The sequence below is a fragment of the Brassica napus genome, chromosome C6 (assembly GCF_020379485.1).
Source record: "Brassica napus cultivar Da-Ae chromosome C6, Da-Ae, whole genome shotgun sequence".
Classification (NCBI taxonomy): domain Eukaryota; kingdom Viridiplantae; phylum Streptophyta; class Magnoliopsida; order Brassicales; family Brassicaceae; genus Brassica; species Brassica napus.
The window spans coordinates 24,940,536-25,012,143 of NC_063449.1; the positions used below are offsets into that span (position 1 = coordinate 24,940,536).

Genomic DNA, 71,608 nt, shown 5'->3' on the forward strand with positions numbered 1-71,608 from the left:
GCACACCTCACCATCTTCTTATATAGAGACTTGATTCCTAAACTCATTAGGAAACATTATTACTCTAAACATAATATAATTAGGATAAGGATGACTTGGATCCTAAGCTATCTTCAAGTTTATCTCCAACATATTCCACCTTGATTTAAAAACCAGACAAGAAGAATGATCTAGAAAGTCGTCTTGGAAACGTTTCAGAGACTTTACACAATAGGTGTCCCTGTGCTTTATAGTGCGTCACAACTGTCAGTCAAGAATGACCGGACTTCAACTCATAAAGTAAGAGCTGGGAATTGGCCATTACCATAGCTTGTGTTTGAAACGTAAAGAAAGGAAAGGAAAGGGAGTGGAGCAAGCGATGAAATTCATAATAATCTGCATCCATCCATATATAGGTTCAGTAAATCGGAATAACAGAAGAGGTGAGAGGAGGAGAATCAATAATCATCAAATCATGGAGTGGGTGGCATGAATGAATGACATAATTGAAAGAGTTATTATTTTGGTGTTAAAGCTGAGAGGGAGCGTTTGAGAAATCATCTGTATTGCCCCTCGATCTATTTTTTAAAGCTAGGATCTCCTCTTTCGAGTGGGCGAGGAGAGCCAGAGAAGGCGTGTCGAAAGCTCACGTCGTCGGGTTCCAAACGCAAACTGAAAGAGATTCAACCTCAACCTACACACACAATACTTTTATTTTTTTTTAAATTTATTTTCTTTTACATGAGGCTAATTTTGTAATTGTAAGTGTTTTAATGAATAAAAAAGATATGAAGATTTGTGAAGGATATAAGTGATTCATTTTTTTTTGTATAAGGGCAATAGAAATGATGTCTCGGAGCGTTTCCTTGGAGGTTTAGCAAATCAATAAGTTTATGGTAGATGATACGACAACACAATCTAAAAGTAAAAGTAAAAGTTGTTAGGCCTAGAAATTAAGGGTTCAGTATTATTTAAATTAAGAATCCTATGTGTATTTGAAAAGCCCATACGATGCACACATGTAAAATTCAATAGCTTAGCATAAGAAAAAAGAAATAGTTGATGGAAAGAATGCCGCATGTCAAGTTTTGGAGTAGCCTTAGTTGAGATGGCATAAAAAAAAGTGACAAAATGCAATTTTATTATAATAGATAGATAATCTTTTAGGCTTCCGGTCCAAAATATTTCAAGGCCGGGCCTATTACCAAATCACTCGTAAAGGAATTGAAAATGTTACAAAATAACATACGGAATGGAAGAGAAGCTGAAGCTTAGCATACTAACAATATATTCATTTTTATTTTCGTCTTTTATTTGGTTTTTAATCATTATTTCCCTTACATGTTTCCAACTATTTCTAGATATTTAGTTTTATTTATTTATTTCTATGAAAATTTGGATATTTTCATTACTCAGTTATTCATATATCTGTTTGTTTTACTTTGGTAAAATGATTATTTTCTTTATATATATATATATATATATATATATATATATATATATATATATATATTATCATATGAGTTTCTTTTCTTTCGGAATCAACATAAAAGATATTTAAGAACAATTTTTTCACTTGTGTTCTTCATGGATCATTTAAAGGTTACACTTGCATGGTTATAAATATAAAATTACATAATCAATTATGGAATCAAAAATAAAAGTAAATTATGGAATCAACACTGTTACTAAATTTGTTCAGATAAAATTTCATTTACTAATACACCTCCGTTCTATAAAGATATAAATTTTGAGCTTTTCACATATTTTAATAACAAACTAGATGATAACCCGCGCGCATGCGCGGAGTTAATTTTTTATATTAATGTTTGTTTATTAAATGGTTTTAACATTTTGCAATACTACAATCTTTATAGATTGTAAAATGACGAATACAAATGTTAGTTTCTTAAATGTATCATCGTTGTTGAAGAATTAACATATTACAGCTCATTTTAATTATTGTTAAGACTTCATATGCACAAAAAAAAATTAAGTTTTGCGGATGACACAAATCACCAAAACCAGATAGGCAACATCAATTGTAAAATGATGAAAGGGGATTAGGTTTTCTGCTCTCGATTTTTTTACTATTAACTCTCCATAAGTAATTTTATTTTCTACATCTATACAATTGTGCTTCCGTTCTCGTTTTTGCTTCACTGATATGAGTTTTTTTAACTTCTTATGTGAATTCGGTGAATTACATAAGTGTCAATTTAAAAAGATGGACTTCTGTAAAAATTAGTTTCACTCCAGATACATATTTAAGAATCAAAATTTTGAAGAAAATCACTGGAAAACTCTATTCACAGGTTAGTGTTCAAATCTAATAAATCAAGTTGTTATAGAATATAAGTGCAGACTCGAAATATAAATGCATGTCTAGTATATATTCACTATTTCTTTCTAAAAATCGTATAATTCTAGAACAACAAAACAAATTACTTAATTTATTAATCTACGCTTTTGAGGTTTAATTACTTAAGAGTATACCGATAAAACATATATTTAAAACATATAATATATGTAAACTATGTATAAACTATGAACTGTTTGATTTATTAAATGATAAACCAGAAAAAATATAATAAATAGTTCAAATATCTGATTCTTACAAATAATAGCTAGATAGGGTATTAGGGAGAAACAAATATTAGACGAATGTTCACATTTCTCATTCTTTGAACAAACTCAAAAGAAGGTGACTGAATCTTGTCATGATATTTCATTAAAAGCTTTTTAGAAATAAAAATGAAGACTAAAATATTTATTCTGAATGAAATAATATATATATATATAGTGCTTCCATTATTAAAAATCACTTCGATTTGAATTAGTGTATTTCTGGGATGGTCATGATCAAATAACATATTAGAAACCATCTATTTAATAAATAATAATTTGTATATATAAAAGTATATACATTAGAGTAAACACATAAATAAAAACCAATACCTTTTTGTTTATTCACAATCATGTTTTTGGTAAATAAATCAAAATAATCATTTTATTTACTTAATATGGTATATAATTAAACTTTAGTGATATTAACACACATATATATATATATAGTGTATTTTAATATAAATAGTTATTATTGACACTTCCTATTTATATGATTTTATTAACATTTGTATATTTGTTGTAACAAAAATTTAAACTTTTAATCACAAAACTTTTAAAGTAAGATTTATAAATACAGATTTCAAAATTAATATATTAAGATCTCAATATTTTTCCAATGCAAATTTTGAAATTACCATATTTTTATATTTTTATATAGTATATAATTTAATTTAAGTGTTATTAATATATATATATATATATATATATATGAATATCTATTAATGTAACTTCATATTCACACGATTTATGATCATTTGTATCTTGCTTGAAAAAAAAAGGTAAACCATTGATCACAAAATTTTCAATGTGGGACTTTTACTATTTTAAGTAATTTGTAGTCATTTTAAATAATTCAAAATATAAAATATAATAAAAATCTAATTTTTTTTATTATGTGCTTAATGTGCTTGTTTAATTTATTTTAATAATATAAAATTAAAAAAAAAAGAGGATACAAAAATTGTTATCAAATATTTATTATTCATAATCATTAACTGTTATATATATGTTAATCATATTAGGTAATTTCGTAAATTTTTTAAGGAAATAATTGAAATATTCTTTTGTACAATACTAATCAATTTGATAGTTAGTTTAATAAAAAATATAATATATATTTATATGGACCAACTTATTTTTCCAAGGATTCTAAGAATCATCCTAGTAATGACACACATATTTAATAATATAAAATTAAAAAAAAGATACAAAAATTGTTATCAAATATGTATTGTTCATAATCATTAACTGTCATATATATGTTAATCATATTAGGTAATTATGTAGCTTTTATTTAAGAAAACAATTGAGAATATTCTTCTGTACACTACTAATCAATTTGATAGTTAGTTTAATAAAAAATATAATATATATTTATATGAACCAAATTATTTTTCAAAGGATTCTAAAAATCATCATCGTGATGACACGTGGCTACGAAAACATGTTGTAATGCTCCATGATTAATTTATGGGGGATTTGCATTGTCAAGAATAACTTTCATTACAATAATGACACAAAGTTCAATCATTTTTTTAATAATTATCTTGATTAATATAGATAAAGTTAGTAAATAAGCTTAAAATTGTATTGAAAACACAAAACTTCAATATATGTAAAATGAATAATTTTTGTGGAAGGGATGGAGTAGAGCAACATTATTGCAAACTTCTTAAATTTAGGTTCTTAGCATATTTTATTAATATTGAGGATTAAGAGACAAAGTTAAGAGACATGTGTAAATGTGTAGATTATTGGTAGAAATTTTTCTTGTCTCTTAGGAATTTTTTTTTTTAAAAATAAGTAATAACATATAAAGATGTATTTCAAATAAAACATATAACATTTTAATAGAAACATTATTTATTAGACAAAGTTGAAAAGAAAATTACAATTAAAACATAAAAAAAAAACATAAAACATAAAACATAGAACATTATAAATAAAAGCAAACTTCAATTTATAGAAACTTAAACATTATATGTTAATTTTGATTCCCAAATTTATCCCAATTTTTTTTTTTTTTTGGCATTCAACAGAAACAACAACACTTGTTATACAAACAACTACATATTACTCAATTAAGCATAAAAGAACTGTCCAATTCAAGTATCACAACCACAAGAGTCAGATTGAAGTAATTATGATTCTCAATTTTTTTTTGGGCATTCAACAGAAACAGCAACACTTGTTATACAAACAACTACATATTACTCAATTAAGCATAAAAGAACAGTTGAATTCAAGAATCACAACCACAAGAGTCAGATTGAAGTAATTATGATTGGCAAAAAATTTTTTTGGGCATTCAACTAAAACCGCAACACTTGTTATACAAACCAACTATATATTACTCAATCACGCATAAACTTATTAAGAATCAATTTTTTTTGGGCATTCACAATCGGCAATCTAAATCTCGTTTTATTTACTCTAACCAAGCATGCAATCACAATCGCCAATCATTTCATCACAAAAAATAGCAACCAAACCCAGATATGTTCGAGATAGATCGACAATGACGATTTACTCTTAACGGAGGAAAGAGGAAGAACACATACCTGGTTTGGTAATGAATCGGCGGAGAAGCTTGGATGACAGGAAAGAACGGTGTGGAGTGAGCGAGAACAGATCGGTATGCTGTCTTGGTTCAAATCACCGAGAGATCGCCGTGAAGAGAGAATAGGGAAACGATGAATTTTTTTTTCGAGACCGACGCGTGAGTTACCCGACTCCTTCCCTCTTTCTATTGCTGATGACACGTGCCCTTAAGGATGCGGTATGAAAACTTCTTAATTAACAAACTTCATCCGCGTTTTTAAGCTATTTAGTTTTAAGTTTTTGTTTCCCCTAGGCTTACTAAGTTAAAAAACAATATTTTGTAGACAAATAATGAGAGCCTTTAAAAGTTTGCTAAGAGATGGAGGGTAAAATGGCAAAATGTGGAAAACTTTCTAAAAAGCCCCAAGCAAAAATTTGTAACCGCCAAGTTCTAATAAGGTTCCCCCCCCCCCCCAAGATTTTTAAAAATATTTAAAAAAGCCCACCAAACTTTTAATTTTAAAACGCACATTCAATTCAACTCATCTAGGTTTCATTTCATCGCCTTTCTCGTCGTCGTCTTCTCAGGTATTTCTCTCTTCCCTCTAATCCACCAAACCCTTCAGATCTTGTCTTGTTTGTTGTAGTATTCTCTTAGATTCTCCGATTCTTCATCAGTTTTTTCAGCAGATCTTGTTTTGTCTCTTGTTTTTGGTTGGATCCGGAAGTGAGCGAACATGGCAGGCAAGGGAGGTAAAGGACTCGTAGCTGCAAAGACGATGGCTGCTAACAAGGACAAAGACAAAGACAAGGACAAGAAGAAACCCATGTCTCGCTCTGCTCGTGCCGGTATTCAGGTGATCACCTTCAAACTCTAGCTTCTTGGGCTCGTTGAAAGTTGACTTCTTTGACTCTTATTCTTGTCCAAAAGTAGTTTGGAGTCGAGAAGAGTTATGTTATGCAGTTGCAGGATTTTATAGTCTTTTCTCTTGTGGTTGGAGAGTAAAAATGTTTTGCTTTACCATGCCTTGTGTAGATGTGTTCCTGATGTTTTGTCATACGTCATATGTTAGGAGCCCCCCAAGTTGTCTAGCTAGTTGTGTCTTTAAAGGCCCATTGCTCTGAAGTTTGCTTTGTGTTCTCGTGAGGTCGGTTTTGTAAGTTTCGTTTGGGAAGTGCCCTTTTGATGATAATGGCACATAAGGCTGTGATTAGTCTATAGAACAAGTAGGCAGGTGAAGCTCTTTAGCAAGATAAAGGATGTGCTTGACTTTGTTTAATTTTACTTTGTCTGTATATAAATCAGTGTGTAGACCTTTTTATTTATTTATCATGTATGTTCTGCTTTCCTTGTCACTTATTCCTGCTCTGTTTTGATATCTAATGTAGAAAGATCAGTCGTATGATGGGGGAGGCTCACTTTGCATTGTATTTGCATGAAATCTCACTTGGATGCTGTTTCTCTTTCTTTGATTATTTCAGTTTCCAGTGGGTCGTATTCATAGGCAACTCAAGACCAGGGTTTCAGCACATGGGAGAGTTGGTGCCACTGCTGCTGTTTACACGGCTTCAATTCTGGAGTATTTGACTGCAGAAGTTCTTGAGTTAGCTGGGAACGCAAGCAAAGATCTGAAAGTGAAGAGGATAACTCCAAGGCATCTGCAGTTGGCAATCAGAGGTGATGAGGAGCTTGACACGCTCATCAAAGGAACCATTGCTGGAGGAGGTGTGATCCCTCACATCCACAAGTCTCTTATCAACAAAACCACTAACGAGTGATTTTGTTTCTTAAGCGCTGAGGTTATAGGATCTACTAATTAGTAGCTTATGGTGTTTGTGTTGGACTGCTTTTCTTTCCTTAGTTCTCTGACTAGTGTGTTGCTCTTTTCTGGACATCATCATGTGTACGTTTAATTTTAACTCTTAGGCTTCTTGTTTAGCGTATGCGATCCATATACAAAAAAAACTCAAGTTAAAAGGATTACGTGGTTATCCAAAGCTGCCTAGTCAAGAATAGGCAATACATAATCATTGGCTCATTGCAAAGAATGACAAACAGACCGCAAGAAATCTTTGTAGTAATTAAATAAAAGAGAACATATGAAACCATATAAAGGTATTGTAGCCATGTTATTAGTCCACACTCTCAAGAAAATTGAAATTGATTGCACACATGTAACAAGAAGAAAATATTTGAAATCAAATAATGCTGGAAAGCTTAGTTAAGACCCGCATTTACTGGTTTTCAGTAATGCGAAGCTGGTGGTGGAGATTTGTATTCAACTTTTGGAGAAGGTGAGACGTATGGTGGTGGTGGAGAACTGTAGACGTATGGTGGTGGAGGGGATTTGTAGTCTACTTTAGGAGATGGTGAATAGTATGGTGGTGGTGGTGGAGAGCTGTAGACATATGGGGGTGGTGGAGATTTGTACTCAACTTTTGGGGAAGGTGAGTAGTATGGTGGTGGTGGAGAACTGTAGACGTATGGAGGTGGAGGAGACTTGTACTCTACTTTAGGAGATGGTGAGTAGTATGGTGGTGGTGGTGGTGAGCTGTAGACATATGGTGGTGGTGGAGAACTGTAAACGTATGGTGGTGGAGGAGACTTGTAGTACACTTTAGGGGAAGGTGAGTAATATGGTGGTGGAGGAGAGCTGTAAACGTACGGTGGTGGAGGAGACTTGTAGTAAGCCTTAGGGGAAGGTGAGTAGTACGGTGGTGGTGGAGAGCTGTAGACGTAAGGTGGTGGAGGAGATTTGTAGTCTACCTTAGGCGATGGTGAGTAGTATGGTGGTGGTGGAGAACTGTAGACATATGGTGGTGGAGGAGACTTATAATCAACCTTTGGAGAAGGTGAGTAGTATGGTGGTGGTGGTGGAGAACTGTAGACATATGGTGGTGGAGGAGATTTGTAGTTTACTTTAGGAGATGGTGAGTAGTATGGTGGTGGTGGTGAGCTGTAAACATACGGTGGTGGAGGGGACTTGTACTCTACCTTAGGAGATGGTGAGTAGTATGGTGGTGGTGGTGGAGACTTGTAGTACACTTTAGGGGAAGGTGAGTAATACGGTGGTGGTGGAGAACTGTAGACATACGGTGGTGGAGGAGATTTGTAGTATACTTTAGGGGATGGAGAATAGTATGGTGGTGGTGGAGAACTGTAGACATATGGTGGTGGTGGAGATTTGTATACTGTCTTTGGTGATGGACTATAACATGGAGGAGGTGGTGGACAAACACATACATGAGGGTGTTTTGGCGCTTTGTATGGTACTTTAGGGGATGGTGAATAATATGGTGGTGGTGGAGAGCTGTAGACATATGGTGGTGGTGGAGACTTGTAGTGAACCTTAGGGGAAGGTGAGTAGTACGGTGGTGGTGGGGAACTGTAAACATAAGGTGGTGGAGGAGATTTGTAGTGTACCTTCGGAGAAGGTGAATAGTATGGTGGTGGAGGAGAACTATAGACATATGGAGGTGGAGGAGATTTGTATACAACCTTTGGAGATGGTGAGTAATATGGTGGTGGTGGGGAACTGTAAACATATGGTGGTGGAGGAGACTTGTAGTATACTTTTGGAGATGGAGCGTAGTATGGTGGTGGTGGAGAGCTGTAGACATATGGTGGTGGTGGAGACTTGTAGTGTACCTTAGGGGAAGGTGAGTAGTATGGTGGTGGTGGGGAACTGTAAACATAAGGTGGTGGTGGAGATTTATAGTGAACCTTTGGAGAAGGTGAATAGTATGGTGGTGGAGGCGAACTATAGACATATGGGGGTGGAGGAGATTTGTATACAACCTTAGGCGATGGTGAGTAATATGGTGGTGGTGGGGAACTGTAAACATATGGTGGTGGAGGAGACTTGTAGTATACTTTTGGAGATGGAGCATAGTATGGTGGTGGTGGAGAACTGTAGACATATGGTGGAGGAGGAGATTTATAGTCAACCTTCGGTGATGGGGAGTAGTATGGAGGTGGTGGTGGGGAACTGTAGACATATGGTGGTGGTGGAGAACTGTAAACATATGGTGGTGGTGGAGACTTGTAGTCTACTTTGGGAGATGGAGAATAATATGGTGGTGGTGGTGGAGAACTGTAAACATATGGTGGTGGTGGAGACTTGTAGTCTACTTTAGGTGATGGAGAGTAATAAGGTGGTGGAGGGGAGTTGTAGACATATGGTGGTGGAGGAGACTTATAGTCTACCTTAGGAGATGGAGAATAGTATGGTGGTGGTGGAGAACTGTAGACATATGGTGGAGGAGGAGATTTGTAATCTACCTTCGGTGATGGAGAATAATACGGAGGTGGTGGTGGAGAACTATAGACATATGGTGGTGGAGGAGACTTGTACTCAACCTTGGGAGATGGTGAGTAATATGGTGGTGGTGGTGGAGAACTGTAGACATATGGTGGTGGAGGAGACTTGTAATCTACTTTTGGTGATGGAGAGTAGTAAGGAGGTGGTGGAGGAGAACTATAAACATATGGTGGTGGTGGAGACTTGTACTCAACCTTGGGAGATGGTGAGTAATATGGTGGTGGTGGTGGAGAACTGTAGACATATGGTGGTGGAGGAGACTTGTAATCAACCTTTGGAGATGGTGAATAATATGGTGGTGGTGGCGGAGAACTGTAGACATATGGTGGTGGTGGAGATTTGTAATCAACCTTTGGTGATGGAGAATAGTATGTTGGTGGTGGTGGAGAATTGCTAATGTACGGTAGGGGAGGAGTGTTGTATTCTACCTTTGGAGATGGTGAATATGACGGGAGTGGTGGCAATGTCACTGGTTCATACGCAGCAACCATTGTTGCCATGATGATCACGCCTAGAGCGGAGATGAGATGGGTTGAAGACCCCATCCTTGAAGAAGATCTCATTGTGATTTGCCTTTTCTCTACCAACGCTTTTACGTTGGTTTATTTTTCTTGTTTTGGTTTGTGTTGTAAGAATTATGGTCATGGGTTTATATAGCAAAGCATTTCTCTACATCCAGCTATACAGTTTCTTATCCCTGTTTTGGACTCCTTCTAACTAATCGTGGAGGCATGTCTACGCGATGCTTGTATGAGACGTGCAGGAACGTTTAGAGAGAGTCAACGAGCCATTTTCCATTTTGTATGACAAGTTCAAGAAGAACTTCTTACATCATGGGCGCATAATTTGGTTCATTGAGCTAATTTGTTTATCTTTCTTTGATTATGATTATTAGATTAATTGCCCCTTTTTATTCAATTATCTGGTCATTTTTCTTTTGGGAGTCGGGACCATTATTCCTCTTTTTTTTTTGTCAACCCGTCTCATTATTCATTAACTACAATTACAAATTCATCACAAACCAATTGGAAACAAAGAATTATAAGTTTATTATATTTATTGATTTATCGAATATTAGATTATAAAATTTTAATGTTTTCATAAACTCTATACTTGGATCAGTGCACGTACATTTTTCTTAACTGACTATCATGTAAATGTTCATCTTCACATGCGTGCTCTCTTTTTACGTGAATATATATATACAATATATATTAGGGATATAGGTACGTTATAATGTATACCAAAAGGCTAAGTTATATTCAAAATGGATTAGTTAAACTACAATATGCTGAGATATTTCAGATTCACCGGTGAGGGGAAGGAAGACAATTTCCACCTAGATAGCGAACCCGGCTGTCAAATACAACACAAGTAGTTAAGCAAAGAAACAAAATATACAACAAATCCCTGTTGGAAAATGCGGCCAGCTCGGTTGATAAATCGCTGGAAAAACGTGGAACAGTTAGGAACCATGGCAAGTCGGAGTTACTCGGAGAATAAATCGGAAAACTGAAATAATTTGTAGCTTTTGTAAATTTTAAGCTTAGAATCACATGTATACCTTTTTAACACCAATTTTTATATGAGTTTAAAGGCCCAATGAGTTTAGAGGAATCCGACGGTAAGACAATAGCTGAAAAACACTACGATATATAACGAAAATTGGTAATCGCCAAGGAGAGAGAAGACCCTTAGAAAAGGTTCACTTGTGCCGGTGATCGGAAGAGCATATTGAAATGCCTAACTGGTGGGGTTTGAAAGAGATACGAGCCTCCAGAACCGTAGACAAAAGTGACGTAATAAGGCTTTTGCTGCCTGGATTGGAAATTAAATTTCTTGTTGAAAATAGTATTGGATATGGGTAAGAGACCCAAAAACAATATACCCGAATGAAGCTGAAAATAGGGTTAAAACCTATTTCTACAGCCTAACTTTCAGAAGCATGTTTACGTTTGACCTCTTTTTGTTTGGAGATGGCGCTTCTAGATTTGATGGCGGCGGATCCGGTTGGAGATGATACAGTGGTGCTAACCGGAGAAGGAGAGGGGCGTAGCGGAAGGGGCGGAGATGCAGCGGAGAAGTAGGGCCGAATGGGTCTTGAAGTCCTGATGTAATGGGGTTTGATGGTGAAGCGTAGAGGACGGATTATGCCGGCGGTGGAAGGTCTACGACTATGGCTTGACGCAACTGTGTAGAGGAGAGGCGATGGAAACACGAGGTGATTATTGAGAAGAAGAGCCAACTCATCCTCGGTAGCGCATCCACGGTGACCGTTGAGGAGCCAACCCGGCAATGCATCCACGGCACCATTTAGAAACTATTTGAATTAGAATTAAAAGAGCTGCTGAGGACTTGTCACGTCAGTCTTATTTGTTTATTTTATTTTTATGTGTAGTCCTCCGTATATATTCAGTTGTAGACTACAAAAAAAATAATTAAGGAAATTATTCTCTCATTCTCTCTCCACTACAAGAAATAAACCTCTAAGCCGACGACGAGAACCCTCGCAGAACCGTCGGAATCGATGATATCCGGTGATTTTCCGATAACGTGCAAATCGTCGGAGTTTGGTTCTCGCTAATTCGGATTTGTCGTTAAGTCATCGGAAAATTACTGACGAAACATATGATCGAAAGTTTCTCGGAAATATTCCTCGGGAACTTATCGGCTAACTCCGACGAGTTTCATTCCGGCAATCAGATTTGTTATAACGATGTCAGTAACTTCCGACAAATTTGGTGGTCGGTAACAGTTCTCGTCGAGAAACCATCGGACCATATCGATATGTTTCCGAGGAGTAATTACGTATAAAAGAATTTTGGAAAAATATCTTCATCAATAATTACCATATATATCGTTTTAAATTTTATTCTAAATTATACTACATATATTAAAGCGGCTATTTAGGTGATGATTGTTTCAATGGTTTTTGGATTTTAGTTTTTAGTTTTTGGATTTTGGTTTTTAGATTTTATAGATTTTGTTTTTAGTTTTTGGTTTTTGATTTTGTAGTAGCTTTTAGCTTTTTGAAAATCATGAATGGTTGCTTTAGATTTTGGTTTTTGGTTTTTTATTTAACATAAAAATATTATTAACACTTTACTCCAAAATAATAAAATATAAAATATTATCATCAAAATACACATAAACTTATTTAATAAAATTATTTCAAACAAAAACTATAAATACAAATAAAACTATCATAAATCTATATAAATGCAAAATTTTGATATCACAAACATCATTGTAGAATTTAGATTTATAAAACCCTAAATGGTAAAATTTTTTTTTTGAATTTAGTATATAATTATTATTATTAAAAATAATTGATTTTCTACATATTTTTTATTTATTTATATGTTTAATATAATTTTAACACATTTCATGTAATATATAGGGATAATTAGGAAAATCCTATATTAATAATTTTATGAAATTTAAATATTACAAAATAAATATTCAATAACTAGATTTTAAAGTACATTTAATTCTAGATAATTAATAATTATATTTTATAAATAAAAAAGTATATGTTTTTGAAAATGGTAAAATAAATAAATTTATGTAATTCAAATATTTTAATCGAAATAAAATATCATTTAATTAATAAAGTAGTCTTACTACATTAAAGATTTTTTTTATGATTAGAAAAAATGTACTATAAATTTTGGCAAATAATACCCATAGATTATTAAAAAACATGTAAACTTTACATAAAGTAAATTTCAATAATTAATTTTATTTTGTTGAAAAGTTTTAAGATGTTATTGATGTGTATTATATTAAACAAATGCTTTTTACTTAGGTGATGATTGTTTGGATGATTTTTATTTTGTAATTTTAGAATTTAAATTTAAATAATAGACAAAAATTTTTTGTTGATTCTTAGTAATTTGGAATAGTTACTATTTTTTTCTTAGTGATTCTTACTATTTTTTGGAATAGTTATCACTAATGTATTTTTGTTGTTTATACTATATTAATGCATAGATGTAGATATATTAATAATTCAGCAAAAAGAAAAAAAAAAAAGAAAACAAATCACGTACATTGCTCAAGGAATCCAAGAAAATGTAGTTTTTAGTTTTTGCTAAGAACCAGGTAGTTATTTCAAAATCTAGTTTTCCTAAATTTTATAAAATCTATTTTTCAAAAATCTTGATTGACAAAAAAGTAGTTTTTAGAAAATCAAAAACCAAAAACCATTTTAGAAACTACAAACAATCAGCCTCTTAGTTCCTAAAGTTGACAAAAAAAACTAATAAAAAGTAAAAACCATTTGTGCAGACAGATATTTAGCACAAACATTAAAAGGCTACTAATCATTCAACTAAACACGTCAAAATTTTGTTAAACATAAGCTTTGTCCACGGGTCGGCTTTGAATGAACCATCGTCCTTAACCTTGTGGACTCCACCGTGAACAATTTCCATCATCGGAGAGCAAACTTTCTCGGCCGGATCCATCATCGTCAACTCAGGTTCATGTCTCCATCACTTCCTCGATGCTTCAACTGAGTACCATAAATATACGCTTTCCTATTCTAATAATATTTGAGAGAAGTGACGAGATGAAAAAAATTGTGAAAAGAGTTAATGGAGATTCGAGTACGCTAAGAGTCATCAGACGTGTATATAGAAGATGGTTCCGACAGAACAGAGTACTCGGTTTTTACTCAGAAATCAAAGTACTGAATTTTAACCGGGAAAATCGATGAATTTCAATTTACAGGCGGGAAAGTGAATTAACGGATAAGAGAAATTTCCGACGAGCCATTCCTCGGAAACTTCCAACAGTTGTTTTCCTCTGTAACTTTCGATTAAACTCCGAGAACTCTCATCCGTCAGTGCAAACCGTGAAGCTTCCGACAACATTTTCGAGAAGTTTTCGAGGAAACCCATTTCTCGAAAAATATCGACATTATTTTCTGAGAAATTTACGAGGATATTCATTTGTCGGAAAATTCTGACATGCTTCCAACAAAACTATCTTGTTATCGTTATGGTCTCGTTCAATCGTTGGTAACTTTCCGAGAACTGTGATTGTCACAAAAATTAGTCGGAATTTATGATGTTTTCTTGTAGTGCTCTTGCACTTTGAAATCTCTATCTCTCTCATTTTCTCTCTCTCTTTCCTATTCTTCGTATTCTTCATTCTTCAGAAACTAAACTTCTACTACATCTCATATTCTTTCATGGTATCAGAGCCTTAAGCTTATGAACCTCACAAAAACTTCCGCAAATCTATTTTTTTCTCAGATTATCTTCAAAATATGTTGCATACATCTTTTTATCCACTGGTCCAAAGGTCTCCCGATAGAGAAGAACCTCACCAGCACTCAAGATAAAGGAGTATATCTTATTCTTTGGAACTCAAGAAAGCTTCATCCATATCCGGGAAAAGCTTCATCAAGTCCAGTCTATCTCAAAACAAGTAGGAACAGTTTATTATCCACTAGTCCAAACCCTCCATGAGGGAGAAATCGATCATGGTGTTAGTTCCAAAGTACAAGAAGGCTAAGGAACAACATAAGAAGCGTAATATGCGAAGAAGAAGTGATTTGAATCTTGCCAGGAGTGTAATCAAGGAGTTTGTCGCCCGATGTCTACCATACTCATATGTATGAAAAGTAAAACCTCGTGTGAAATACATCGGTGATGTGGTGACTATTGCAACTGGATCTTGAATTAATTCATAAAACCATGTGGGGTAATCTGAATCGTTATAATCAACCTGCAAAAATAAAGAGAACGTTAAAATTAATTAATCATAAATTTCGACGCGAAGTAGACGTAAAATATTTCGTCGTAAATTCCTCGTTATATTTACGTCTACTTTACGACAAAATTTTGTTTCCTCGTAAAAACCACGTCAAATTGCGTCGTTTTTTACGACGAAACTTTATTGTCGTTATTTTACGACGAAATTACGTTGATTTTTTTTTCCTCGTAAGGTTCTTGTAAATAAAACGTACATTTACGAGGACTTATATTCCTCGTTACATTTCATCGCTAATTTTGTGTTTTCTTGTAGTGGACGTACATAATGCGGTAAGTGTTGGAGGAGAGACGTCGTTAGAACTTGTGTAATCGTCACCGAAGGTATAGTCACATGAACTTGCAATATTGTAGCTTGAGCTTGTGATATCATCGCTAGAGCATCAAATGTCACCGTACCAGAATTTGAGAATCCAAATTTGAACTTTATTGAAAATTACTACCGTTCAAAGATAACTATTTATTCTATCATGTTTTTTGTTCTTTCGTTATCTTTTTCATCTAATGGATAAATGAAAAAGTTGATACATTTGATAACTTCTAATAAACTATGCTATAAAAATTGTTCTATCTATTCATATTATATAACTATGCACATATCAAAAATTAAACTATTCTATGATAAAATGTGTATATTTTATTGTGTCAAGTAATAAGTTACTATTAAATGTTATTATGTGAGGTAAAGGACATGAGAGATAAGGGTAAAAAAAGATAGCTTAGTTAACCAACCTGGAAGGTAAAAGAGTAACTTTGCAAGAGACAAAGTGTGTCACATGACTTGAGTGTATTTGGAAATAGGCCTGAGCACGGATCGGATATTCGGGGTTTTGAAGGTATTTGTGATTTGCTTCGTACGCTATGGATATCTAATTTTTTTATTTGCTTTGCTTCGAAAAAATACGGATATTCAGAAAAATGGATATCCGAAAAATAAATAGATATTTGCGGATATTTACGAATACTTACAGATATCTCATATGTTTTGATTAATGCAAATAATCTTAAAAATTTGATACAAATTTGTTTTGTAAAATATTTTTTTGCATGATATATAAGATAAAAATTAAAAGAAATAGCGAATCTACATATTTTATAAAAATTTTAAACTTAGTTAATAATTATAATAAGACAAAACTTAAGAAGAAAATTATAATTGTCATAAAGTTATTCATTTCCTTTTATGTAATATTTTTATATAAGTAATAATGTGAATAGAATTTGTCAAATCATATGTTAGAATAAAAATTATATAATTTTATACATTTAAAACTTTAAATATAATCAAGATATACATGTATTTATATATTACCGGATAGGATCGGATATCCGCTTCCCAAAATTTTAATATTTATGATTTGCTTCGATTTTAGTGGATATTGATTTTTAGTATTAATTTTGCTTCGAAGATTTACGGATATCCGGAATTTTCGAATCAAATCGAAATAAAAAACAAATCGAATCAAATTTAATGGATAAAATGTCCAGCTCTATTTGGAATTTAATTGAAGACTTAAAAAGTGTGCCTAGATGTAATAATCTCAAGAGGAAATGGACCGAAAATGATTTTTGACTTTTCAATGGTGACGTACATATTGATCAAACTAGTCAAAGACGAGATCTTTGAGTTCGAGTTAAAATTTACTCTACTTTTCTCTGGTAGTTTTTGGAACTCAAATTTTGTAATTTTGGGCTGTATAAAATTTTGGATTAATGTGAAGAGAAATGTGGGTCAAATCTTTTTTGGATTCTAAATGAAAAGTTTTTACTTAAATGAAATGGAAAAGTAAAAAATTCCACATTATTTACGTCAAGAGAAATCTTATAGTATAAATATGACACTCCCTTATCAAAGGTTCAATAATTTGTAAAAACACTATGGAAAAGGAGTGAGAGGGGCCATAATCAAACCACACGCGCGCCGCTGGGCCATGCTAAGGTCTCGGGTCTTGGTGAGTGTAAGATGTTTTTCATACCAAGTGTTTTGCATAATTTCCTAGATTGTGTCAAGATAAATCTAAACAGTTTAGATTGTGTCAACATCCAGATAATTATTAGAATATTTCTGATACTAATCTCGCATGATAAGCAAGAATATTTCCGGAATATTCTTTCTTTTATCGTTATCCCTAGCTTGACGATCATGTTTCCATCCCATATAAATAAGCGCTTACCCTCTTCATTATTTCTCACGCTTAAACGCAATTAGAAACTAGTTCCAACAAAACCTTAGCCGTCTCCTTAAGCAAGTCTCGAGAGTATTCATAGTAGTTATAGTTTGTAGATTATGTTTCGGCTGCAGCGAAACAGTCTCATTGTGGTTGTACCCTGAGATTCGAAAATCGCATTCAAACCGTCTCACATTACGGGCGATTTATTGAGTTAAGAAAAGATATCAAATCTCGACTCCATATTTTTTGTATTTTCCTTAACGATTTCTTAAACGTTTTCTACATCTATAATATTGTTTCATTCAATTTCTGTTTCGTGATTTTTAATCAGAATTTTCATGGTCCTACAATTTTAAATAAATAAATCTGCTTCTTGCTTATCGCTTGAATCAGATTGAATATTGCGAACAATATTTCTATAAAACAATTTTATAAAACCTTTTTTAAAATTGATCTAAACGATTTGCGAACGCTCTTTAACTATTCACAAAACGTTTTGATCTATAATACGAATCATATCAGAAAATGATTTACGCAACAGTCTCTGACAGGTTCGCGATCTCGTTTTCCAAAATATAAAAACAATCTATTTTGATTAAAATAGCGTTTAAGAATTTTTTGTTGAAATGAATTCTCAATACTTACTACGGTTTCTGTTCTGTGAAAAGATTTAATTAGGACTGACGGTGATAACAACACGCAAGTCAATGGGGCAACCGGTGCAACCAGTGACAGTCAATCAATTGAAACACTACCAACAACAGCTCCGTCTGTGCCTAGCAACATAGACGGACCCGACAAGTTTGATGGAACAATGAGATTTGTCTTTCACGCTACCATTTTCTAAACATGTTATAATAATTAATATTTCGGGTTAATCCAAAACGTAGCTTCTAACACAAGTTTGTCTTAGTAGCAGTTACAATTATCAGTACCAATTATTTGTGGCCGCAGCAGTTACAGTTATCAATACCAGTTATTTGTGGCCGTAACAGTAGGCTGATACCATCCCTCAGATTTGTGAAGTGATTTTACACGTGTCATCTCCATAATCACTCTCATCAAAAAAAATGTGACAAGTCATACTAAAATTGATGACATGACTTATGTTTAAAAGTGACATGCACAACTACATTTAATGTTAATTTCAATTTTTGGTAACTTTTGATAATATGGTAATAACACATAAATCATCACTAAAATAAATCTATTCAAATATATCATTAAATAATATGACAAGGGAAATATAAAAGATTTTAAAATTTCGAAATAGTATTTAAATATATTTTTATAATCATTAAAATTTTATCATTAAAAAATATTTTCAAAATGTTATACAATTTTTTTTTTAAATTAAATTTTTAATCGCAATATCATTTGTTTATTTTTGATATCTACAAATTTTAGGAATTAATTTTAATTTTTAATTTTGATAATTATAAAAAAAATTATATCAATTTTACTCTTTTAAAGTAATAATATAAATAAATGAAAATCTATGTAAATTATAGTTTTAAATATAGCTTGAATATAATTTGAAATAAATCAAATTATTTATTTCAATTCTATTTTTAACTAAATTAGTATTTAATATTTTTATTAAAATATTATTTTAAAATAATAAAATCTAAAATATTAACAAATTTTTATTTTTAAATATAATTTAAAATTTTATCACTGCACATGATGCAGGAAAACACCTAGTTAATCTTTATTAAGAAAGTGAAGTTCAATTAATCTTATAAAAGATGTTTATCATATTCAACATTTTGTAATAGCTGCGATTTGTTTATCCTTAAAGACAACATCTCCAAAAATGATCTCGATATTAATGTTTTAATTAACGAATCAATCCACAAGATCTTACAATCATAGTTTACTTAACTTCCTTTGGTTGTTTCATTAAACATGTTAAAATATATAATATTTAGTATCTAAATGTGTTATACTTCCTCTCCGTTTCATTTTAGTTGTCGTTTTAGACTTGAGCACAAAGATTAAAAAAAAACATTTATTTTTTTATATTTACTACACAAAAACATCATTATAATACACATAACCACATTTCAACCAATAGAAAATAGTTTGGAATATAAAGTCAATAAATTTTGCATTAAAACTATAAAACGGCGCTTATTTTAAAACGAAAATTTACTCTACAACAACTAAACTAAAACAGAGGGGGTAATATTTACGAACATCAAAGAAATTTTATAGATGTCATGGAAAAGCACAAAACACAAGAGATATTATGTGGTGAGGAAGTACCCTACGTATAGACCTATTGTTGCAATAGCAATAGAAGCCTATCTCTTCAAACAGAAGCCTAGGTGTGTCACATTGTCGTACTTCACTGTTTCCTCTCTCTTCACTAAGGGAAATGCCATCATCTTATGGCCCAAAAGTATAGACAGTTGCTAATTAAAATTTAACGAGGACATTCTCGTAATTTATGCTTCATTTAGGGATATTCCCCTATAAGTCATAGCCTTAATATAACCTATATTAATAATTATGAATGATGAAAGAAATTTAAATAACGGTTTTGGGTTGGCTTTCATCACATGTTTTGCTTAACCTCTTCTATTATATATGATTTGGCTTACATATTTATTTTTACATTTACACTCAAACCATTGTTACAGTCAGACTATCTGCAATGGTTGATTTATTCAACACCATATTTTTTTCTCTTTTAACACTCAACATTATCTTCTCTCTCTTCCACCTAATTACTCAACATCCACTTCATTTTTAACCTCTACAATATTTTTGTTTAATAAAATTCAACATCATATCCCACCATTTTTAAATCTTCTTTTTATCTTTTACAATTTTATAGTTACATAAATAATAATTTCGAGTGCAATTAACATAAAGAATTAAAATGACATATTTTTTAAAAAAATTATTTATATTCTTAACTATTTAAAAAATACAATATTTTTTTGTTAAAAAAATAAAATTATGAAATTTAAAAATACACACGATATAATACACAAACAACAAATAAAACCACATAAATTAATTGGTACAATAAACTCAATTCAAAACAATAAAACTCTTAAATCACACACAACTTAAAGTTGTTTTAATTTTGGAACATTCCAAATTTTGCCCATATATGTTTGACTTAGATATGCTTGCAATTCGTAGTGTACATTTGAGTCATGTAATTCAGATCTAGCGCGCACATGATTTGCAAACCGATTAACGATATCTCTCTTCAATTTAAGACTGCTTTTTGTAAGCTTCAATATCAAAAGGAAATTCTGAAGGATCCATTGATATTTTTGTAAGCTATGGTTTGTGTTGTTGGTACATTTATGAAATAAAATATTCGCCATTTATAAAAAAAATTGAGTGGCTTAAAATTTTGGACTTCAAACCAATATTAAAATGAAATAATTAACAGATAAGATTAGATTTTCCCACAAAAGTCGAAATTCACGGATTTCATACAAACAAAATTATTAAAGTTGAAAGAGACATACACATTATTAAAGTAAAACGAGACTAACACATATTATTTAAGTAGAAAAAACAAGCACACATTATTAAAGTAGAAAACAAACACACATAAATAGGAAAAAATACAGATTATTAAATCATAAAGACTTAGACACACAAAAACTTGACATCGACTAATTTTCAAATAGATCGTGGCTCAACTTCTCCAACAGTTGTTTGTTCTTGTCGTCGAGATGCTCTTTTCACTTAGCTTGATGAACATCTTCATCTTCTTAGCTTGAGTCTTTTCTTTCATCAATTGGTTTGCCTCCTCTTATCTCTTGGCTATTTTTTTCAATCGTTTCAATTCCTGTTCTTTAAATTGTTTGAATTCATTCCACTCTTCGTTGACCATCTCCAAAGTTACACCGACGTTTTTTTCTTTTTACCTTTTTTGGCTGCGTCCCTCCCCATTGGACGAACACTAGATCCGACAGAGTTAGAGTCACTTGCATCATTCTCACGGGATCTCTTAGATCCACTACTTGAGCCACTATTTCTTCCTACCTGACTACCATAACGTGGTTGATCACGGACAGCAAGCCATTCTGACATTAAATTAAAATGTTCATTCTTACCTCTTGAATATATTTCATGTGCTTTTGCCAAGACATCATTCTCCGACCATCCACTTTGCGGAATACGCTTAGCATTATCGTATGCGCCAACCCATTTGTTCAACTTTTTGTTCATATAATTGTAATGGTTTCTGCACGAAGCTCCATCTCGCGGAGGATTAAATGAGCAATGCTCGTTAAGTACTCATCAATTTTATCCCAATATGCTTCACTTTTTTGGTTTCTTCCAAAAACATTGTATGTTCCATACTTAATCCACCCACTGGGTAGCACCAAATTTTGATCGGTAGTCCATTTTGGGCTTTTTCGGCGAGCATGAGTTGAATCCTCTACATTCTCACTTTGAGTGGCTTCATTTACACTGCTCATGCCACCAAAACCAATTTGTGTAAAAAAATCGGGCAATTATGTTGATCCAATATTTGGAACAATTTCATTACCCACTGAAGTAGAACAAAAATGAGATATTTGAGATAAATTTGGCATCATCGATCCATAATATGGAGAATATTTTGGAACAGATGATGATATAAGGAAATTTGGTGCAAAACAATAATTTGGTATATTTTGGAGTGTGTTTGAAGATTGATTTTGAAAATGATAGTTGTTGGGATTTGGATTTAAAAGAAAATTTAGACGAATTTTGAGTGTCAAATGGATTATTATTGTGATCCATTAACCAAAAAAAGAGTTTAAACATAATTTTTTTAACTGAAAGCTAATACAAAAACTATAGTGAAAATTGACGTTTATTTTATGTATCCAAATTAAGTGAGATTAGTTTCTATTTATAGATCATAAAAAATCATAAACTTTAAGATAATTTTTTATATATAAAAAACGATTACTATAAAATAATTCACTTTTAATAATTGGAGGAGATCAGAATCTCAAAAAAATTTGGTCGACCAATAAAAATATAGGAACAGATTTAAAGAAGATAAATGTGTGTGTGTTTTTTGTCGAATGGTGGCGTGGATTTAACTCGCTCAACTTTATATCCATTCACTTTTCGCCATGTGTCTCTGTGTCCCCACTTTTTTGAAATTCAACTGATTGAATTTATTCAAACGAATGTATTCCACATAACCATTTATTTCCATTCAACTGTCTCATTGCATGCCATAAACTGTTGAATCTAAAATTCAACTATCTCATTGAAGGTAGTCTCATGCATTTCAAAAGATTCTATAGCTGTTTTTTGAACCACCTATAGCCATCTTTAATGTGAAGCAAAGCTATGAAAATATAATATGATCAAGGCTGCGACGACGCTTTAAAGGGTCACAAATTACCGTTGAGTAGTGAAAGACAAAATGGTAAGTCGCATTAGTTAACAACCAAACATTATACATAACCACACAAGCGTGGTCGATTGGTACAACGGGTTTGAAAATATGATAAGAACTTCGGGTTTGAAACCTACCAAATTCAAATGTATCCATTTGTGTGATCAGATAGTATGAGTGTAACACTCGTCTCGTCCTCTCTTGAGAACGGGTTACTACTTATGGTAAAATATCAAATTAAACCAAATAATAAAACCGACTAAATTACCAAAAATTTAATATAATAAATCCAAAAGAAAATGATATAAAATTTAATAAAAAATAATTTGAATCGTGAAGTCGAGTAGAAAACCAAAATAAAACTGTTATCATTCAAAAACATCAAATTGTACAGATATCCAACTACTTGTCAATGCCCATATAAAAGGGGGAAAGGAAGGGTGAGTAACATGGGATCATTCAGTGAAGTATGAGATACTACGCAAATATAGAATTTTGACCATGGGAGTCCAACCCTAACATGAACAAACATGGCGTTTATACACTCCACAAAACAAACAATGCGCATATAATACATAGCTAGCATCTGCACCATGCATTCTCTTCATAAGAATATGCTTATGTAACTCTATGGACGCCGCTAGTACATGATTCTATCCATGTAACCCACAATCTCTATAACCAGGCGACAAGTATAACGTCTTTGTACTCCGCAATCTCCACAAACGAGCAACCAGTACAAACATCTTTGCAAGTACAATCATATTTGTACTCCACAATCTCATATCGAACTAACATTTATACATATATATTTACATAACACATCATTCAATACAAGCAAGAATCAATCTTTGAAATTCCTATACCCAGTTAATAAATAATAAATAATAACACACAAAACATCAATAAGACTCGATTCATAAATACACTAAACTAGCCACATTAGCACAGGATGTTACGAAATAATCCTCACCTTAACCAAAAGTGGAGAACCAAGTGGATCAAAAAAAAAGAACGAGATCACTTGATCACCAAATAAGCCTAGAGTTTTGCCTTATGGTCTCGGTTTGAGGCAGTGGCGCATCGAGAGAACAAATCGGAGACACATCACATGAGTAAAAAAAGAAAGAACGAGCATTAGATTTAGGATTTATGATACATGATTTCTTGATGAAAAAGAAACGTGGAACATGACACTCAAACCCAGGCTCGGCTCAAAATTGTAATGGACCATATTCAAAATATTAAAATGTACCCTTGTTTCATATGTATTTGACCTTTGTTTTATATGTATTTTCATATATTGACACAAAATAATAGAAGACCCCTTAAACCTAAACTAAATGTCTAAAAGATTATGGACCTTGTGCATGTTCACCCTGGGCACATGCCCAGAGCCAATGCTGCTCGAACCATGACATGGGCTCACGGTTGACGAAAATAAGAAGTCGTTTGTTCTTGTGCCTGCCTTTTAAATTTGGCTTTTTCCCTTGTTTATTTGGTGTACAGGTAGGTGAGGTAGCCAGGTAGGTAGGTGACTATGAAAGCTGCAATCATCACGTGTTTATTGAAACCTTGAGCTCTTAATTATTGCATTGGATTTTGAAAACTAGTTTATTTCTGGAGCGAAAGGGTAAAAAAACATTTTTTTGAGAAAAAGAAAACAATTTGTTGCAGTGTAATATATACTGCCACCAAGTTAAAATCCAGCTAATCTGTTTCATTTCATTATTTCCCTATAATGTAACAAGAGCAATTCCATCTTTAGTAGGAGAAAAAAATTCAAAAACAATAAAATTATATATTGATGGGGTTCTCAAAATCTTGAGATATGCATACAACAATTTCTCAAACGAGAAACAATTGCATATATATGTATCTCAGAATTTAAGAACTCCATCAATATTTAGTTTAATATATGTAAGTGTAATATAAATGGAAAATGAATCTTATATAATGATATGTGTACTATAAAAATAATATTAAAAGGGTATAATATATGTAATACTTTCATTGGAAGTAATATTCTAATTTAGTTGATTGTTTGTTATTATAGTGAAATACTTCCTCTGTTTCTAAATAATACATGTTTTAGCAGTTTTTTACTTAGCCTTGATTGGTAGAGCATTAGCATTAGCAGTATAAGTATGCTATAGAAGCAGTATGCTGCATGAGCTGTATGCTTTTGCTAAACTGTTTAATAAGATGATTGGTAGAGCAGTATGAGTATGTTATTTAAAATTATTATAAAAATTAGTATATAATATATAATATATTTATTTTTAATGAATATATTTCTAATATATATATAAATATATTAACATATAAAATTAAAAATATATATAATTAATTTATTTTATTTAATAATTTTAAAATTATGCTTATATCGAAAAATATTATTTTAAAATAAGTTTTATAATTAAAATATCTATTTTTAAATATAATATTTCACACTTAAAATAAATTAAATTATATAAATTAAATTATATTTTAAATGTGAAATACTATTTTTTAAAAATATTTTTTTATTGTAAATTAATTTTAGAAATAAAAATTTTATTTTCTAGATATAAAAATAATTTTATGATATTATTAAATAAAATAAATGAATTAATTATATATTTTCTTTAATTTTATAAATTTTAAATGCAAATGCTCCTCTAAAAACTTCTTATGAGAGCATTGGTCAGAGAGCATTTGGAGAGCATTAGCATTTAGTAAATGCTTCTTTAAATGATTTTCTAACAATTGTTGATTGGATAATGTATACCAATCAAGACCTAGTTTCTAAAAGATCAACGTTCTAGATTTTTTATGTATTTTTAATAATGAATTGTAAACTTTAAGAAAGGTTAATTGACAATTTTGAGTTTATTGAATTGCCATTGGTTTAAATTTATGGAAATTGTTATAATTTTGAAAATTAATGCATTGATAGTTAAATATTAAATTTTTCTTAATATTTGTGAAAAATCTAAAACATGCATTTTTTTAGAAACATATGGAGTATTATTTATAACAAAATATTAGTACTCATTAATAATAATACTGCAAATTCGAATATAGTTATATAATTAGAACGAATTGAATGCTTCACTCATTATGACATTATGATATGTAAAACACTTAGGTTATCTTTTTTTAATGATCTACTTACACCTATTTTACCATGTCCTAAAATAATCCATAATAGACAAATTTACTTCATAATCAATTATGCGCCGAACTGGGTTTAAAATGTTCATAAATTCTGATTCAATTCATTATTCGTTTTGATTTGAACCAAAAAAAATTCGTATATCCGTAATTTTAGGAAGCAAAAAAAATACTACTATGTAAGACCCGCAAGAAACAAAGAAAAATGCAAATACTAATAACTTTAGGAACGGATATTCGATCCAATCCGTTATATGCGTATATATATATTAATAATTATATATTACATATAAATATTATATTAAAATAATTTTATTTATTAAATTTATTGTATTAGCTATTAAAATTTAAAATTTAATTAAATTTTATTTTTTTAATAAAATATTATTATTAATATTAATAATATTTATAATATTTTAGATTTTTTATTTTATTTTATTTGTACCGATCGAATTGGATATTCAGTTAAAAGTCTAAAAAAATGGATATCTGGAACACATAATATTCATGTGTATATGGATCGAATCAAATCAGATAATTAATTATTCAAAGACATGAAACAAATTGTGAATACCTCCAAAATCCGGATATTTGATCCACACCTCTGGTTATGGGTCATTGTACAAAAGATGGATAAATAATAAATGCTCCAAATGGAGCCACGTTTCCACTTACATATATTGTATATTTTTCTGTTTTTTTTGGATAAAAAAGAATACATTGTGATTATTGGAACTTATATTTATATATATAATTAGTTGTGTGTTTGTGCTTGTCGTAAGAGATCGATCATTATGGGATCAATGGCTCAGAAGTCAGTTTTGATGTTATGCGGAGAGTTCATGGAAGCATATGAGACCATAGTACCTCTCTACTTCCTCCAAGCGTTTAGTGTTAGCGTCCACTGCGTTTCTCCTGGTCGCAAAACCGGCGACAAGTGCGTCATGGCGGCTCACGATCTCCTCGGCCTTGAGGCATGTTTCTGTTATAATCTTTCACTTTTTTTTGAACATTCTGTTATAATCTTTCACTTTCTCTTCATCTTGTTTTTGCCACTCGATATATTCTTTACCCCCCTCCCCCCAAATAATTACATTTACAATTAATAATCGAAGTATAGGTTAAATAAAACAAGGTAGAGGTTAAATGATTAAATGTACTGGTATTTCACAGGTTATATAATTATTTTTCGATTTTTCGTTAATTGTACTCTTACCCATTAATACAGGTGAATATATTGTTTTTATAATTAAATGTTCATGTAACTGCGATAGTGTAGGGTGATCCTACTCTAAATGTGCATTCAACCTTATATCTCACATCATTTATTTTTCATTTCATTTGATGTCTTAGAATTTATATGTATTTTTGTTTCAGATTAAATGACGTTTTTAAATTTCTATGCGAAAATACAATATAATGCTATTTGTGGCCGTTAATATCATGAAATATGATTTTTAATTGGTCAAGTTAAATATAAATAATGATGTTTTTATACTAAACGAGATAAAATGAAAATGTATAATTTTTTGATCGGTGTGTAAAAACTTGTATTTTAAAGACACATTTTTCCATCTTATTACAGATATACTCCGAGTTGGTGGTCGATCATCTAACACTGAACGCAAACTTCCATGAACTCATCCCGGAGCAATACGACGCCATCATCATTCCCGGTGGTCGTTTCACGGAACTTTTGAGCACTGACGAGAAATGCGTCAGCATGGTGGCTCGATTTGCTGAGCTTGGGAAGATTATTCTCACGAGCTGCCACAGCCAGCTGCTGTTGGCGGCGGCGGGTATACTCGCCCGTGGAATGAAGTGCACGGCGTTCGAAAGCATGAAGCCTTTTATCGAGCTCTCAGGCGGCTCGTGGTGGCAACAGTCCGGTGTCCAAACCGTTTTCGACATTACCGATTGTGTCATGGACGGAAAATTTATTTCAACTTTGGGGTGGCCAACGCTTGGAAACACTCTCAGGGTTTTGTTAGAATCAATTGGCTCTAAGATTACTTGCTCCAGGGAGACTCAGCCTTCTTTGCTATTCTTGATTGGGGTAAGCTTCTTCTTATCATATGACTATGGAACGAAGTTGACCCTGTTATTTTTGTTGGAATCTCAAAGTTGACCCTGTTTTTGCACAATATGGAATGGGAATATAAAAATTGATGAAATAAACAAATTTCTTGAGATATATAATTACAAGTTAAAAAACTCGGAAAGTCAGTAGTCAATAAATTATACTTTATCCATTTCAAATCAGATGTACTTTTAGTTTTTTTTTTCATTACAAATTAAAAAAAAAATGCTAAAAGTTCAGTTTGCCTTTACAACTATTAAAATATTTTGCATTTATTGTTTAAAAAAAATAAGTCGGTATGAAAGAGATAAATTAATGAAAAATTGCAATAAAATCATAAAACAACACTTATTTAATTTGAAACAAAATTTTTACCTTACAAGTTACAACATGTAATAAAAGTATACCTACTAAACTATCACGCCTTTGGTAACAAACATAAAACTTAAAAAGATGTTAATAACATAAATATATAATTATTTATTATTTTCAGATATTTATAATCATAGAGAAATATTTTGTGTATATATTCACACGTAAATTTGATTTAGAAACTCACGTTGAAATTATATGATACTATCAGTGGCACTAAATCATTGATTTTCTCATTCATATCTTCTTTTTGATGTAAATTAGGATTGTGTTGAAGATTACAGTATCAACGTACCATTTAAAGCGTTTCAAGCTCTGGGATGTAAAGTGGACGCAGTGTCACCTAACAAGAAGAAAGGTGATAAATGTGCTACCATCGTTCACGACCTCGAGGAGGGAAGGCAACTTCCTACCGAGAAGTCCAGCCACAACTTCTATGTGACTGTCGCCTGGGAAGATGTCTCTGTGGATGATTATGACTGCATTGTGGTTCCGGGAGGAAGGTCGCCGGAGCTCTTGGTGATGAACGACAAAGCCGTCGGATTAATCAAGAAGTTTGTCGAGAAGGGCAAGTTTGTTGCTGCCATTGGAATGGGAAACTGGCTACTTGCCGCTACCGGCGCTCTTAAGGTAACAAAATATCGTTTATATATGGCACCGCCTTCGTATAGCACACTCCAATTTATATTGCTCGCAACTCCGGACATAGCCGGATGAAATATTCATCTTCACTCAAATTTTAAAGAGCTGATTATGTGTTTCGTGGCTTCAAAATTACAAAAGGAATTTAAAAAAAATTTAGTCTCAGAAATCTCAAGACCGCTCGCAAATTCCATAATTGTGTCAATTAATTATTTATTTATTTTGCAGAAGAAGAGATGTGCAAGTGGCTATGGGACAAAGGTGGCTGTGAAGGTTGCTGGCGGGCAAATCTTGGAATCAGAGCAGTGCGTGACGGACGATAAGCTGGTCACAGCCGCAACAACTTCTGATCTGCCAGCCTTTGTGCATGCATTGTCGACTGCACTTGGTCTCTCTGTTGTATTCTAATGTAGAAGTGGAGGTTTTAAACGCACAATGAATCTCATTTTAACATCTAGGTGATGTTATAAGCGAATTCACCGGCAAACAAATAATAAACGTATTTTTAAAAATAATTGTACACCCAATATATAATGATGATATGTATATTTGCATTCGAATATGTTTAGGAATATTAATGTGGATGAGCAAGTCTTACAATAACACCGTAGTAGAGTGGCACAGTAACTAATATTTACAAGGAATTAAAAAGGCAAAGATAAAAGAGCTACCCCAAGAAAATCACAAAACCAATAAGTGACTGACTCAATGTTGTGGTTAATGCTTGTGACGCCAATGAGGCAGGGTTTCAAATATATTTGGATTAGTATCAATCTGATTCTGTATGCTTTCACGGTTCAACTGTTCGGGCAAGAAATCCGGTTTATCTACTCTCTGATATGGTCCCAAACCTGCATCAGCAGTACTTGGGATTGCCCGTTTCAATGGTATGTCCATGTTTGTTCTTGTCCAACGCGAAGGGTTCACTCTTGTCACTCTTTTCACCGTTTCTTCTGCCATCTTAACCTGCACAGGTTGTTTTTATCAGTGCAATAAATTAGATAGGATAATAGTCTTGAGTGTTGTATAATCTTTAAAACAATGATATGTACTTTTGTTCTCAAAGTTTCGATATCAGCTCTTAGAATTCTGTTGTCGACAGTAGCTGCATCACAATGGTTCATGTCACTAAGACCACCAAGTAAAGTTGAATGCTCAACTCTTTATTGGCCTACCTACGAAATGTAAAAACATTCCCCATTAATCAGTGGCCAAGAAAGCAAATAGAGAAATGTAAACGTATATGAGCAACAATTAGAAAGACGAGAACCTGTGTATCAAATTCACTCATTTGTTCTTGCTTTCTTCTCCTAGAACACCTAGCAGATTCTCGGTTTGAGAGCATCCTAACCAATTACCAAATACAGAATCAGGACACCTGACTTCCGGATGTCCAAAACTGACAGAAGCACTCCCCTTCTAAGACTCTATTCTCAAAGAGAGTAGAAACCCTCATCCACAAACCTTGAAGTATCTAAATATATATCAACTTGGAGATCCAAAATAAACAATTATCAGAAAGATTCGAGGATACCTCCTAGCACGCTTCACGTCAGTAAGATCTCCATTATCAGCACGTTTCTGTGTCTCCATCAAGATCATCGTCATCAGAATCATCTCGTGATGAAACACTGGTAGTTTGCCTGGCTGGAGCATTTGGTTTCTTTTGAATGCTTGTTGAGGGATCAAATCTAAATGAAGCAAACGGGTGAGGTTTGTGCAACAACGGAGCCTAGAACAGTAAAAAACAACCCCATCCATTATCCACAATCTGAAAAACAGTTCATCCATAGAGAATGCACTAGCAATTGTGGAGTTGCAAAACGATTATTCTCATCTAAACTCAATACTTATCAGATCGTCACTTTGGCTCAAAGTCTGAGTGACATACTTGGAAGGGTTAGAAGTTAATCAACGAACGAAGTCACCATTTTTCTAGTCAATCTCATGAAATCTTTGCTTTCTAAGTAACATTTCATCCATGAGTATATACATAATAGAATGGAAAGTGTGTAGCAATTCAATACCGGAATGCACTAGCAATTATTGAGTTGCAATAATCTAAGCTCATACTTATCTGAACCAAACCAATAAAGATCCAAACCGAACCATAGGACTTCCACTTATGTCTCCAGAAACCTCAACCCCGAAAAAAAAATCCAAATCAAACCTATGCCTAAAAAATTACATGTGATTGCAGCTACGACTATTTGAAACACAACTACACAAGCAACAACGTTTCTCACCATAAATATGCATACTACTCAACAATCTCTTGGGCTCTTGGCTCAGTTAATTGCCACATCTACTCTCTAGGCTACCACCAAGGTGCTTTATATATCTCCGAAACAGTAATGGCAGTATCCTCAACACGAGTTTTCACCTCCGAGATCTTCGAATCCATATACTCTTTATGTTTCGATATCGAATCAATAAGCGCAAAGAGCTTTGCAGCAGTAGCTTGAACCTCCGCTTCACTCTGCTTCGCCTCTTCTTCCAATCTAACCTCCGAAGCTTTCAACATCTCCGCAGCTTCTTTCTCCACATCTTCGAGATTCATCTCCTCAGTTTTCAAGCCCCCCGCCATTGTTTTCGCCTCCAAGTCGCATTTTGCAGCCAACTCCTGAGCTTCCTTCTTCACTATCCTCATCTTATCTTCCACTTCAGTGATCTGCAGCTGAATCGACCCGAGAAGTCTCTTTCTTGATTCGATCTTGGCAGCCATTTCAGATGCGTGTTCTTGTAATGTAACAAGCTCCTCCACCTTCTTCATCGACCCTTCTTTAATCCCATCACACAACGAACAAAGAGCCGGCTTCACTACAGCTTTATAGTCCACACCCATCACCTCTCCAGGCTCCACCCCTCTCTCATTCACAGCGAACTGAACATCCACCTTCAATCTCCTCATAGCTTGGTTACAATCAATAGTTAGCGTCTGAATCTGATGAAACTGATAACTAATCTTCGAGTTAAGCTCCCAAGCTTTCTGCTCCCAACCATCTCTAGCAGCCTCGGCCTCAGAAACATCTCTCTCCACAGCTAACAACTCTCGTTTCATCCTCTCCACATCTCTCACATTAAAACTCTGTTCCTCCACACTCTTCTTCAACTCCTTGTTCTCCTCAGAGATCCTCCCCGTCTCTTCCCCCTTGGCTATCACCTCCCTCTCTTTCTCCTCCAAAACCTTCTCCATCCCACGAGTCCTCTCACTACGCTCCGTAACCATCGTACAAAACTTGTTAAAATCTTTCTCGAAATCAGCTTTGACTCTCTCAAGAGCCTCTTTCTTCGAGGGGCCTTTCCTCAGGGCATCGAGTTTCGCCTCTAACTCGCCGGACACCTTCTCACAGTTAACGATCGTTTCGGCTATACTAGCCTTCTCACCTTCTAACTTCCCGAAGAAATCGGAATCAAGATCGGTAACCATGTCGTCCTCGTTGCGGATGAAGTGGCGGAAGCTTTGGAACCCGAAGCATTGCATGGAGTTAGCATCCGCCGAGGCGGGACTCGACGATAGATGTTGACGGTAACGAGCGTACTGAACCAACCAGTTAGCAACGGCGAGGACGTTAGGCCAGTTGTGAGGCGAGTTCGGAGCGCGGAGGGTTGATTTAGTGAGCTTGAGAGGGCGGGCAGTTCAGCGATTTGAGGAAGAAGACGACGTCCTCGTCCCATTTGAGAGCGTCGCAGGGGAAATCGACGGTGGAGAGGAGGAATTTTAGGGTTTCGGAGATGTCTTTGACGGGAGGGACGGGGCTGGCGCGGAGTGAGATCGGGAAGTTGTGTGAAGCGAGGAAGGTGTTGATTGATCGGATTGCTTGAGATCTGTCGGAGTATGGATCTCGGCTTAGGCCGACTGATGATGGACGGCTGCTCGCGAAACTGGCGTCGGAGTCTCTTGAATTTACGAGGTGGCGATGGTGTTCTACTGATGGTTGTTGTAGCGAAGGTGCTCCCCCGAAAATGTCAGTCGCTTTTCTCTTTCCGGTGGCTTTGCCTCTCATCTTTTTTGTGTGTTTTTTAGATAACTAACGTCGAGAAGAATGCGAAAGATTTTGTGAATTTATTTTGTATTTTGAAATTTGTATTTGGTAAAGTGTAACCTAAAAAAAGATGCATTTTGTCGTCAAACCTTATTTTTCCCTCTTCTTTTCAACCAGCATTATTTTTTGTCATGTCAAGCAACAACATTTTTTGTCGAACCTTATTATTTTTGGAAGGATTCACAAAGATTGGTATACGTTTCTTCAAGGTTTAATGCTTTAAGCAATGATGTTGTTAATATTACCTGCTAAACAGCCAAACAGCCATACATTATTGGTCGCAAAAGTTTAGATCTACTTCTTTTTCTTTAGGTAGTATATACAATTATGTTGCTCATATACTTGCTAAACCAGAGCCATTAGATGGATTTTTTTATTGCGATGGTATTTACCCACCTATATGATTAACTCCAAATTTATATTTGGATATTCAACTTTCGCTATAAATAAATTCTAAATGGTGACCGAGGAACAAAGAGGAATTATCCATTCCTTAATATTCCTGAAAAAAATCACCATTCACGAGGAATAATTTTTCCTTCTCATTCTCTACCATTCTTTTTTTTTGTAGAGAAATAAAAAACAAAATTGTTCCCTGTTAAATTTGAGATGGAACAACTATTTCCTTTCATTCCTACAATTTCATTCCTCTATGTTCCTTTCCTATTCGTTCCTCTTGTTTCCAAAATAGTCACCAGTCGAAGTTTGTCGGAGAAAAGATATAAAATCTCAGGAATTGATGAATTATGATTGAATTTAATTGATATCTTTTAGGTGGATCTCACATTCATGTTTTCAACTAGTCGAATCTATTTAACTACAATTAATCTACGTACTCTTTTTTTTCAACACTATTATTATAAGTATTCAACAGTCGAATAAATGTTTCAACTAGTCCATTATACATGGTCTAACAAAACTATATGAGTTATTCTGAACATCTAGGTTCACCAATCAATAGGATTTCATTATTTCAAATTTGATATCTTTTAAAAAAGGAAAAAAAATATTGTCAAAGTTATATTATGTTTTTAATATAAAAAAGTAAAAAAAAAGTCGTTACAGAAAAAAAGAATTAAAAAAATATGTTTTTAACGTCGTCAGCAAAACACTAAGTGGGGGTTATTGGTTCTAGTAGTTTAGTAAATTTAGAAATACATTTTGGATTTAGAAATTTTGATAAATCCATTGATTTTAAAATCAAACAAACAAATTTCAGAATCAAATATACAGATTTCAAAATCAAAATAAGTGGATTATTATAAATCAGTCAAATGGATTTTCAATAAGTTCAGATTTGTAACAAAATATATATATATATATATTTTTTTTTAAAAACTACAGAATGTGTTTTACCATGCTTTTGGTTTGGAGTTTTAAGTGTTTGTACTTGTGTAATTTTTCTTAATATGTAATAGAGATTATATATAAATTATGATGGACACATACAATAGAAAGTGGAAAATATTAAATTGTACAAATTGGATAATTGGAAAATTTTTAAATAGAAAACTTTCAAACGGGATCAAGCAAAAAAAAAAAAAAGAAATGTATATTGAACTGAACATAGTGGTTTTAAGTCAAAACGTGTTTATGTCAAATTTTCTCTTTTATGTGTTTTTCGTTTTAACATATATATATATTTTTTAACTCACGTAGCAAGCATCTCATATATTTGTTAAATAGTGCTTGTTTATAATTGTTAGAGGAACATGTTCAACACGTATGACTTGGGGCAAAAAAGATACCGAGAACATCAATAATACAAATCTATCGAAATATCAACACTCAACTCAACATTTGCTCCTTTGTATTTTTAACTTAAAATCATTCATAAATCCATTCAAATCCATTTTTAAATCAAATCTTTAAACAAATCATTATTATTGAATAACACCTGATTTTAAAATCTATTTTAAAATCATAGAACCAATAACAATGAATTTGAATATGGATTCTAAAATCATAGAACCAATAACACTAGATTTCATTTGTATTTTAAAATCCATTAAAATATATAAACCAATAACGCCCTCTAAACCCTAAATCTTAATCCCTAAACCTTAGATCCTAAACTCTAAACCCTTGGGTGAACCATAAATCCTTGGGTAAACCCTAAATCCTTGGGTAAACCCTAAACCCTTAGATAAATCCTAAACTCTAAATAAAAACACTAAACACTAAAACTCTAAACCCTAAACCCTAAATCATAAACCCTAAACCCTTGAGTGTGTTTAGTGTTTAGTGATTTTGATTTAGAGTTTAAGATTTATTCTAGAATTTAGAGTTTACCCAAGGGTTTAGAGTTTAGGATTTAGGGTTTAGGGATTAGGATTTAGGGTTTAATGTCTTGCTGACGACGTTAAAAATATTTTTTTTTGTAATTACTACTATTTTTTATTTATTTCTTTTTACCTTTTAATTTTATAAAGATAATATAATTTGACAATATTTTATTTCTTTTTTAAAAGATGTCGAATATAAAATAACACAATCCTATTGGTTGGTAAACCTAGAGGTTCACCCTAGGAGGTGAACCCAAGAATAAGTCAAACTATATTTATGTATATGTATGTAGTACTAAATGGTGATCAAGCTGCGTGTTGTTTTAACACTGTCTCTCTCGCAGTGATGGAAGGTACGTAATAGTGGTACTGGTATGGTGAAGGTTTTAGAGCACAAGGTTGTTGGGGGTTTTAACATAAATTTTCAAAATTTAAAATAATTAAAATATAAATAAAAATAGGAAGAGTGTCAGAAAAAGTCCTAACTCTTATGTTTTAAGAACCTAAGATAAAAGTTTACTTTTACATATATAGTAGGAATTTAAATTCTCTCTCTAGAACTTTCTCTACCTTCTCTCTAGAGACAGCTTAAGTAAACTTTGCGTTCGGTGGTCGGCGGCAACTTTCGTCGTCATCCATCATCGATCCCTTTTATTTTTTGTTTGTCTAGATGTGTTATATTCGATCTACTGATCGACTTCTCCTTCCGCATAAGTTGGATTTTCATCTTCGCATGGCGAGTGTTCATCTTTTGTTGTGCTTTCGATTCAAACAGAGCTGAGTTTCTATCAATTTATTTCTCTGTTTTAAATCGATTAATAAAGTTTTGTTTTTTGTAAAAACGGATTAAACTTTCATCATCTCTTTCGTGAGTTTATCCTAAATCCTGACTTGTCGATGTTTGATTTTCTTCTTTTGAGGTTAAAGTTCAGAGTCTCTTCTGAAAGAAATCAGTCTTGGCCTGATTATCTACTGATAATCTCGGTTCATGGGTCAAGCTTTCTAATTGGAAGTGATGATGAAGGTGATGTACTAATTTAAGTTGAGTCAAAGGGGGCTTAGCTAAGTTTGGCGTTCTAATGTGAGCGCTCCAACAAAAGTTCACTTTGGATCTACTTGAGTAGTACCAGTGATTAATAACCAAGGAAGAAAGATTCTCGATCTATCGGCAGCGGTGTAAAGTGGAAGAGGTTTGTTCAATTGGTATCAAAGTTTGGAGCATCGCAGTTTCTTTCGTGAAGCATAGATCGATGTTTCGGTGAATAGAAGATGGAGATAGAAGATGCAGTTGAATATCCTGGGGGAGCAAGTTCCCCGACGGCCAAGATTGCCGGTTCAGCATAGGTTCGGGAGAAGACACGTGCTACGGTGGAGACTATAGCAGCAACACGTGGATGCGTGACTCTTCATTAACCGCTTATTTCTATTGAGCTTAATGTAATATTTTTCTTCTATTGTAATATCTCGACCCAATTGTATCTTTGCCCAATGGGCTTTAAATGAATGAAAGTCGATAAAAAAAAACTCTTATGTTTTAAGAACCTTATAAAAAATCCAGACATGTCATTTTTATACTGACTCAATTTTTTTAAAACAAAAAAAATTAATTGCAATAAAATATTAACAATTTAGGTTTTAGATACTTAATAAGGTTCTAATGGTTGTGAATGCTCTTAGGATTTTTGTAGAAACTGTCCCTGTTTTATACGGTATCAGAAACTCTGGATCTTAATTTATTGATCTGGTTGGATGTATGATAGTATTCTAGTTTCTGTTACATGTTTGAAATACATATTGAATGTTTCTAGCTTAATGACACGTAATAACAAAGTTTTTTTTTTTTGAACACGATAACAAAGTATCTATCATCCGTTGATCCATTCACAATGTAGATCACATCAAATTTTAAACATCAGTATATTTTATCTGAAAGTGTTACAAAAAAAAAAAAAAAGTATATTTGATCTGAAAAATGGAAACGTGTCATGTGCCTAATAATGATGACCATCACTTGCGTCTCCCTTTTATCTTTCTCCTCCTTCGCAATCATTAAAGTACAATTATAATCTTAAATCTTTTATTTAAAATCCGAAAAGACAGATAAAGTAACGGGCGGAGGTAGACAAAAGAGAACGAAAAACAGAACATAGATTCGTTTCTTCGTCTTCCTTTGTAATTCTAGAATCTAAAAAGAGAAACTTTTTTAAATCTAAACAGAGAAGAAGGTAGAATGGCAAGACCCAACAACAAACACACTACCATTAACTACAGCCACATCCTCCAAAAGGATCCATCTTCTTCCTCCCCTGCTTCTTATTCCTCGGTTGCTCGTTCCAATGGCCGCATGCTCGTCCTCACCAAACCTTCCCCCAAGCCCCTCAAATCTTCCGTCACTACGCCTCCTCCGAAGACTCCGGATCAACCCATCTCTGATCCAGATCCGAATCAGATCTCTCTCCGTCCCTTAGGTCACACCGGACCTGGTTCCTCGCTTTCGTTTCCTGCTCGGACCTCGGAACCGGATAAAACCGTAGCTGCTCCGGCTCCGTTGTCCGTTTCCCCGAAGCCTGACCGGTTTGTCCCTCCGCATCTTAGGCCAGGGTTTGTTCGGAAAGTCGAGAAACCTGGACTCGCTTCTTCTTCGATTCCGGGATTGCCTCACCAGGAACAGCAACAGCCGTGGCAGGGGTATTCCGAGTATGGACACACCGGGCGACCCAAATCGGGCGGGTATATTCGATCCGATCCAGAATACTTGGGTCGACCAAGGTCTAGCGGGAACCGACCCGGCACCTCTGGATGATGATAGTATGTTTTATCATTCTCTGGCTGGCTCTCTGCTCTCGCTTTAGTTTACTTATGATCGTAACCTTAGGGTTCTTAGGTTTACCTCAACGCAACTATCTTTAAGATTGTCTTAGATTCGAAACGTGATTCTTCTGATGGTTTTGTCTTTTTGCCTTATCAAGATTGTGTCTTTGGACCTCTTGATTCGAACCCACAATGTGTCTGAACATGAGGACTCTAGTGTTCACTTCGTTTGACCAAAGAGAAGTTGTTCAATATAAATCTTACTTGTTTGTCCTTGACGGTTTTATTCCTTTCTTGGATTTGTGTGATTGCCTCTAAAAAGGTTATAGATATCTTGGAATCCATCTCTCTTTTCTACCCATTTGTTTTCTCATGTCTGTTCTGTTTTTTTTTTTTTTTTGAAAAGCTGTTACTAGAATTTTGATAATGTATTTATGCAGATGAGCTTGATGAGTTGATGTTTAGTTACTCGATGATGGAGATCGAAACTACCTCTATTTCCGTGTTAACATTCCACTCTCAAGGAGGATTTTAAACAGTGACTTTTAGTTTCTCAGCTCTTTTGATCATTTATCAAAGACCACCCAAGATTCAGTAGATTTGTAGAAGATGTTGTTTAGGAGAGTGATACTATCATAGACAAGGCCTGACACCATAACACTTATGTTACTTTTCTCACTTACAACACTTGTATTTCAAAACTTTGTTTATGTACCTATAATTCTATCTAGCACATGTTGTTTATTCTAAATTTCTGTTTCACGAATTGTCTCTAAATATGCACTAAAAACAGGAGGAAGACCAGAGAAATCTGAGGAAAATGAATTCTAGTTTTCAATCTTTCTATTTCTAACAGCTTAACATGCATTTTTAGGATTGGCAATTTCTTTCTTAGCAAAAAGTAAAACTACTCAGGCTAGCTGGTTTGGATTCTTCTTAGTTAGAATAGACTTTGGTTGAAAAAAGAAGGAAGAAAAACTATTAAGAGCATCTCCAAACTATTTTTATAATATAAATTTTTATTTTAAAGGAAAATATAAAGAAATGTTATTTTTTACCTCTATATTTAAAGGTGAAAATAGTACATCTCTATCGTAAAAGTTTTCTATTTTAGAGAAAAAATATAAAGATGAAAATAGAAGTGGTTTAGAGATGGTCTAATATATAACAACATTGAATTTAAACCCAAAAAATAGTAAACATATAATCGACATCATCTTATATGAAAAAAACTGCATCATGTTTCATTTGAATATTAATGACATAATATTTTTGTTTTGAGCAAAAAATATCTAATCATGTTGTAAAATGCTACTTTTACCTCTAATAATCCAATCACCGTAAGGGACCGATTAGTAATGTTTTTACTTGTAGTTCATTCTATCCACGTTGATAAAATTCTATTTTCACCGGAGAAAAAAATCCAATCACCGACGCCCCCTCAGAACTCACTATCCATCACCACGAAAAGATGCAAGGAGTCATTAATTTACCGTTTTGCCCCACCGTCTCCATTAATGCACCCTGTGCTTTTTTAAGATTGCTCTTCAAAGCAAAACATCTCTCTCAGATCAATCTAACAGAGATCTCTCCTTCTCAGATCAGCAATGGGATCTCTACCACCGTCACACCTCGACTTCTCCTCCGCCAATCACGGCAACGAACATCACCACCACCAAGAAATCTCCAAAGACAACCTCCTCGCCCTCTTCAAATCCCAACAAGATCTCCTAAACCACTTCTTCAAACACCTCGACCTCCCCCAAACCCTAGACTTCTCCCGCATCCTCCTCTCCACCTCCGGCACCGTCTTCTTCACCGGCGTCGGCAAATCCGCCTTCGTCGCCAACAAAATCTCCCAGACCCTCATCTCCCTCAGCTTCCGCTCCTCTTTCCTCTCCCCTCTCGACGCGCTTCACGGCGACATCGGCGCTCTCTCCTCCCGCGACGTTCTCGTCCTCTTCAGCAAATCCGGCTCCACCGAGGAGCTGCTCCGTCTCGTCCCCTGCGCTAAGGCTAGGGGAGCCTTCTTGGTGTCTCTTACCTCCGTTCCTGGGAATCCGCTCGCTGGAGTTTGCGATATGAATGTGCATTTGCCGTTACAGAGGGAGTTGTGTCCGTTTAATCTCGCTCCTGTGACGTCTACGGCGATCCAGATGGTGTTTGGGGATACGATTGCGGTTGCGCTCATGGCGGCTAGGAATCTAACGAAGGAGGAGTATGGAGCTAATCATCCTGCCGGTAGGATCGGCAAGAGCTTGATTTTCAAGGTTTGATCTCGAGATTGCTCACATGATTAGCTTAAGAATAGGCCTGGGCGGTTTGTAACTTAACCGGAATCGAATCCAATCCGATCTAAACCGGGTTTTAAAATTAAATACTCAGAAATAAATACCCTAAATTAAACCTATTAATTTTAAATATAGTTTATGATAATTTAGATATTTTATAAATATTTCGAAATTTTAGTAATTAACCAATTACAGAACTTTGAACTACTTAAGAACCTATAGAGTTGGGTGTGAATCTATTATTGGCCATTTCTTGCAGGTAAAGGATGTTATGAAGAAGAAAGAAGAGCTTCCGGTTTGTAAAGAAGGAGACTTGATAATGGATCAGTTAGTTGAGCTAACCAGCAAAGGATGTGGGTGTTTGCTTGTGGTTGACGAACATCATCGCTTGATCGGTACATTCACAGATGGAGATCTTCGCAGGACTCTTAAAGCAAGTGGAGAAGCAATCTTCAAACTCAGCGTTGGAGAAATGTGCAACAGGTTAGAGACTGCGTTAGACCGTATAAACGTTGACGTATGTTGAGATCTTACGTTGCGCATATTGTTTTAAAACAGGAATCCGAGGACGATTGGACCGGAGACAATGGCTGTTGAAGCCATGAAGAAGATGGAGTCACCGCCATCGCCCGTACAGTTTCTACCGGTGGTCAATGAAGAGAATACCTTGATTGGAATTGTAACATTGCATGGTTTGGTTTCAGCTGGTCTCTGAATACGAAGCTGCCTCTTATGTCCAGAGTTTTATACACATAAGTTCATTCTTTTTACGTTGGTGTATTGTTTGCTGATATTCACAGCTAGTGAATGATTTTATTGTGCCTATTAGTACACTCCCATGTAATGTACTCTCTTAAACGTTTACGTAAAATTTCTTATATTATTGTCCTCTCATCTCTTTAAGCTCTCCTTTGTACTCATCCTGTGGTTGCAGGTTATACAAAAATGGCTGAAGAAACAAAGACATCTAGTTGTTTCCTGCACCATGTGTAGTAAAAAAAAATTTAAAATATTTTTTAACAGATAAATATAAATTATATTTTAAAATAAAATTTTATTAATATTATAATTTTTTTTTTCGTATCAATATTTTAATATAAATTTGATCTAATTAAATATAAAAATTATATTTAAGAATATGCATGTATATATTTGAAATTATAATCTTAGATAGATTTTTCAATCTATTTATTTTAATTAAATATATCAAATAAATTTGTAAAAGTTGCAAATTACCAAAAATTAAAATTAAACAATATTTATAAAATTTGTAGATATATAAGAAAATAATGATTTACAATTAAATTTTTATAATTTTCTAAAAAAATTGTATTCATTTTTGAAAATTTTAGTAATAAAATCGTATAATTTAAAAATATATAATTATATTATATTTCAAAATTATAATGCCATATTTGAATATATTTATTTTAATAATGATTTATGAGTTATTCCCATATTCTAAAAATATAAATTGACATTAAATGTAATATATGAGTTATTACCATATTTTAAAAAGTTTACCAAAAATATAAATGAACATTAAATGCAATTGTCCATGTCATATTAAGATATAAGACATGTCATCAATTTTAATAATCATATCATATTTGTTTTGTGAAATTGATTGTATAAATGACATGTGGCAAAATCCCTTCGCAAATATAGTCTAGGGGATGCAGTCACTGTTTATGGCTTAACTTGCGTACCAATACATTCCTAGCTAATGACAACCACTGTATACACCATTTGCTTAGTGTTACTGTTTGATATTTGTTTCTATCACATCTTCTTTTGTTCAATGGTGACGATGAACACTAAAAACCAAAATTTCTTCATAATTGCTTTCCATCAACTCTCCACCCTCATTTGTTACAATGAATAATACCAAAAACCGATTCTAAGAAATCCAAAAACTAAACTTATACAGATATGCAAAAGAATCAGATCCTATTGCATTTAACAATCAGTGGAGAAATATGAATAAAGAATAACTTGAGCTGCTAGTAAGATAAAATCCAGAGATGTAGAGTTAACAAAGATACAAGTAATAAATAATACAAATATTTTAGAATTCTATGCCGTTGTTAACGAAGATGTATATTATGTATCAGTTCGTGAAGTATTACAGGAGGTGGTACATGCGTGTGTCATGAAGATGGGTATGGTTGGAGTTTGTGTTGTGTGATGTGTATGGGCTTGTTAAGCTTAGAGAAGAAGCAATATATTAATTGAGAGATTTACATTAAAAGTTGCTTAAGTTGCTTCCGGAAGAACTTGGAGAGCAAATTCTGGTTATGTATACATGGAAGACGTGCATCTATGAAGAGAGTTGTCTCTGCTAAAAGAAAAAAACGAGAGATCATTGTTTGGTGCTTGTGTGATCAAGCCTTTGGTGTTGCTGCTCTGCGCTAGGTGCTGAAGTAGTTGTTGAAGTACTTCCGAGTGTTGGAAGATTGAAGCCTAGACTCAGGGAGAGTTTTGCTCGGGATCAGGGTGATTCTGATAAACAAAAGTCTAGACTCTAGGGTGAGTTTTAGCTTAGAATTGGGGTAATCCTAAAGGATTCTTGTAATAGAAAAGATTGGTGTAAGACTTTCTTGTTCTAGTGAATTCAAAAAGAGAAAAACTTGTGTCTTGTTTATTTCTGCATTTTACTCTGACCTCACTGCACTAACAATTGGTATCAGAGCGGGTCACCTAAGTTACTGGTGTGATCTTGAAGGGTGAGGACTGTGGGAACCAAAATTCGCACTGTCGATTTCGGTTTAAATATGGAAAGTAGGAGAACCCTAATTTCCCAGAGGTCCCGGATATCTGCTAATACCACACGCCAAGCAATCAGAACACGAAACGAGAACAGTAATAAAATAAGAAATCAAAAAAAGAGAGCAAGATAGTTCTTATTCTGAATCTGCGTTTGAGCGTTCACAACAAGGTAAGTGCCTGGGCTACGAGAGCTGTCGGCGAGATTCCTAGTTTTAAAACCCTAAGACGGCAAAACCTAATTGAGTCGCAGCTCGAATAACAAAAACGGAAAATTGCCTAAAATCGCTCTAAGTGCTAAGTTTGCTTTGAAAAAGTCCTCCTCCATGCCTCTCGCCTAGGACACCTTATATACTGGCTCCAAGATCGGTTTACGCTTTTCCCCTTCTGCCCTTAAGCCGCCATAGCATAAAAATGGAGTTATTCCATTTTTTCCGATCTTCGTAATTATCTTCAAAATTTCGTATTTATCCGCGGAAACTTGACATTTATCTTTCCTTGCGAACCAAGCGTAAACCGTCATGCGGCTTACGGGCTATTGGTTAAGAAATTGTAAGTTGGGCCTCGAGTCATGTCTTAGGTCCCTTTGGGCCGTCTTCCGACTCGAAGCGTTTATTACAGCTTCTTTCGATAAATAATGACTTTCCGCGGTTTTTACGGTAAAGTTTGATCGATAACTTAGAGTGGCGGGGAATCGTGAAATGGGTTCGCTACAGTCTTCGGGAGATAGCATCGAAGGGTAGACGAGAACGCATGGACTAATGTCGTATCGACGTTCTGGCTCGAGCTCGGTTGCTATGCAACGACCAAACGGAACACGTGTTCGGGTTGCTGCGTAGCGACCCTTTTCGAGCTCTTGTCCGATGACTCGCGTTTCCTCCGCAAAACTTTTCGTAAAACAAAATCTATTTCGAAGAAGTATTTATCGAAGAAGGTTTTTACGTTTTTCTTCTTCGGGGATTTGGACGTTAACTTTGTCGTAACCGTTTTCGACCCCAACAGTTAGCCCCCCAGCTCGTTGGGAGCGTGGATTTCTAGCGAGATCCCAATGCGCGGTACGGCGAGTTCGGACGAGATTGGTATATTTGGGTGAAGTTCGTGTCCAAAAATCCGCAAGTAAATAGTAATTTCTCATGCCTATAAGAAGGGAGGTAATTTCTTCACAATCTTCACACTTACTCATTCTCATAGAGAGGTTTTCTTGAAAAGTTCTTTCTCTTTCTCTCTATCATTTCCTTCTTGATTAAAAAGAAAAACAAGAGATGTCGAGTAAGAAGAGGAGTTCGAAAAAAGGGTCCTTGCCCGCGAACGTTTCTGAAGAGGTTCGAGTGCCGAAGATGGAATTCGTTCCTCATTCGGTAGACCCAGCCAAGAACGAGGCATGGTGGGTGGCGTGTTACGGTTCGATCACGCCTCCCAAAGAAAAATCGTTCCCAGTCATGAACCATCGCCCGGTGGAGGCAGGTGCACCGAGTAGGAGTACTCGAGGTCATGCGGTCGTTCTACCATATTTCGGACGCGGTGGAATTCAGGGTTCCTTGTCAAGGAGAATGCGCTTGTAGTCCCCCAGAGAGCTACTTTACTTGTTACGAGGCATTCGTAGTGCGCTACCGTTTGTGGTTCCCGATCCCCAAGATTATCGTCCGTGTGTTGGGTCGTTTCGGGGTGGCGATAAGCCAACTGAATCCTCATAGGAATTCTGGTCCTGAGCTACGAGCATGGTCTCTCTCTCACCGTCGATCACTTCGAAACGATTCTTCGATTACAGATCATCAGGGACACAGACACATACAGGCTGGTTCCTCGGAACTTCATGTCAGTGGTAAAGGGGTTTACTTCTAACTTCAACTCGTGGAGGAAGTTTTTCTTCTTCGTTCGTGTAGACGCAACATCCGTTGAGGAGAGTTGTATCCCACTGTTTCGGAGGTTGCCGAACGATCGTCCCTTTATCAACCCTCTTGCTCCGTTTCTTGAGGACATTATTGCGATGAGGGATCTGCTCAGGAATGGTTCTTTTTTTTCTGGACTTCCTTTACGCCGAAGAGAGTTCGAAAGGCGCTGAGGTTTGTGCATCCTAGTCCTGCTTTGGGCGGAGAAACAAGGAGTGATTCTGAATCTGAAGACCAAAGTCCCAACGCCGCTCCCACGATTGTGATGGGGCTGAACTCTTCGAAGGGGAAAGACATTGATCTCGGTGACCTGGAGTTTTCGGTGGATGATTGCATGCTTCCAGGATGGGATCCGAACCTTGCTTTCGGCGATGGAAGCGGTACGAGCGAGGTCCCTATTCCGGACTTTGATGATTTCTTCGCTGGTCTTCCGTCGGGCTTTGATGCTCCTCCGGCCACGAGCGAGTCGGAGAGGCCAAAAGTCGTCGCGGAAGGATCTCGTATCATTAACGGGGTATGAACTTTAAGAATTTTGACGATCGTTATTATCATTTTTTGCTTATAACGTGTCAATCGGTTTTATAGGGTCTGAACTTGCTTGGATCGGCCATTGAGGCGAGCCATAGAGAGGCCATGATCTATCACTTTAAAGCGGAGAAGGCGGAAAAGGATCTTGCTCGCATGCGAGATGAGATGTTGGCGCGAGACGCTCAACTCGCTTGTGATCATGCCAGGGATGTTCGTAGGGCGGAACGGAAGGGCAAGAGGGAAATTGTCGAGGTGATGAAGACTCGCGCTTCTCAATTCCAGGTTGAGTACGGGAATCTTAAGGGCGCTTTCAACTCGCTGGGCAACTTCCGTGAGTGTCGCGGCTCCGTCGGGAGCCTTTGGAAGACGCAGGCGGATGACTACGTTTTCGAGAGGGAGATGGAGTTAATGAAGGGTGGCATGAAGGATCATGCTCACGCTGAGGCGATCATTCCTCCGATCGATGGGAAGATTCAGGGATTCAGGGATCCCATCCCAGTTTTTCCTGATACCGTAGAAATCGCGACTGATTTTGCCGGTGACGATGAGGAAGTGAACTTTCCCGCGGATGCATTCAGAGCTTCCTTGTCCGGGAATTTTAACTTTGATATGTGAGCGTTTTGACGGGAAGGAGTTTTTTTTTCCTTTATCTAGTATTTAGCGGCCGAGTGTGACCTTTGTTCATATATGTCTGGCCGAGTGTGGCCTTCGAACTTTGTATGAGCCTATTTTGGCCATTTTTGTCGAGACTGGCCGTTGGTGGCTTTGAACCCCTACCGCTATGCGGTTTATCTAATGGATGTTTGTTTGAGTTACTTTGTCTAGAGTGGGTTTGAAGTAAACATGAGTTGTCGTCTCATATTTGTCTTCGTTGAGGCGTTCAATCTGTTAGTTTGTTCGAGACGTGAGTTTTCGTAAAAATTATTTATGATCTTTCGGGAACGTTGAGATATGAACGAAGAGACATGTTTTAGGATCTCGTATCGTTTAGATATCATGGCTTTGAGATGTCTGAGACCAATGCAATGGGCTTAGGGAAAGACCTAGGTTTACTCTCGGTTTTAAGGTTTGTGCGGTGACTAGCCGGCTATCGGTTTTCCTGTTGCGATTTCTACCTGATTCATACCGATTTAAAGTCCACGATAGGTTCTTGGCTTATACGACTTGTATGGTACGAATCGAGCATCTTTCCAGAGACAATTTTTAAGCCAACTGGAAGTGCTAGACCAAAATTTCGGATTTTTTTGTAGCGCGCTTTCGTCCTTGTGTTGGACGTTTGAAGATCAAAAGAGTGATCAAGTTGCCTTTGTTTAAGACGGCTGATGTGTTAGTCGGGGCCAATCGACGAACGGAGTGTAAGATTTGTAGTGGTCGCATTTGGACAATTTGTTCGTATCATCTCGATTTTTAACTTGGCGACGTCTCGCAGTTATTTCGAAGACTATACGTATATTTTTGGTGCTGAAGTGAGATTGTTTTGCGATTTTGTCTTAAAAAGGAGCGATGCATATTGATCGTAAATTTTTTTCGAAATCTCTACAGAATTCGATTACAACAACGCATCTTTTCCTATGTGGGAGTATACGAGTATCCGCACTGACTCCCCCCCTCCTTTTTAGAGAGGGGGATAGCTGAACTCGTCTTTCGACGAGCTGCCTACGTACTCCTTTCGAGGATCAAGCCATCTCGTAGTTCTGTTTTATGCCGCAAGTGTTTTCACTCGGCGGTTGTTGTTGTGCTGACCGCCTTAATCGTGATGATCGTGGCTGGGTCAGTGTTCTCTTCCGGATGTTCCGGTTGAGTTGTAGTACCAGCTTCGGATTCATGTTGAGTTTCGACACCCGAAGCGCCTGCGTCAGTAGACGATGTTAAATCGTCTTTTCTTGAAACGTTGTCGGTCGAAGATTTATCCATCTTCGTGCGTTGGCGATTTACTGTTGCAGAGGTCGTCATATGTCCTAACTGGTGTTCCGCGAGGAAGCACAGTCGCGACTGTTTCTGACATCCCCAGATAGCTGCGACTCCGTTTGGGGTCGGGAATTTGACGCCCAGGTGGTACGTCGATGGAACGGCTTGCATAGCGTTGAGCCATGGGGTTCCCATGATTACGTTGTAGATGGCAGAATGATCGACTACCGCGAACTCAACGATTTTTGTGATCTCCTCGGCCATGACTGGTAGCTGAATCGATCCGAGGGTCATCGTTACTTCGCCTGAAAAGCCTATGAGCGGTTTCAGAGTTGGAGTTACTTCTCCTAGTTCGATGCTCATCCGATTGAGAGTGTCATGGAAGATTACATTGGCCGTGCTTCCCGTGTCAATGAGTACTCTTCCTACTTCCAGATCTCGCATGACGAGGTCTATGACGAGCGGATCGCAGTGAGGCTGATCGATCCCGCCGGCTTCCTCCTTCGTGAAGGTGATTGAGCAGTTTTGATCATCTCGGGTAGGAGACCATGTAGGCCAGTTTGCGCTTGACTCCGCCTTCCGCTGGTAAGCCTTGATGGCCGAAACCGTATCGTTGCAGAATTGCGATCCTCCGATGATCATGTTGACTCTACGACGACTGTTATCGTTCCCTTTGTTGTCTGGCCTCCTGCCGCGTTTATCCCCATATTGGTTTCTTTGAGGAGATCTCTCCGTGGGAATATTTCTGTCCGGCTTCGGGGGGGGGGGATCGGTCTCGAGGATGAGATCTTTCACGCTGGTCACTTCCGAGAGTTCTCCGTCTAGTAGCTTCGCGGCCAGCCTTGCTCCCAAGACCTTGCAGTTAGTCGTGGAGTGTCCTCGGGATTGGTGGAACTCGCAGAAGCTTTTTTCATCATATCTTTGATTGCGAGTCCACGTATTACCCGTGGTTCGGCCCTGGTCTGAGCCGATCACGTAATTGTGCGCTCCTTGGAGTTCTTCCCCCTCGTGATGGACATACTTGTCGTTACGAGGGTTCTTCTTCCTTGTTTTCGGGTCTACATCTTTCGAGGATGATCTCGCCGACTTATGTTTTTGCGATAAGATTTTCGTTTCTTCCTCGATCATGATTTAGTCTGTCGCCTTGTGGAGGGCGTCTTGGATTGTTCGCGGTTTTTCGAGGGATATCCATTTTCTGAATTTCGACTTGTACCAGAGCGCCTTTCTGAGCGCATCGATGGCCACTTTGTCGCTTATCCCACTGACCCTAGACATTACCAACTTGAATCGGCTGATGAACTCGCGGAGGGGTTCGTCTTCCCTCTGGGATAGACTCCAGAGAACGACATCGGAAGTTTCTCTATCTATGAACATAGAGTATTGCTTGAGGAATTCCGATGCGAGCTGTCGGAAACTTCCGATAGAGTTTCGCTTAAGGCGCGCGAACCATTCGAGGGCTGCTCCTTTTAGATTCTCGACGAACAGGCGACAGTAGCCGGCGTCTCTTTCGCCGTCCTTAAGCCTCGCTCTTCCCATCGTGATGTGGAAAGCCTGAAGGTGCGCTCTCGGATCGGTCGTACCATCATACTTCGGTTCTTTGATTTTTCCTAGATCGGATACCCTCGTATCCGAGATGCGAGAGGTGAAAGGGGTCTTCCGAACCCCTTCTAGCAGCATGTCGATCTCGGGGGCCGCACTGGTAGCGTGATGGATTTGGGATTTTACGGCTCTTACTTCTGCCGCAGTCTTGGTGATATAGTCGCGAAGATCGCGTATATCCGACGTCTCGTCAGCAGATTTCCGCGCTTGTCGGCGTTTACTGCGAGTGAGCTCGGTTTTCTTTTCAACCAGCTCTTCTTGTACGTTCCAATAGAGGATTTCCTCCTCTTCTGTCATTGGTTTGTCGAACAGAGAGCTTTCCCGAGTGAATCGGCTTCTGGTCCTCCTTGGATGTCTGTCGACGTCCTCATCAGTATTGTTGGAGACATCACTAGGATGCAGGTCGACTTTCTCGAATCCGTTGTCCTCCGAAACCTTCGCCGGAGGCGGAGGGCTTTCGGAGTTTCCCTTTTCAACCGGAGATTTCTCGCTAGGGTTTTGACCCTAAGGTCGTTCCTGCGCGGATCCTGGCCTGTTGAGTGGGGTTGCGAAGTCGAGTCTTTTCCCGCGGACTTTAGTAGTTTCGCGGGGGCGGATTGCTGGAGTCCTTGCCGTCAGTTATCCATGTCGTCAGTTGACATGTCTGCACGTTATCCGTGTCGTCAGTTGATATGTCTGGTTGAGCGTGATGTGGTTGAGAATTAGATTGATCCGTACCCCCCCTCCTTCTAGCGCCAAACTGTGGGAACCGTAATTCGCACTGTCGATTTCCATTTAAATAAGGAAAGTAGGAGAACCCTAATTTCTCAGAGGTCCCAGATATCTGCTAATACCACACGCCAAGCAATCAGAACACGAAACGAGAACCGTAATAAAATAAGAAATTGAAAAAAAAGAGCAAGATAGTTCTTATTCTAAATCTGCGTTTGAGCGTTTACAACAAGGTAAGTGCCTGGGCTACGAGAGCTGTCGGCGAGATTCCTAGTTCTAAAACCCTAAGACGGCAAAAACCTAATTGAGTCGCAGCTCGAATAACAAAAACGAAAAATTGCCTAAAATCGCTTTAATTGCTAAGTTTGCTGTGAAAAAGTCCTCCCCCATGCCTCTCGCCTAGGACTCCTTATATACTGGCTCCAAGGTCGATTTACGCTTTTCCCCTTCTGCCCTTAAGCCACCATAGCATAAAAATGGAGTTATTCCATTTTTTCCGATCTTCGTAATTATCTTCAAAATTTTGTATTTATCCGCGGAAACTTGACATTTATCTTTCCTTGCGAACCAAGCGTAAACCGTCATGCGGCTTACGGGCTATTGGTTAAGAAATCGTAAGTTGGGCCTCGAGTCATGTCTTAGGTCCCTTTGGGCCGTATTCCGACTCGAAGCGTTTATTACGGCTTATTTCGATAAAGAATGAACTTTCCGCGGTTTTTACGGTAAAGTTTGATCGATAACTTAGAGTGGCGGAGAATCGTGAAATGGGTTCGCTACGGTCTTCGGGAGATAGCATCGAAGGGTAGACGAGAACGCATGGACTAATATCGTATCGATGTTTCGGAAGAGCTCGGTCGCTACGTGCGCTCGATCGCTATGCAACGACCGAACTTCGGTTCGAGCTCGGTCGCTACGTAGCGACCGAGCTTTGGCTCGAGCTCGGTTGCTATGCAACGACCGAGCGGAACACGCGTTCGGTTGCTGTGTAGCGATCCTTTTCGAGCTCTTTTCCGATGACTCGCGTTTCCTCCGCAAAACCTTTAGTAAATCAAAATCTATTTCGAAGAAGTATTTGTCGAAGAAGGTTTTTACGTTTTTCTTCTTCGGGGATTTGGACGTTAACTTCGTCGTAACCGTTTTCGAGCCCAACAAGGACAGAAACTGGTTCAGGAAGAAGGACATAGTTTTTGATGGCGGCATATCAAGAGGGAACATCTATGACAAAACCCCCACGTCTTGATTCATCCAATTATGGGTATTGGAAGGTACGTATGCAAGCTTTCATCAGTGGTCTTGATGAGGACTGTTGGAGTTCTATTGAAGCTGGTTGGAGTCATCCGGTGATGCTTGATGATGAGAAGGTTGAAGTTCTTAAGCCAAGAGATCAGTGGACTGCTGCAGAGAAGAAGGCTTCAAGTTGCAACCCTAAGGCAAAGACTGCGATTTACAACGCTATTGATGCAAGCTATTTCAAGTTGATTTCTCAATGTGCTTCAGCTCAGAAAGCGCGGAAGACATTGGAGAATATGTTTGAAGGTACTACAAGTGTCAAACGTACCAAGCTGGATATGTTAGCATCAAGATTTGACAATCTGAAGATGGATGAAGAGGAAACCGTGGCTCAGTTTGTGCTAAGTTGTGTGACATTTCGAATGAACGCTTTGCACTTGGAAAGCAATACAAGGACGAGAAGCTGGTGAAGAAGCTGAAGGGATCATTGCCATCCAAGTTTGAGTCAAAGATCTCTGCTATAGAAGAAGCTCACAATCTGGATGAGATGGCTTTTGATGAGTTTGTTGGGATTCTTCAAGCTTTTGAGCTGAGCAGATCATATGGAAAAAAGGAGAAGGAGAAAGAAGATCCATATGTAATTGCTTTAAAGGGTTCAACTTCTGAAGATCATATGTCGATGTTGTCAAGAAATTTTGCTAGCTATCTGGAGGAAAGAGAAGGCATGATAAAGAATGGAAGAAGAAGTGATTTGGGTAGATCATCATCAAAGGTACAATGCTTTGAGTGCAATGGATTTGGGCATGTTCGGAAGGAGTGTGCAAATTTACTGAAGCAAAAGAAGAGGGACAACAAGAATGAGTCTGATACTGATTCAGATGATTGTGAGAAGCTAAAGAACTTTGTGGCGTTCACAACTTTTGTGTCTGGTTCTAAGACAAAATCTGCTACGGGATCTGCTTCAGCGTCTGTGTCAGGATATTCATGTGGAGGTGATGATGATACTGGTGGAACCTTTGATCTTGCTGGGAATTAAGAAAAGCTGTATGAGCATTGGCTCAAGCTGGTTGAGGTGAACTCAATTTTCGCTAAGGAGAAAGCCAAGCTAGAAGCTCAAGTTGCTGAAGCACTTAAGTATGCCTCAGAGAAAGAAGAAGAAGCACGACAGGATGGTGCTCAACTTGCAGAGACTCGGAAGGGTTTGAGGATGCTGAATAATGGGATGGATGAGCTAGATCATCTTCTCAGTATTGGGCAAAGTGATAAATGCGGCCTTGGATATCAAGGAGAATGTTCTAAAGCTGAAAGTGTTTTTGTATCAGCAGGAAAAACTAAGGATGTAGCTACGTCTGCTACAAAACCAGAAGTTAAAATGTCTGCATGGAATGCTGCATATGGAAAGACTGCAGTGAAGCCTGCAGCTGATGTGATGAATGTGTCTGCTCTGCGTACTGCTACGGCGACTGCTCTGGCAAATGCTACGGTGACTGCTCCAGAGAGAGTTTCTGGATTGAAGAGTGCATCTCAACGAAAGTTTCGGCATGTTTGTCATCACTGTGGTGTTGTTGGAGACATTAGGCCAAGGTGTTTCAAGTTATTGAGGGAGAAGAACCAGATGAAGCAAGCTTATGGTATGAGAGGTCATGGTCCTATGTGTTATTCTTGTGGAGTTCAAGGGAATATTAGACGTGACTGTTTCAGATTTGTTCAAGGAGCTAATCATGGAGGATTTGGGCTCAGGAATACGTGGTCTAGGAGATTGATCGCTATGGAGATGGTGGAATGGGATTTCCCCCTCACTTTGGAGGATATGGATCTTCATATTAGTTTTTGACCATGATGTGACTCATAGGAGGAGATTGAAGACGTGGTTTTTTATCCAGAGGTGATGAGTTCACATGCATAGTCAAAAAGGGGGAGATTAAAGATGTATATTTTGTATCAGTTTGTGAAGTGCTACAAGATGTAGTACATGCGTGTGTCATGAAGATGGGCTTGGTTGGAGTTCGCGTTGTGTGATGTCTGTGGGCTTGTTAAGATTAGAGAAGAAGCAATATATTAATTGGGAGATTTACATTAAGTGTAAAGGATATTACTTGAAAAGGAAAAGGCAAGAGAGTTTTTAAAGTGTGGGACTTTACCGAGATGATTGAGGTGTTATCTATACCAGGGACGCTGCAAGTGTTGGGTTCAGATAATAGACAGAAGTTAAAGGAGACAATTGTATATATGGTAGACAACAAAAAGAATGACTACTTTAATATACGGGGATGATGGTTTCTCTGTTCTAACTCAAACCTGTATGCAACTTTTGACACAAGAAAATATTTAACAAAAACTTAACTAACATAAACAAAATATTACTTGAAAAGGAAAAGGCAAGAGAGTTTTTAAAGTGTGGGACTTTACCGAGATGATTGAGGTGTTATCTATACCAGGGACGCTGCAAGTGTTGGGTTCAGATAATAGACAGAAGTTAAAGGAGACAATTGTATATATGGTAGACAACAAAAAAGAATGACTACTTTAATATATGGGGATGATGGTTTCTCTGTTCTAACTCAAACCTGTATGCAACTTTTGACACAAGAAAATATTTAACAAAAACTTAACTAACATAAACAAATATTTTTATACAATATCAACTTTTGATAAAAAAATATAGCTTTCAAACACTGAGTGGACATCCGATATAGCTTTGAAATAGCTTTGAAACACATTAGAGCAAATTATTATTCTTTATTTTGGAACTTTCAGCAAATTTTGCGAAGTCTAGTGTCCTATTCGGAACCAGTTAAGCGAATTTCTTGTTAAATTCTTCTTAAGGACAATTCTTCTAAATAGATCAATTTCAAGTTTTGATCACAAAAATAGACCACAAGAAGGAAAATGACCAAAATGTTTTATTTAATAGGTAAAAAGACCATAATACCCTAGATATATACAAAAATAAAAAAAAATAAAAAAAAATTAAATTTTTTTTTTATAGTTTTAGAATATATGTTTTAAATTCGAACTTTTTTATAAATTTTTTTTTCGAATTCTATTTTTTTTTATTTTTTTTTCAAATTTTCTTTTTGTAATTCGAAAATATTTTTTGAAACTATTTTTAAAATTTTTATTTTCAAATTTTTAATATTTATTTTTTATTTTATTAAATTTTAAATCTCAATCTAAAATCTCCACCCTTTAACTCTAAACCCCAAGGTTTGGATTAGTTAACCCTATGGATATAAGTGTATATTTACCTCTTTAATGAAATATTTTGGTTATTTTGATCTTTAGAGTCTATATCTGTGATAGAAACTTTTTAGTTCTATCCTAGACTATTTCTTAATTTTTAAAGCACTTCGAGCAAATTCCTATTGGAATCTGCTGATGTGATTCGAAACAGTTCAAACTATGGAGGATTCAAAATTTCATTTAATATATTTGTGCTTTAATTTCCCCTTAAACTATATGTAGGAAGAAGCCCTAGCCGCTCAGGAGGGGATGAGAATGGCGACTCCACGATCCAGATAGACTTGACGTCGATTCTGCACTCGGCGGTCTCTGCATCATCGCAGGGGAGACTATCCGACACTCCCTGTGTATCGAGGTGGTCCCACGGCGTTTCCTGGAGGTGTCGTAGCTGCTGTCTTGTTCACGCTTCCCGTTGCTGCTTCGTCGCTTCGCTTGGTGGAGAGAACCATTTCGGATCTGATCACCACGCTCTGACCACGCTAGATTGGAGCTTCCTTAGAAGCTTTGATCCCTCTGATCATCACGTTCTTTGACGTGGAGGTCACCAGAACTAGCCGCTGCGTTCACGTTCCCTGATCTGTTCGCATCCACTCTCATCTGATCACTCACGTGTCCCCAAGCTACAGCACGAATCTCTTTGATTTGGCTCGGCGAACCTATACGAGGATCACGTAGACGCTAAGTATTCATGGGGTCATCTTACAGATCACGTTCTAGCCACATGGCAGACATGAAAGGAAAAGGTATCCTTTACGAGGATGATGACGCGCCGATCATTCTGATGGATCAGGATGATTCACTGGTTGCTAGCGAGTTCAGTCTCTCGCTTATAGGCAAGGTTCTCAACCTGAAGAAACAAAACGTTGAGAAGCTACTTCAGAAGATGCCATCACAATGGGGCATGGAAGATCGCATTACGGCTAATGACCTGGGCAATGGGAAATTTCTCCTTAATTTCACTTCCGAAGAGGATCTCAGCTCTGTTCTTCGACAGGGTCCTTTCCATTTTAACTTCTGTATGTTTGTGCTGGTGCGATGGGAACCCATTGTTCATGATGATTACCCGTGGATCGTTCCTTTTAAGGTTCAAGTGATTGGCCTCCCTTTGCATCTTTGGACGGATACAAATCTTAGGAACATTGGGGCAAGATTAGGCCATGTTCATGTTGATTCTTTGGATGTGGCTGAGGGCAGTATGCTCATTGATGTGGACTCTAGGAAACCCCTCAAATTCTCAAGGAAAGTGGAGTCGAAGGACGGAGATGAGGTCACCATTGAAATCAAGTACGAGAAGCTTTTTAAGCACTGCTCTACATGTGGTATGCTTACCCATGAGAAGGATCATTGTCCTTCTTTGGATGTGCGATCGCGGCTTCAGTCTCAACCAGAGCGACCTGGTATTTTTACGAGGATGCAGGTTCCACAGGATAAGGCACAGCATCATAACTTTCACACTGAGCAGAGGCCAAATGTATACGACCGTCAGCCTTATGGGCAACGTATGGAACCTGCCAGACACGCAGCTCAGTCGAGGTATGGCGAGGATGACAGGAAGTATGCACAAAGGACGCATCAGCCTGGTAATCTCCGTGCTACGCATTCTGATAGGATCATGAGACGCCATAATGATCCTAATCGGAGCAATAGATATGGAGCTTCTAAGGGTCCGTATGACCGTAATCTGAAGCAGACTTGGCGCGAGAAAGCTGTGCCTATTAAGCGTCCAGTCTCAGCGCCAATGGCGCCAGCGTCAACACCAACAAGCTCTCGACAGATTGTTCCTTATGAACAACCTACTGGTACAAGTAAAAATGGTTCCCACGGTGTGATTGAGTATCAAAGCGGCAGGCCAGGAGAGTGTATCAGTGCTAGAGGTGCTAAGAGATTGGCCAGTGCTATTGTAACGCCATCACGTATTGACCATGACATGGAGGAGAATGTCACAAAGCGGGCAAAGGAGCTTACTCGCTCTCTTTCTTTCACGAGCCTTAGTGACCACGAGCCGGTAACCGTTCCTGCAGACAATCAGATTATTGGTGCTTTGAATGACATGGATATTGAGGACAATCAGGAGGATGGAATGATGGAATGTGAAGGGATAGATGAGGATTTACTTGGATTTGACCTCAAAGAGATGGAAGAGAGAGAAGGGCAGCAGGCTGTGAGCAGTGTTGTGAGGGGGCCTGCAACTTCAGAACCTGATAATAAAGGGTCGAAGCACAGCAGACAAAGTAATAAAATGAATGTCCCTTTGGGCCTTCAGAGCAAAAAATTTGAGATCCTTCGTCGAGGATCTCCTCGGAAGTCCTCTTCTTCGTCTCACGGAGCTCATATGGCTAGAGATTCGAGCAGGTCAAGGAAACATGACCATAGTTCAAAGAGGCAGAGAAGTGGTGTTTCCAATGGAGTGTCCAAAAGTGATGGATTGATGGGTTCCAAAAACTCATCACATGAGTATAAATGAGGACACTCAGTTGGAACTGTCGAGGGATTGGAAACGACCTCACAGTTCGACGCCTTACGGAGATGTGTGAGAAGCATCGCCCAGGACTTGTGTTTCTTTCTGAGACGAAGAATAGGAGGCCGCTGCTGCAAAACATTCAGGCCGATTTAGGATTTGATCATTTATTTACCGTTGAGCCACTTGGCCTTAGCGGAGGTTTAGCTTTATTTTTTATGGATGATTTTCGAGTTAATGTTTTATTTTCGAATAACAGAATGATTGACATTGAGGCAATCATTGATGGAATAAAAGTTTTCATGACGTTTGTTTATGGTGACCCTGTTTTGGAACGACGAGATGAGGTTTGGGAACGTCTTACGCGTTTCTCAACAACTAAAAATGGACCTTGGTTCATGATAGGAGACTTTAATGAGATAACATGTCATAACGAGAAAACAGGAGGAAGACAACGCCCTGATAGCTCTTTTCTTCCTTTTAAGCAGATGCTTAATGATTGTGGCATGTTAGAATTTCCTTTTACGGGTGATATGCTTTCTTGGGTGGGGAAGAGAGCAGGAGGATCAACAGTTCGATGTCGCTTAGACAGAGCAGTGGGAAATGCGGACTGGCATGAGAAGTTTCCCCACTCGACTGTTAAGTATATGAGGCTATGGGGATCGGATCATCGTCCGATTCTTGCAGACATACTCATAAAGCCAACGAGAAGATCCAGGAAGTTTAAATTTGATAAAAGATGGTTGGATAATGAGGATCTACGGCAAGTTATCCTTGATGGATGGAAATCTCCTGATCTTCCTCCAAACGCGAATATTATGGAACATATTGCCAGCTGCAGGAGAGCCTTGAGTGAGTGGCGGAAGCAAAATAATGTCAATTCGGCAAAATTAGTGGAGGAACTTAAAGAAAAGGTGGAAGGCTTGTATGCAGATGATAATGCCACAACTGAAGAAATTGCTGCAGCTCTGAAGGAACTCTCACATGCTCTTAAAGCGGAAGAGATGTTCTGGAAGCAAAAGAGTCGGGTGTTTTGGCTGAGAGAGGGAGATAGAAATACAAAATTTTTCCATGCCTTGACGAAGCAAAGAAGAGCAAGAAATAAGATCACGCAGCTCTTAGATGAGAATGGGAATATTATTGAGGATGAGGAAGGACTTGTAGCCATTGCTACTAGTTACTTCAGGCAGATTTTTGAATCATCGATCCCGGAGGAGATCGCGGAGGCGCTGGCTCAGGTGCCAACAACGATAACTGGTGCTATGAATGACGACCTTACAGCTCCGGTCTCTGAATGGGAGGTCAAATTGGCACTTTTTGCTATGCACCCAGAGAAAGCTCCAGGACCAGATGGGATGACTGCACTTTTCTACCAGAAATTTTGGGATATAGTAAAGGAGGATTTAACTCTTATGGTTAATAAATTTCTTTTCGAGGGGACGATGGCGAACGGACTGAATGACACAAATATATGTCTCATCCCGAAGATATCAAAACCTAATGCAATGACTCAATTCAGACCCATTAGCCTGTGCAATGTCAGCTACAAGATAATCTCTAAAGTCTTATGCCAGAGGTTGAAAAAAGTGCTACCAGGTTTGATATCGGAGACCCAGTCAGCCTTTGTTGCTGGGAGACAGATTTCAGATAATGTTATGATCGCTCAGGAGTTGTTCCACGCATTGCGAACGAAACCAAGTGGACGAAATAAAAGGATGGCCATCAAGACAGACATGAGCAAAGCATATGATAGGATGGAGTGGTCGTTTATTGAAGCTGTCCTGCGTAAAATGGGATTCTCAGAAACTTGGACTAGCTGGGTCATGCGATGCATTACATCGGTGAAATACAAGGTTCTCATGAATGGAGAGCCAAGAGGGAATATTATTCCAGGTAGAGGACTAAGACAAGGAGATCCTTTGTCTCCTTTCATTTTTATTCTATGCACGGAAGCGCTCGCTAGCCTTCTTAATCATGCAGAGATACAAGGGAAGATAACAGGGATGCGTGTTACACGCACGTGTCCGTCGGTATCCCACCTTCTCTTTGCTGATGATAGCCTTTTCTTCTGTAAGGCGGAGCCCCGTGAATGTGAAGAAGTAATGAAAGTAGTCAGGAAATATGGTCAAGCATCTGGTCAATGCATCAACTTCGACAAATCCTCCTTACTCTTTGGTAAGCGGATTAATGCAAATACGAGACAAGAGATTAAAGACGCACTTGGGATACAGAATGAAGGAGGAATGGGAACATACTTAGGCATCCCCGAAGACATAAGCGGGTCTAAATGCAAACTTTTTGCATTTCTGAAAGATAAGCTGATGCATAGAGTGAATGGATGGACAGGTAGATGGCTCTCAAAAGGTGGAAAGGAAGTACTGATTAAATCCATTCTGCTCGCTCTTCCGACATACGTCATGTCAACTTTCCTGCTCCCATTGGAGATATGTGAAAATTTGGCAAGTGCCATTGCTCAGTTCTGGTGGAGCTCGAATCCCCCAAAAAGGGGAATACATTGGGCGAAATGGGAGAAGGTCTGTCGATCCAGAGAGGAGGGTGGAATTGGCTTCCGACTGATTCATGAGTTTAATCTGGCGCTTCTGGCGAAACAACTATGGAGATTAGTACAGTTTCCTGATTCCCTGGTCGCCAGAGTTTTACGGGGAAGGTACTATAGATTGAGCTCACCACTGAGAGTAGGCCCGGTTAGCAGCCCATCCTATGTGTGGACTAGCATTTCTGCTGCAAGAAAATTGCTGTTACTTGGGATTAGACAGAAGATTCACTCAGGCTATGAGGTTAAGGTATGGGAGGATCCATGGATTCCATCGAATCCCGCTAGGCCAGCTGCCCCCATAGCTCCTGTGATGAATCCTAACATGAGAGTAAGCGATCTTATTGATCAGGGATTGAAGGATTGGGATGTGGGACTATTGGAGAGCTATGTTCATCCTGAGGATATACCACTCATAAGGAGTTTGGCCATAAGCTCAACTCACCGTCGTGATTCTTTCTGCTGGAACTTTACAAGGAGTGGCCAATACACGGTTAAATCTGGATATTGGGTGGCGCAGAATTTATTAAAGTTAACAGAGGAGAAGGAAGTTTTGGAGCCAAGTATTACAAAGCTCCAGGCCTTTGCGTGGAAATTAAAGGCCCCTACGAAGATGTGCCATCTTATGTGGCAGTTGTTAACTGGTCATGTGGCAGTAACGAGGAATTTAGTTAGACGCAATATGAGGTGTGATAATTACTGCCCAAGATGTGGAGAAGCAGAGGAGACTGTCACACATGCAATCTTTGAATGCCCACCAGCCCGTCAAGTATGGTCTTTATCTTCAACTCCGACGTGCCCAAATATTTTTCCGGTATCGAGCGTCTACACAAACATGGATTATCTATTCTGGAGGAAAAATAGTATCATGGAGCCAGAGCAAGACAGGGATCCTTATCCCTGGATAATATGGTACATTTGGAAAGCTAGGAATGAAAAACTCTTCAGGGGAATAGATAGAGATCCTCTGGAACTAGTTAGACATGCTGAAAGTGAATGCCACGCATGGTTTGAGGCTAATGAAGTGGTACAAGCAGTATCACAAGACACTATAAATGAGGAACCCCAAGCCGTATGCTTGGGAAATATTTGTTTATTAGATGGTTCTTGGACACTTTCAGCTAACTTTAGTGGATGTGGATGGACATTGATGGATAGCTCTGGGAATAGTCAGCTTATGGGGACAAAAAACTTCCCTCGACGTGAATCAGCCTTGCATTCAGAGGTAGAAGCACTGCGGTGGGCGATGGAGAGTATGCTGCAGCACTCGACCTGCCAGAGCTTTGGGACAGACTGTAAGGAACTGATTTCTATGGTTAAGGATCCTCAGGCGTGGCCAAGCTTTGCGACGGAATTGGAGAGAATAGAGACGTTACAGATATGTTTCCCGGACTTCAACATCACTTACGTTCCACGGGCGCAAAATCAGACAGCAGATTTTCTAGCCAAGACTGCTAGATCTTTTCGTAGAGAGTTACATTTTGTTGGTTGTTCTATTCCGGTTTGGTTACCCAGACCACCTCAAGTTTGAGTAATAGAATAGCCTTTTGACGTCAAAAAAAAAAAAAAAAAAAAAAAAAAAAAACTATATGTAGGATTAGCTTTCATTTATGTACTTTAGATTCTGTTTAGTATTATTACCAAAAAAATAAAATTAATGAAGGGTTTAAAACTTCCAGTAAATACATTAATTTCCATTCCTCCTTCTTTGTGTTAAAATTTGTCAAAAAGTGGTCCTTTTCATTTTTTTAAACTTCACTACTTCCATTTATTGATCAATAACTACCTGTTACATGTACAACTATCTCTAATTTATTCCACAACTAAAATTTAAAGAGAGACACTAATTCCTTGTAACCAATATTACTGTGATCTTTTTAAAAAAAAAGATAACGACAAATGAAATCAACATTGTGATCTTATCTAAGTGATCTAACCAATATTGGTGCAAGTGTTTGATGATAAATATGTGGCCATGATTAGTAACTTTGAGGAACTATGGAATGACGTTTTAAACGTGATTCTGTAAATTTTTTGCTAATCAACAAAAATTGTGAAACGAAAAAAAATGCAAAAACGCAAGTTTTTGTTTTCGGTGACAAAATACCATTTAAAAATTATAAATAAATAGCAATAAACTTTTTAAAATAGTTATGTTGTAAATAAAATTATATTATAATTTATTTTATAATATTATAAGATATCAATATATTTTTAAAACATATTGAAAAATAAGCTAATATTTATAGTAAAAAGTAAAGTATATTTAATAAACATATGAAAAATAAGCTAAATAGTTATAACTCAAACCTTAATTATGATTTTAACTTTATAAGTCTAACTTTTTTTTTGGTGACAAAACATCTAGCTCATGTACAAATCTATTTATGAACTTTGGGATCTTTTCCCCACCCGTTCGCTAATTTTATCTCTTATTAGTTATTACTAATTACTAATTACAAATCACAAAACATGTACTAATTACAAATCACAAAACATTTTATTTAACAGATTTTTGTCGTCAGACAACATTTTTATTTAAGGAAAATTGCACCGTATAGCGCTCAAACATTTAATAATTAACTCAGTGTCCATTTACCCTAGCTTTTCACTGTTTTCCTTGTATTTTCTGTAATATTGCCGTACCTCTTCGAAACCGGGAAAACCTGCTGCATTAAAAAATTAAAGTAATCACACATTTTCAGTAAAAAGGTAGCCGTGTTTCTTTTAGAATCACACCCATGTATACAGTTACTTTTCACCGGTAAAAGATGAATAGTATCACAAACGAGAGTCGCTCCGTCTTCACTTCTGTCGTTAGTTATCTGGACAGAAGACGTTTGCGAAGCCGGTTTGTTTGTTTCCTTACCGAAACCTGTTCTCCAAATCTATAGAAGAGACGCTAAAGTGAAAGGCCATTGAGATTGTCGTCTCCCTCCGCGATTTGCCGTCAAAGCCCAAGTTCCAACCGCTTTACCCTAGTGTCAGTTCATATTTGGGTCTTACCTTCGTTGAATCTTAATTTCTTTGATTCATTTTGCTGTTTACCTTGTCACGTTGTAAGCATGTCATCGGAATTTGCCACTGGTTGGGTTTTATGTTTTTGTCTTCATGTAAAATGGACGTAGTTACTGTATTTGCACAGTTTTGTTTCATCCTCATGTTGCTTACTATGGTTTCTTGCTATTTCTTACCTCGCTTCTGGATTTGGAGTCTATTGGGTTTGGATATCTCGTTTGTTACTAATATTTTTTTTATTCACACTGACTATTCCATTTGGTTTATTTTCCATTCTATTTATTGATACTATGTTACTTATATCTTATCATGTGTAGTCTTAGACTGTGTATATGGAATCGAATTCGCCTAGTTTCAGAACTAACATAGTATATAATCTACATTATCAATGTTGTGTTACGCATGCTTGTATACTATATAATCTATATGTAAATAGTCAGCAAACTATTCTACTAACAAAGATCGTATTGCTTATTCCATATTTTTGACCCACATAGTACTATTTCATGTCATGTAGTCATGTACCTTAGCATGCCTATATCCATAAAGAATAGGTGTTTCCTAATGTTAATTATATGTTATATCATATCCAATGTTTTGTTAGTTGAATTTTTTTTTAAAATATTTCAGTTCACTTGTGAATAATTGTTTTGTTCTTTCGCAGTGGTACAATGGACGAATTAGACCTTCATGGCAGAATGTTTGAGTCTGGATTTGATCCATCAGGGTGAAGAATCAACATCGACGAAGACGAAGAAGATGATGAAATCTAGGAATTGACGAAGTCAAAACGAATATGAGATTGCAGAATCACGGTTGGTAAAGACGAGGAAGGATATACTTACATATTTATGTACATATTTGTGGGCTATCATACTATTTAAGATATAGTCTACTTTGTTCACATATTTCTATACTACATGAAATAGAAAAGTCTATCGTGCTCTTCAAATTCAACAGTTCTCATATTTGTAATGAAAATTTTAGGAATACCAAAAAAATATAGGAATACTACTTCCTCTCCTCCTCAAGCTTGCCATCCATAGTCTACTCGCTTTTTCTAACTGTTGCAGTGTAATATTTGTTTATTTCTATTCCATTTGATGAACATAGAATAGAAATGCTATTCTACAATATATTAGAATGCGTTATGTTTTGTTGTTGTGTTATTTATATGAATCTTGGTTTATGATCAAAACTAAATATTTACAAATTAGATTTTAGCATTTACTTAACAACACCAATACAAGCTTCACACAAATTCATATTATTCTATTTATAATGATTATGTTCACATTTTAAAAGTAGATTATCAAAATGAATGGTCTACATTGTATAATCTAATATTACATAATATAGTTTAAGATTACATAATATTATGTAATATTTTATGGTTTTGATATTTGGGCTTAGGGTTTAATGATTAGAGTTTAGGGTTTAGTATTTGGAAGATGGAGGTTGAGGTTTGAGACTACATTAACTTCTTACATGCAAACATAGAAATTTCATAATTTCTTCAATTTGTACTATACTATTTATTGTGTTATATTCTATTTGGGTTTATGGTTGATATTTGAGTTTAAGGTTGATATTTGAGTTTAAGATTTATATTTGGATCTAGGGTTTATTGATTATGATTTATGGTTTTAGTATTTACGGGTTGGAGGTAAGCTTGTTTAGACTTTATTATATATGAGTTGAGATGAGGTTGGTGTCCTAATGGTTATAATCTTATAATATTTTGGCTACATAGAATAAAACACTCTGTATTTATTTTTGTGGTCACTAAACGTGTGAGATAAATAGTTTCTCTTTCTTTCATGTGTAAATATGTTTGTGGCAAATAAGTATGTGATGTGAGCTTTTGTTACATGATTGATTGTAAATAATAATGATTCATTTATGTCCATAACTAAAAACGTAAGTTTTCGTCACGTCATCTTTAGTTTCTTTTCTCACTGGTAACTTGCACCCAAGAAGGGTATAACCGGAGAAAATCTGACCTAATTGTTACCGCATCAATTACGTCAAAATCATTGCCATCCTCTTAATTATTCTTCACATTTTAACCTTTTCGCAAATTAACCCATTTATTAAATTCTTTTGCTTTTTCCTCCAAAAAAGGGCCAAACTTTATCACATGATATTACTCTTCTACGTGGGCACATAACCCAAGAAGAATTATGAAACCCGCTCCGATTCAGAAGGGAGATAGATGGGCAAGATGAAGAATCAAACACAAACACCAATTAAAAAGCTTTATTTTCCGTCTTCTCTCCCTCTGTAACAGAAACAAAGTCTCTGTTTCTAACATTTTTCCTCTGTTTTTTTCCCGGGAAACAGAATGAAAGTTTCCCTCTTCTTTTTCCCGGAAGGAGAGATAATTGTGAATAGGTAGCTGCACCCACCTTAAGTTTCGTGTCGAGATTAAAGAAGATTACATATTTATCATAAAAATTCTTGGGCTTTTTTTTCTTAATGATATACCTTCTTCTGGATTTTGAGAATCATCACTTATCTTCTCTGTTTTGGCTTTGCAGAAACTTTTCTCGCAATTCGTTAACGGCAAAGTTGTTAAAGGTTCCTCCTTTGATTAGATTCACAAATTAGGGCTTTTGGGAACGTACTTAGCTTGTCTATATGTGTCTAGCCATGGATTCTGAACAGAGTTTTCCATCAAGAGACGTTGGGAAATGCTGCGACTTTGTTTGTGATTATTCCCTTGGGGCATGTACTAGAACGGTGAAAAGAAAGTTCAACGAAGAAGGGAACCTTATGTTGTTGTTGTCACGAGGCTCTTCTGATTCATCTTCAACCGCAAGGTTACTAGTTGAGAACGAATGTGCTGCTCTACTTGAGGATCTTTCTAGCCAGAGGAAGATAGTGAAAGATCTTCACTTGGAGCTTGAAGAGGAGAGAAACGCTGCTGCTTCAGCAGACAACGAGACAATGTCCATGATACTTAGGCTGCAGAGAGAGAAGGCTTGAGATACAGATGGAAGCTCGACAATTCAAAGGGTTTGCTGAGGAGAAGATGACGCATGACCAAGAAAAGCTCAAGGTTCTGGAGGAGTTGTTGTATGAGAAAGAGCAAGCTATTGAGGCCTTGTCTTATGAGTTTGAAGCTTACAAGGATAGGCTGCTGAGCTGTGGGTTAACTGAAGCAGAGATGCATGATCAGGTTCTCGGTTTTGGTAGAGACTCTAGCACGGTTGGTATAGATGTTTACCCGTGTGAATACACTTTGAAATGTAGTGTGGATGATGAGAATCCGAGCGGACCAGATGGTAATGTTGAGGTTGTGGAGAAGGTGATGGTTGGTCAGTCTCCATATTATGATCCAAACTCTCCTTTAGAAGCTGCTAAAGATATAAAGGGGACAGACTCTCCTATGTCTTGTAGTAGTGATAGAGTTTATACTATTGACTCGGTTCACGTGGGAGTCTCTGAAGTTAAGATTGACGACGAGCCTAGTAAGATTAGCAAGGGAGAGTTGAACGGTGATCACTGGCATTCGCCTAGATACCAAGAATCGGTGGTCATGACTTAGCATGGAGTTAACGAGCAAGATATTGAGAAGCTTTACACAAGGCTTCAAGCACTTGAGGCTGACAGGGAGTCATTGAGACATACCATTGTATCTATGCGAACAGACAAAGCTCAGTTGGTGTTACTGAAAGAGATAGCACAACATCTATCAAAGGAAACTGTCACAACAAAGAGGCGACACCCGGTTAGCAAAATGCCATCTTTCAAAGCATTCTGTGTAGTAACGGTCTTCAAGGTAAAAACAATCATAATCTCTCATATGTAAACGGTCACAGCATGAAAATTGGTATCTGAGTTTCCCCCCCATTCTTGTGTGTGTCTTAGTGGATTGTGTCTTTTGTTTCTTGGAGAAGGAAAGCCAAGCAAAACAAGTAAGAAGATTAGCCTGTTAAAACACTTGCTTTATTTTTTTGGTTTTACTGCCTTCTGATGAATGCAGTTGAATGCAGGTATGTGTACAATTTGTCAGCAAATAATATGGGGATGCTAATGATTCTAGGCGAGGGATCTCGAACTAGGAGATGGAGTTGTTTAACTAGTTCACATGTCTAGATATCCATTCTTTTCTCTCTCTTTTGGCATAGTTAGTTAGTGCAAATTGAATGTATTTTTCTTTATTGCAAGACATCCAGTCAAATACATGTATGGATGGTTCAGATTCTTGTTGAATATATTAATCCAAAGTTGATCATTTTCCTCTTTGTTTTTGGATCATACTTCTTCTCAAGGAAAGATCATAACATAAGTCTTCAGACAAAAAAACTCATCTCCTATTTATGAAAAGAGAGGATTCAAGGTATATACAGATCACGAGGGAGACAGTGTAAGAGTTGTTCCAATACTTCAAGCTCTTTAGATGGCCTGATCTAAACTGAGGGCAGACGCATCATAGTTTGTTTCTCCTGTATTTCTGGTGAAACAATGGTGCACAAACCTGGCCAAGGTTGTGATTTTGTATCTCTGAGCCTAAGATCATCTGCAATGGTGTTTCATTTTCCATTTTTTATTTTATTTTGAAACAAATTTTGCTCTACGGTGCTTCATTTCTTACTTCAAATTTGAAGCTATATATTTATAAATTTGTCTTTACCTTTTACTTATATTTATCTTTTGCCAAAATAAATTATAATGTTACTATGACCCATATAATTTTAAAGATATTATTTTCATCTACATGAATTGTTTATATCAAAAATCATGAAAATATTCATTTCTAAAAGAAGTTATTTCAGTTAAAAAGAATCAAAGATAAATAAACTTATTTTTTTGTTTCAAATTACTTTTGTTAATCACTTATAAAAAAATACATATATGATGATTCTTTTATAAAATATGAAGTTCATCGTTTGTTTATTTATGTTATATAATAGTTTTATGATTATATGATCTAATATATATGACTGCCTCTTAGAGCACCTTTAATGGCAAAGAACCTACATCAAGTTCTTAATGATAAAGCATTAATATTTTGATAATAATTTTATTTTTTATTTAATTTTTGTATTTTGTACCAAAATTTATTCAATTAAAAGATGATAGCTGTACTTAGAGTTTTTAAAGGAGCTCTATGAAATTGGCCTACAGGATATTCTTCTAGCACTCTTTATTGTTTTTTTAATTTTTTAATTTTTTTAATTAGTTTATAACTCCTCTACATCCTGCCGATGGAGTAGGCATTAGGTTCCACTACCAATGGAATGTAACTCATATTCTATTTCTACATACACGGATCTATGGTCATCTTCCTGCATATCTTCTTCTTCAACAACGAATAAGTGTTTCTCCTCCAATGATGATGTCTTAAAGGCTATAGCATACAAACGACCATCGTTTGGAATCCATTCAAAAACATCCCCAAACTTCGAATAATGTCCATCATAGTCAAAGTGTATGTTTGTAGAAGAATAACCTATTGTTTGTTGTATAAAAAAAATTTAAAACCATTAAAGTCAAACCTAGTTATATAGTTATATCATTAAAGTTATACTAAGTTATACCTAGTTATACAATTATGCTACTAAAGTTATACTAAGTTAGTTATACCTTGTTACACATTTTTGTTAGTAAAGTTTCACCTAGTTACATATTTTTGGCATTAAATATTGACCTAGTTACACATATTTACGGTTCAACTAATACCGAGTTATACAAAGTTATAACACTCTAATCTAACCAAGTTTTACCATTTAATTTATACCCTAGTTATACTAGGTTTTCAAGCTGTTTCGCCTCTTCAATTCAAATAAGAATTAACTTTGATTTCCGACATTCTTTATGATCATATCAGTTGTTGATTATCCAATTTCCTAATAGACAAACAATCCACACTTTTCAATCCTTCATTGTGAACACAAATATGAACTATTCTATCTGATATCACAACTACAAATCTTGTAAATCGTGTATGGTTGATTCAAAACATGAGGTTTTACGACGATTTAAGATACAGACCAAGCAAATGCTTTACCTGAAGTTGATTTGAGCTGTGTTGGAGATCAATTTCTCAATGATTCAGCATCCAAGCGAGGAAAGCAAGCTTATTTGATTTGAGCGCAATTTGCGGAAACCCGACGGAGGAGAGAGATGAGAGACGGAGAAGAGAGAATGAGTTAGAGAGAGAAAGATTTTGATTGGTCATATAGAGAGGGACGCTTTCGACATTAACCATATATACGAAGCGTACGAGAATATAAAAGAGTGTGAAAATTAGTAAGAGTATGACAAAATATTTTTTTGCCTCATTAAGATCATCCGAGATTATTCCATGTATGGAGAAGAAAATACAATTTCAACATTGTTTTTAATTTATGGAGACGATACCCCCACTTTCTTAATATTTTAATTTTAAGCCCTTATTCTTTTCACTTTTAAGATTGAACTTTTGAAAGTTACTAAACCAACATTTTCATTCTTTTTCTTTGCTAAGAATGTAAATGTCCTTTCTAAAAATGAAGATAAAGTGTAACAATAAATGTTTTAACTATTTGTAAAACCTAAACAATTAATTGCACAATAAGAAAAACGTGGGAGCAAACAACAATCGGTAATCCATAACAAAATAGCTATAAAAAATCCGAAAAAAAAGTCTCAAGCTGAGGCGGGCACTTGCAAAGCAAAATGGAAATTTGTTTTATCCGGTTACAAAAACGAAGAAACATTCCACTTGGGATCAAGACGAGAGTCGATGGAAAATTGCCCTCAAAAGTCAAAACCTATACCACGATGTTCAGCCCATAGACACTAAAATTCGGACCTAACACCAACAAAAATTAACAGAGCTTAATAGTAGGAACTCTCTGACAGAGCCGAACCACATCACCACCCTAAAACCACTAACCAGTAAAGTTTAGTAGCATGAGCTCAAGTGCTCAACCATAACTCCAAGCCGCATGGTCACTAACTAAGGCGTTTTTTTTTTGTCAACTATTTCTTTCAGTCAAATAACATAAAACACAAAGTTTTCAACAATCATACATTCAAGGCTCGTCTTTGCCAAAGAAACAACCTGAACATAATCAATACAAGGAATGAAGCTAAAACATAGAGGATTGAAGAAAGTAGCAAGGCTTCTACAGTCATGGAGAACACCTGCGATCTCGTTCAAAACAGACCCTCAGCTCAGGGTAGATATGAAGACTTGAGAGTCTGAGAATATATGAAACCTAAGGAGGCTTAATTCCTTAGCCTTGAGAAGAACTGAGCAAAGCATCAAAGCTCCAACCATGAGTGAAGATCCCACCAACGCTAGAGAAACATCCTTTGCATCTTGACAGTTCCAGACAATTTCACAAAGGAGAGACATTAAAGTCTCAAGGGCCATCATGGCCAAGAGGTTAGTATCAAAGATTGCTGAAAAAAGAGCTAGTGAGGTCATAGTTTCTGCATCTGAGATAACCATCTTCAACATAGTGTCCCCTGTAACAACGCCACTCAAACCAACGAGAAGGTTTTTCTTTCCCATAAGCCACAATGGAAAGGGGGACAAACTCATACTCATCAATCCTAATCTCCATAAAGCTGAACCGTGATGAAACAATGCTAACATGATACTAGTCCGAAGAACATCCTCATAGCGAGGTAGCAGAGTGCTAACTGGGAGTTCATCATCCTCTTACAGAGGTAAACTGGATCTCATCCTAAGAGTTAAAGAGAGAGTAACATCCTCACACTGAGGTAAATAGAGTTTCAACAGGCAGACATCACAATGAACTTTCCTCAAAAACGATTTGTTCCAAAGAGGTACATAGACAATACCTTCACAAGGCTTGTTGGAGAGGTACGATAGTCTAAGGGAAACAGCACTACCAATGGAATTAATCGCTATATCTGAAAGAGGAGACTTGAAATCCCAAGCTTGGGTAAGTGTTCCGAGAGAGACGCTATGGAAGTCGCTAGAGAACGAGTCTAAAGGCCGAAGACGGTGAACAAGGACGAAGAACGAGTCTGGAGAATCTGGTGGTTCAGGTGGGATGATAGAAGTGAGAGTTTCAAACGCTACCGAAAGAAGCTTAGATGGTGGGGGATCAGGAGGAAGTCGGCACCGCGACGGAGAAGGAGCCTTCACCATCAACACCATGGAGGAGGTGGACAGATTCTTCAGAAAAAAGAGGTCTTGGCGTCAGATCTGGAACGGCGGAGATAACTAAGGCGTTTAATAGTATGATTGTATGAACGTAAATGATCTTTTTTGTTTTCACTTAACAATTTGTGATAATCGGTTCTTAGACGATGATTTCATAATTTTAACTCTGGAAACTCTAATAATAGATAGCTTTAACGAATACATTATTAAATGTAAATGAATTAATCTTTTTAAACTGATTTAGGTCTCGAGAAAATGAATAATCTTCGGATGAATCGTTTTATTAATAGGTTGTACTTGTACCATCAACTTATGTGGTCTTCTTCGCTACTAAGATGTTTTAGATTTTTTTTTAGTTCCACAAAGATACATTTTCTATATTGTTAAGTTATTTTTTTATACTTTTGAGGAATATTAATTAAGAATATTTGAATTGATTAAATTTCATTGGTGGAAAGTTATTGGAAAGTGTATAATAAAGTAAAAAATAAATTAAATTATAAATATTTATTAAATTCTTAATAGGCGTGCATACTCTAGAAAATCTTAATCTAGGAACAGAGGGAGTATGTTATTTTCTCCTCCAACTGTACCTATATTTCAGCAGTCAAAAGCAAATCTTTATTGTGCCAGTTTAATATATATTTTCCAACACGAAGATTTTTTTTTTCTTTTTAATGAGAATTTTATTAATTCATCCCAAAAGGGCGTCGTTACAAGCGTTTAAATTCGAGCAAAAGTCGGTACAACAATGATATTAGCAGATCTAACTATGCAAGATTTATTAATAGGATTCATGCAAGATTTTTCGGACAGGAAGATCTTGCATGTAACGAAGGAAACTTTTACTATTTATGAAGCTCTAGAATCCAGCTAAATTGTTACAAATACACGTGCTACAACGAGGCAGTCACGTGACAAAGCAGAGCCTAGATAGTGAGGATGGTGGATCCATGTGTTACCACATCATGGGCACATGAGGCCATGACTGAGATATCAAATAAGGTGACTAAATTGTGTATGCATGTATGTCTTATCAGATTTAATTTGTTCAAACCTAGTAAAAGATGTATAGACAGATGCTAGATGGAT

General features: G+C 36.3%; 6 protein-coding genes, 1 long non-coding RNA gene and 2 pseudogenes across 9 annotated transcripts; 7 read left to right on the forward strand and 2 right to left on the reverse strand.

Annotated features, from left to right (window-relative positions):
• The first annotated feature begins 5,576 nt into the window (after nt 1-5,576).
• LOC106407449 (histone H2A variant 1) lies at nt 5,577-7,129 on the forward strand. 3 transcript variants are annotated; one of them, XM_013848306.3, is made up of 3 exons: nt 5,577-5,736; nt 5,877-6,005; nt 6,631-7,129. In XM_013848306.3, exons 2-3 carry the CDS (start codon nt 5,886-5,888, stop codon nt 6,925-6,927), a joined length of 417 nt encoding a protein of 138 aa, XP_013703760.1. In that variant the 5' UTR covers nt 5,577-5,736; nt 5,877-5,885; the 3' UTR covers nt 6,928-7,129. The 3 variants fall into 3 exon arrangements, with proteins under 3 accessions (XP_013703760.1, XP_013703763.1, XP_013703761.1); XM_013848309.3 differs by having other exon boundaries at nt 5,642-5,736; nt 5,839-6,005; XM_013848307.3 differs by having other exon boundaries at nt 5,669-5,736; nt 5,827-6,005.
• Nucleotides 7,130-7,249: 120 nt separating this feature from the next.
• On the reverse strand, nt 7,250-10,109 carry LOC106407448 (extensin-2-like). Its single transcript, XM_048760643.1, has one exon. It carries the CDS (start codon nt 10,031-10,033, stop codon nt 7,394-7,396), a length of 2,640 nt encoding a protein of 879 aa, XP_048616600.1. The 5' UTR covers nt 10,034-10,109; the 3' UTR covers nt 7,250-7,393.
• Nucleotides 10,110-16,631: 6,522 nt separating this feature from the next.
• Nucleotides 16,632-18,436, forward strand: LOC125588809. The gene is made up of 2 exons (XR_007324974.1): nt 16,632-17,631; nt 18,090-18,436. It is a non-coding gene; the product is annotated as an uncharacterized LOC125588809 (long non-coding RNA).
• Nucleotides 18,437-26,576: 8,140 nt separating this feature from the next.
• Nucleotides 26,577-29,632, forward strand: LOC106410448 (DJ-1 protein homolog F). Its single transcript, XM_013850940.3, has 4 exons — nt 26,577-26,928; nt 27,540-28,010; nt 28,671-29,036; nt 29,277-29,632. The coding sequence occupies exons 1-4, from the start codon at nt 26,749-26,751 to the stop codon at nt 29,454-29,456; spliced, it is 1,197 nt and encodes a 398-aa protein (XP_013706394.2). The 5' UTR covers nt 26,577-26,748; the 3' UTR covers nt 29,457-29,632.
• LOC106410447 lies at nt 29,578-33,204 on the reverse strand (annotated as a pseudogene).
• Nucleotides 33,205-37,446: 4,242 nt separating this feature from the next.
• Nucleotides 37,447-38,956, forward strand: LOC106352873. Its single transcript, XM_013792514.3, has 2 exons — nt 37,447-38,187; nt 38,631-38,956. The coding sequence occupies exon 1, from the start codon at nt 37,610-37,612 to the stop codon at nt 38,180-38,182; it is 573 nt and encodes a 190-aa protein (XP_013647968.2). The 5' UTR covers nt 37,447-37,609; the 3' UTR covers nt 38,183-38,187; nt 38,631-38,956.
• A 694-nt stretch (nt 38,957-39,650) lies between these two features.
• Nucleotides 39,651-41,364, forward strand: LOC106411527 (probable arabinose 5-phosphate isomerase). Its single transcript, XM_013852310.3, has 3 exons — nt 39,651-40,460; nt 40,741-40,964; nt 41,040-41,364. The coding sequence occupies exons 1-3, from the start codon at nt 39,798-39,800 to the stop codon at nt 41,194-41,196; spliced, it is 1,044 nt and encodes a 347-aa protein (XP_013707764.2). The 5' UTR covers nt 39,651-39,797; the 3' UTR covers nt 41,197-41,364.
• A 15,751-nt stretch (nt 41,365-57,115) lies between these two features.
• LOC106350744 lies at nt 57,116-63,116 on the forward strand. The gene is made up of 3 exons (XM_048759763.1): nt 57,116-58,706; nt 58,944-60,840; nt 63,050-63,116. The coding sequence occupies exons 1-3, from the start codon at nt 57,116-57,118 to the stop codon at nt 63,114-63,116; spliced, it is 3,555 nt and encodes a 1,184-aa protein (XP_048615720.1).
• A 1,189-nt stretch (nt 63,117-64,305) lies between these two features.
• On the forward strand, nt 64,306-66,633 carry LOC106409118 (annotated as a pseudogene).
• Nucleotides 66,634-71,608: the final 4,975 nt, after the last annotated feature.

What these genes read in the sequence shown, in the direction of transcription:
- LOC106407449 (XM_013848306.3), top strand. Translation starts at nt 5,886, where the DNA reads ATGGCAGGCAAGGGAGGTAAAGGACTCGTAGCTGCAAAGACGATGGCT. An exon ending in CTGCTCGTGCCGGTATTCAG is followed by an intron (nt 6,006 to 6,630) that starts GTGATCACCTTC and finishes TGATTATTTCAG; the next exon opens with TTTCCAGTGGGTCGTATTCA.
- LOC106407448 (XM_048760643.1), bottom strand. Translation starts at nt 10,033, where the DNA reads ATGAGATCTTCTTCAAGGATGGGGTCTTCAACCCATCTCATCTCCGCT.
- LOC106410448 (XM_013850940.3), top strand. Translation starts at nt 26,749, where the DNA reads ATGGGATCAATGGCTCAGAAGTCAGTTTTGATGTTATGCGGAGAGTTC. An exon ending in ACGATCTCCTCGGCCTTGAG is followed by an intron (nt 26,929 to 27,539) that starts GCATGTTTCTGT and finishes ATCTTATTACAG; the next exon opens with ATATACTCCGAGTTGGTGGT. An exon ending in CTTTGCTATTCTTGATTGGG is followed by an intron (nt 28,011 to 28,670) that starts GTAAGCTTCTTC and finishes GATGTAAATTAG; the next exon opens with GATTGTGTTGAAGATTACAG.
- LOC106352873 (XM_013792514.3), top strand. Translation starts at nt 37,610, where the DNA reads ATGGCAAGACCCAACAACAAACACACTACCATTAACTACAGCCACATC.
- LOC106411527 (XM_013852310.3), top strand. Translation starts at nt 39,798, where the DNA reads ATGGGATCTCTACCACCGTCACACCTCGACTTCTCCTCCGCCAATCAC. An exon ending in GCAAGAGCTTGATTTTCAAG is followed by an intron (nt 40,461 to 40,740) that starts GTTTGATCTCGA and finishes CATTTCTTGCAG; the next exon opens with GTAAAGGATGTTATGAAGAA. An exon ending in GTTGGAGAAATGTGCAACAG is followed by an intron (nt 40,965 to 41,039) that starts GTTAGAGACTGC and finishes GTTTTAAAACAG; the next exon opens with GAATCCGAGGACGATTGGAC.
- LOC106350744 (XM_048759763.1), top strand. Translation starts at nt 57,116, where the DNA reads ATGACGTTTGTTTATGGTGACCCTGTTTTGGAACGACGAGATGAGGTT. An exon ending in AAGAGGGAATATTATTCCAG is followed by an intron (nt 58,707 to 58,943) that starts GTAGAGGACTAA and finishes AATATGGTCAAG; the next exon opens with CATCTGGTCAATGCATCAAC. An exon ending in GCTAGATCTTTTCGTAGAGA is followed by an intron (nt 60,841 to 63,049) that starts GTTACATTTTGT and finishes GTTCTTTCGCAG; the next exon opens with TGGTACAATGGACGAATTAG.